This window comes from Heptranchias perlo, chromosome 20, assembly GCF_035084215.1.
Source record: "Heptranchias perlo isolate sHepPer1 chromosome 20, sHepPer1.hap1, whole genome shotgun sequence".
Classification (NCBI taxonomy): domain Eukaryota; kingdom Metazoa; phylum Chordata; class Chondrichthyes; order Hexanchiformes; family Hexanchidae; genus Heptranchias; species Heptranchias perlo.
This window is the reverse complement of record NC_090344.1, coordinates 38,544,523-38,615,767: the sequence shown is the minus strand read 5'-3', so window position 1 is coordinate 38,615,767 and position 71,245 is coordinate 38,544,523. Positions and strand designations below refer to the sequence as shown.

Sequence of the window (71,245 nt, the reverse complement as noted above, 5' to 3'; positions counted from 1 at the left end):
GGGAGTTCTGCTCTTCTCGAAAGACTGGACGGCCTTTGTCAGCTCGTCCAAGGTCAGTGGCCGATCCATGCTCTCCCGCTCGCTGTCCTCGAAAACTTCCGTGACAGAGGACAGGGAGGCTATGCTGTCTGAGGGCTTCACGTCATGCAGCCCGGCATGAAAGGATTTGCTCACTGTGTCACGAGCACAAGTCCCTCTCTGACCAGTCGTTCATTCCATGAGTTTTTAAAATCTACAACATCAAACCTAATTATGTTCGGGTTACTCTTTCTGAGACGTTCCCTTGCCCTTTATATTATCGACCTTCCCAGGTTTGGCCATGTGCATTACTTTTACCCCAGTCTATCTTTGGAGAATTAACGTCACTGGTTATTATTATTATTATTATTATGTGTTAAAAATCAGCCGCCGGGCCTGATTTGCATTTTTGAAATTCCTGAACGACTGACTGAATCAGTGAACAGGTGACGAGGAGGAAATGCTGTCCACGAGTACCAGGAATGGGCGTATACACGCGAGTGTGAAAACGAGAGTGTGTTTGCACAATAATATGGACCAATGTTTTTAATCAGGAACATGAAACTCTGCAGGACAAGGTGAGATAATGAATGATGATACTGCTTCAGGAAACTGTTCTTCTGCAGTCACTTCTCTTTCGATTCAGATCAATAAAATCAGTTCATTAACATTTATTGTTTAGGATTCCGTCTTGAAGGTAAAAGGGGAGAAAACACAAGGTACACAAAAGCATAGCTAGCACTGGAGAAGGTGTGAAAAGATTTACAAGGGTGGTTCGAGAACTGAGAGGGTAGAAGACTGACCAGGCTATGGCTTTTTTCCCTGGAAAAGAGAAGGCTGAGGGGTGACCTGATAGAGGTCTTTAAAATTATGAAAGGGTTTGATAGGGTAGATGTAGAGAAGATGTTTCCACTTGTGGGGGAGACCTAAGGGCCATAAATATAAGATAGTCACTAATAAATCCAATCAGGAATTCAGGAGAAATTTCTTTTCCCAGAGAGTGGTGAGAATGTGGAACTCACTACCACAGGGAGCAGTTGAGGCGACTAGCATAGATGCATTTAAGGGGAAGCTAGATAAACACATGAGGGAGAAAGGAATAGAAGGGTGACATGAGGAAAAACTTTTTTTGCACAGCGAGTGGTTAGGATCTGGAATACACTGCCCGAGGGGGTGGTGGAGGCAGATTCAATCATGGCTTTCAAAAGGGAACTGGATAAGTACTTGAAAGGAAAAAATTTGCAGGGCGACAGGGATAGGGCGAGTGAGTGGGGCGAGCTGGATTGCTCTTGCATAAAGCTGGTCTGGAGTCTATGGGCTGAATGGCCTCCTTCCATGCTGTAACCGTTCTATGATTCTGTGGTATGCTGCTGGGGTTAGATGAAGTGGGGTGAGAGGAGGCTCATGTGGAGCATAAACACTGGCAAAGACCAGTTGGGCAGAATGGCCTGTTTCTGTGCTGGAAATTCGATGTAATTCAATGTAACAATGTGTCTCATTGCTTGACACTAGTTTCCAGGGACAACAGGGTAAATAGCACAATGTCATGCACACATGGCAAACACCGAGACACTCATTGGATAAGTGGTTAAATTTAATCGCACCGCCATTGGCGGCCGTGCCTTCAGCTGTCTGGGCCCGAAGCTCTGGAATTCTCTCCCAAAACCTCTCCACCTCTCTCTCCTCCTTTAAGACCTATTTCTTTGACCAAGCTTTTGGTCACCTGTCCTAATATCTCCTTTTGTGGCTCGGTGTCACGTTTTGTCTGATAACGCTCCTGTGAAGCACCTTGGGATGTTTTACTATGTTAAAGGCGCTATATAAATGCAAGGAATTAGATCACAGATCAGCCATGATCTTATCAAATGGCGGAGCAGGCACGAGGGGCTGAATGGCCTACTCCTGATCCTGTGTTCCTATGTTCCTCAGTCGTTGTTGTTGGTGTTGATAGGGCAGGTGTCTCATAGATTCAGTACTCCCCAGTTTGAAGTCCAGGGAAGGGTGGTGCCAGGCAGAACCAATGGTAATGTGACATCAAGGCTCATTGATTGAGGAAAAGTCCACAGAGAGTGGCTAGTTGGATCTAAAATTGGCTCAGTGGCAGGTGTTTTTGCGACTGGAAGGCTGTTTCCAGTGTGGTCCCGCAAGGCTCAGTACTAGGTCCTTTGCTTTTTGTGGTATATATTCATGATTTAGACTTGAGTGTGGGGGACTTGATTAAGAAGTTTGCAGATGATACAAAAATTGGCCGTCTGGTTGATAGTGAGGAGGAAAGCTGTAGACTGCAGGAAGGTATCAATGGACTGGTCAGGTGGGCAGAAAAGTGGCAAATGATATTCAATCCGGAGAAGTGTGAGGTAATGCATTTGGGGAAGGCAAACAAGGCAAGGGAGTACACAATAAATGGGAGGATACTGAGAGGTGTAGAGGAACAAAGGGACCTTGGAGTGCATGTCCACAGATCCCAGAAGGTAGCAGGACAGGTAGATAAGGTGGTCAAAAAGGCATACAGGATACTTTCCTTTATTAGCCGAGGCATAGAATATAAGAGCAGGGAGGTTATGCTGCAACTGTATAAAACACTGGTTAGGCCACAGCTTGAGTACTGTGTACAGTTCTGGTCACCACATTACAGGAAAGATGTGATTGCACTAAATAGGGTACAGAGGAGATTTACGAGGATGTTGCCAGGACTGGAGAATTTTAGCTATGAGGAAAGATTGGATAGGCTGGGGTTGTTTTCTTTGGAACAAAGGAGGCTGAGGGGAGATTTAATTGAAGTGTATAAAATTATCTTGGGACCAGATAGAGTGGATAGGGAGGACCTATTTCCCTTAACAGAGGGGTGAGTGACCAGGGGGCATAGCTTTAAAGTAATTGGTAGGATTAAAGGGGAGCTGAGGAGAATTTTTTTCACCCAGAGGGTGGTGGGAGTCTGGAACCCATTGCCTGAAAGGGTGGTAGAGGCAGAAACCCTCAACTCATTTTAAAAAGTACTTGGATGTGCACTTGAGGTGCTGTAACATACAGGGCTACGGACCAAGTGCTGGAAAGTGGGATTAAGCTGGATAGCTCTTTCTCGGCCAGCAAGGACACAATGGGCCGAATGGCCTCCTTCCGTGCTGTAACTTTCTATGATGCTATGAAAGCTGGAAATAAGGAAACGAGATGTAACTACTTCCTTGAAACATAGTGGTGACACTCGCTTTAACTAGAAAATTCTTTCAGCGTTTGTCATCTTTGATCCTAAGGTGTAGCCATGGTTCAGTGGGTGGCACTCTTGCCCCTGAATCAAGAAGGCCATGGGTTGAAGCCCCAGTCCAGAGACTCGAGCACATATTGCAGGCTGACACTTCAGTGTTGTACTGAGGGAGTGCTGCACTGTCAGAGGTGCTGTCTTTTGGATGAGGCCCCACCTGGCCTCACTGGTGGACATAAAAGATCCCAAAGCACGATATGAAGAAGGGCATGGGAGTTCTCTCCGGTATCCTGGCCAATATTTATCCCTCAACCAACATCACTAAAACAGATTTTCTGGCCATTTATTTCATTGCTGTCTGTGGGACCTTGCTGTGCGCAAATTGTCTGCCATATCTTCCTTACATTACAACAGTGTCTGCACTTCAAAAGTATTTCATTGGTTGTGATGCAGTTGGGATGTCCTGAGATGTGACAGACGATGTAATAATGCAAGTTCGTTCTTTACTGCTTCCATTTTTGCGGCCTTGTTTGTGTCTCTAAGTGCTTTACACTATTACCTCTTGAGTTCAGTGACTGTTATGTAGCCAGATGCAAAAGTCATTCTGTGTCAGCCAGCGATGAGATGAGTGACCAGTTGGACTGTTTGTATTTTAGTTGCGTTTGTTGAAGGAGGAACTTTGGTCAGTAGACAGGGAGAAGTCCTTGCTCTTCTTACATAGTGTGAGGAGGAACAGGAATCGGCCGTTTGGCCCCTCGAGCCTGTTCAAACAGCACTGCAGTTTAATGTCGTATCCATGGACTGGCACCTCAGACAATGCAGCACTCCTTCAATACTGCATTGGAGTCTCAGCCTAGATTATGGGGCATGTTTTCAAACTGTGTTCTTAACACAAGCATTAACCCATTTATTTGAAACACATTTAACACCTGCATTAAAAAGGTGCACAGAGGACGACAGCATGAGCGGATAAACGGTTTGCACTGGAACTGCATCATCAAAAAATATATCCCTATGTCTTCAAGCCTTGTTGTGAGGCTGAAAGCTTCTGACCATGATGCAACAATGCTAGCAAATGAGCCAAGCTGCTCGTTCTATTTTTTAACCAGAATTCGTTTCTTATTGAGAGACCAATGTAAAGGGGAGGGTGGGGCACACTGCAAGACCATGCCTGTCGTGTTGATAGAGATAGGCATATAAGGTATTGATGGAAAGGTCAGAGGCCAGAGGTGACAGAGGGTCATCCAATTATGCCTCTTTGTGGGCCGCACAGAAAAAACACCAAGCCACAGAAGGAAATATTGGGACAGTGGTCAACGAGGTTTTAAGGAGCGTCTTAAAGGAGGAGAGAGAGGCGGAGAGTTTTAGGGAGGGAATTCCAGAGCTTAGGGCCGAGGCAGCTGAAGGCACAGCCGCCAATGGTGGAGCGATGAAAATCAGGGATGCACAAGAGGCCAGAATTGGAGGAGCGCAGAGATCTCGGAGGGCTGTCGGGCTGGAGGAAGTTACAGAGATAGGGAGGGGCGAGGCCACAAAGGGATTTGAAAACAAGGATGAGAATTTTAAAATGGAGGCTTTGCCAGATCGGGAGCCAATGTAGGTCAGCGAGCACAGGGGGTGATGGGTGAAAGGGACTTGGTGCGAGTTAAGATTCAGGCAGCAGAGTTTTGGATGAGCTCAAGTTTACGTTCAAATCCGCATTCCTGTAAATTTTAATTTATCTCAAGTTGCTGATATGAACAGATCTGGTGTTCTGATTCAGGATTTATCCACAAACAGCTCTTTCCAAAAAAAACAGGCCGAAAAATTTTCACCCCCAATACAAGGCCAAATGGGACTGAGTTGCCTGGGCTTGGAGGGCCATACGGTCAAGGTACAGGGAGACCATGTGGTCCCTGGGGCCCACAAGTCATATCCTCTTCGTCTGTCAGGCGTAGCTACTAGAAAAAAAATGTACAGTGCACAAAAGGAGATCTGCTTGAAGGGACAAACTGACCATATCTTCTTTAAGTCCAGGTCACTGTGAACAGCCAGTGGCCCATGGTCACATGATATTCCCAGCATCACCTGCCGATCAGGAGACAACTTTGTAAAACTATCTGCCCAACACTGACGTCTCCACAACATTGATGTGGCTGTTTAATCCACACATACACACAGATCGTACAGAGACAATACTCTCCTCTTTCCCTTTATTGATGAATCAGTCCTCCTCCATATTGAGCACGACTTGGGAGGAAGCACTGAGGGTAGCAAGGGCACAGAATGTACTCTGGGTGGGGGACTTCAATGTCCATCACCAAGAGTGGCTCGGTAGCACCACTACTGACCCAGCTGGCTGAGTCCGGAAGGATATAGCTGCTAGACTGGGCCTGCGGCAGGTGGTGAACGAGCCAACACGAGGGAAAAACTTACTTGACCTCGTCCTCATCAATCTACCTGTCACAGATGCATCTGTCCATGACAGTATTGGTAGGAGTGACCACCGCACAGTCCTCGTGGAGACGAAGTCCCGTCTTCGCACTGAGGACACCATCCAACGTGATGTGTGGCACTACCGCCCTGCTAAATGGGATAGATTCAGAACAGATCTAGCAGCTCAAAACTGGGCATCCATGAGGTGCTGTGGGTCATCAGCAGCAGCAGAATTGTGTTCCAGCACAATCTGTAACCTCATGGCCTGACATATTCCTCACTCTACCATTACCAACAAGCCAGGGGATCAACCCTGGTTCAATGAGGAGTGCAGAAGAGCATGCCAGGAGCAGCACCTAGCATACCTAAAAATGAGGTGCCAACCTGGTGAAGCTACAACACAGGACTACGTGCATGCTAAACAGCGGAAGCAACATGCTATAGACAGAGCTAAGCAATTCGACAACCAACGGATCAGATCAAAGCTCTGCAGTCCTGCCACATCCAGTCATGAATGGTGGTGGATAATTAAACAACTAACGGGAGGAGGAGGCTCTGTAAACATCCCCATCCTCAATGATGGCAGAGTCCAGCACGTGAGTGCAGAAGACAAGGCTGAAGCGTTTGCAACCATCTTCAGCCAGAAGTGCCGAGTGGATGATCCATCTCGGCCTCCTCCCGATACCCCACCATCACAGAAGCCAGTCTTCAGCCAATTCGATTCACTTCAAGAAATGGCTGAATGCACTGGATACAACAAAGGCTATGGGCCCTGACAACATCCCAGCTGTAGTGCTGAAGACTTGTGCTCCAGAACTAGCCACGCCTCCTGCCAAACTGTTCCAGTACAGCGACAACACTGGCATCTACCCGACAATGTGGAAAATAGCCCAGGTCCTGTCCACAAAACGCAGGACAAATCCAATCTGGCCAATTACCGCCCCATTAGTCTACTCTCAATCATCAGCAAAGTGATGGAAGGTGTCGTCGACAGTGCTATCAAGCGGCACTTACTCACCAATAACCTGCTCACCGATGCTCAGTTTGGGTTCCGCCAGGACCACTCAGCTCCAGACCTCATTACAGCCTTGGTCCAAACATGGACAAAAGAGCTGAATTCCAGAGGTGAGGTGAGAGTCACTGCCCTTGACATCAAGGCAGCATTTGACCGAGTGTGGCACCAAGGAGCCCTGGTAACATTGAAGTCAATGGGAATCGGGAAAAACTGGTAGTGGTTGTTGGAGGCCAATCATCTCAGCCCCAGGACATTGCTGCAGGAGTTCCTCAGGGCAGTGTCCTAGGCCCAACCATCTTCAGCTGCTTCATCAATGACCTTCCCTCCATCATGAGGTCAGAAATGGGGATGTTTGCTGATGATTGCACAGTGTTCAGTTCCATTCGCAACCCCTCAGATAATGAAGTAGTCCGTGCCCGCATGCAGCAAGACCTGGACAACATCCAGGCTTGGGCTGATAAGTGGCAAGTAACATTCACACCAGACAAGTGCCAGGCAATGACCATCTCCAACAAGAGAGAATCGAACCATCTCTCCTTGACATTCAACGGCATTACCATCGCCGAATCCCCCACCATCAACATCCTGGGGGTCACCATTGACCAGAAACTTAACTGGACCAGCCATATAAATACTGTGGCTACAAGAACAGGTCAGAGGCTGGGTATTCTGCGGCGAGTGACTCACCTCCTGACTCCCCAAAGCCTTTCCACCATCAACAAGGCACAAATCAGGAGTGTGATGGAATACTCTCCACTTGCCTGGATGAGTGCAGCTCCAACAACACTCAAGAAGCTCGACACCACCCAGGGCAAAGCAGCCCGCTTGATTGGCACCCCATCCACCACCCTAAACATTCACTCCCTTCACCACCGGCGCACAGTGGCTGCAGTGTGTACCATCCACAGGATGCACTGCAGTAACTCGTCAAGGCTTCTTCGACAGCACCTCCCAAACCCGCGACCTCTACCACCTAGATGGACAAGGGCAGCAGGTTCCCCTCCAAGTCACACACCATCCCGACTTGGAAATATATCGCTGGGTCAAAATCCTGGAACTCCCTACCTAACAGCACTGTGGGAGAACCTTCACCACATGGACTGCCGCGGTTTAAGAAGGCGGCTCACCACCACCTTCTCAAGGGCAATTAAGGATGGGCAATAAATGCCAGCCTCGCCAGCGACGCCCACATCCCATGAACGAAAAAAAAAATTCTATGCATGGATCTTAGCCACTCAATGTAGTCAAGGCCGAAGTCCATTTGATGCCCCGATACAAAACGGTTGTCTGTTCCATTTTCAACAACATCACAACAGTGACTAGCCTTCAAAAGCACTTTGTTGGCTGTCAAGCGCTTTGGGACGTCCTGAGGTCGTGAAAGGCGCTATGGAAATGCAATGCCTTTCTTTCTAACAGTGGTTGCCACAACGATGACTGGCATTTGTGTGGCCCGCTTGACATAATAAAACGTCCCAAGATGTCTCACTGAGGAGGTCTGGACTGAGCTGGAGTAACTCTGAGAGTCAAACGATAAAAGACACTGTGAAAAGATCGAGCAGGTTCTTAAACTGATGGGGAGCAGCAAAGAACAGTTTAGGGGAGGGTGGGCCGAGATGACTCAACAGTGAATGCAAACACTTAAGTTGGTTCTGACTATACCCTGTGTTCTCCATTCTCTTGTAACTCCGCTTTATAATTGCAAAATCATCCCTTTATTTATTCGTCATGTGTTATGCAATAAAATCATTCCGTAGTGATCACATCATAACATCCTTTCCCACACCCAGGTCTCCGGGATTCCCCACTTTAGCTGTGCCTGGAACTTATTTGCATGACTCTTCCTTTTGCCAAGGCTGCAGTTGGCATCATCAACCATTCGAATTTCGTCAGGCTCAAGAACAAGTCTGCAATGTGATGCTGGAATTCACGTGATATCATGAAGGATCCCAAGAGTAAACGGTAACTCCGTGTGGGCAGCGCACACTTGAATTGCTCAGTTATTACGTTTTCAACCAATCAATTTTAGTTGGACGTTCTGTTTTATAATGTTTGAAGAAATGAAAATACAGTAAAAACCTCAAAGCGTTTTGTTATCTGTATTTCCTTTACACAATACATTCAGTGCCACGCACTGTCCCTTTGCAGTTTATAAACACTTTTAACATTTCTGAATCAGTTCTGATGAAGGGCCGACACTTGAAACATTAATTTTGATTGCGTGGAGTTGCATTTGTCTTTTTGTTCTCCAGCATTCAGTTTTGCTTTGATAACACTTGCTGCTCTCCCGTGGCGTTGCCCGCTGCTGGTCCGAGGTTGTGAGCACAGTTGTCGGTAATTAGCTGCTAACCTGGCCTGTCCCTTTAAGGCCAATGCTTAGGATGGTCCATGCGGGGATGTGGTCCAAATAGGTCCTGAGCTCAATTATGGTTTTAACTGTTGTTTGGCAAGGAGTCGCTGCAAATTCCTGGCAAAATTGTGACCTGTTGATCAGCAAGCCTTTTTTAAAAAATGGGTGATCGTGAAGAGGCAGCCCGTTTAACATCTCTCATGATTTCCTTTTCCGCTGAAGTCTTTTCAACAACAATTTGCATCTATACAGCGCCTTTAACGTAGTAAAACACCCCAAGGTGCTTCACAGGAGCGTTATCAGACAAAATTTGACACCGAGCCACATAAGGAGATATTAGGACAGGTGACCAAAAGCTTGGCCAAAGAGGTAGGTTTTAAGGAGCGTCTTAAAGGAGGAGAGAGAGAGGTGGAGAGGCGGAGAGGTTTAGGGAGGGAGTCCCAGATCTTAGGGCTCAGGCAGCTGAAGGCACGGCCACCAATGGTGGGGGGAAAGAAATCAGGTATTCACAAGAAGTCCTAATTGTAGGAATGATGTGGAGATGCCGGTGATGGACTGGGGTTGACAATTGTAAACAATTTTACAACACCAAGTTATAGTCCAGCAATTTTATTTTAAATTCACAAGCTTTCGGAGGCTTCCTCCTTCCTCAGGTAAATGTTCAGGAGTTCCTCGAAGCCTACGCATTTATACATATAGAACAATACATGGTGTTTACAGAATGCCCCTGCAACTGCCCGTTGCCAAGGCAATCACCGTGTTCAGACAGAGAGGTGTCACCTGCAGAACCCCCGAATACACATTCAACAAAAAAACAAACAGGAAAAAAAAACAGAGAGAGGCAGAAACATCCGGAAGGCAGAGAAAGCCAGCAAATGACCCATTATATTAAAAACAGATAACATTTGTTCGCTGGTGGGGTAACGTGTAGCGTGACATGAACCCAAGATCCCGGTTGAGGCCGTCCTCATGGGTGCGGAACTTGGCTATCAATTTCTGCTCGACGATTTTGCGTTGTCGTGTGTCTTGAAGGCCGCCTTGGAGTACGCTTACCCGAAGGTCGGTGGATGAATGTCCATGACTGCTGAAGTGTTCCCCGACTGGGAGGGAACCCTCCTGTTTGGCGATTGTTGTGCGGTGTCCGTTCATCCGTTGTCGCAGCGTCTGCATGGTCTCGCCAATGTACCATGCTCTGGGGCATCCTTTCCTGCAACGTATGAGGTAGACAACGTTGGCCGAGTCACAGGAGTATGAACCGTGCACCTGGTGGGTGGTGTCCTCTCGTGTGATGGTGGTATCTGTGTCGATGATCTGGCATGTCTTGCAGAGGTTACCGTGGCAGGGTTGTGTGGTGTCGTGGACGCTGTTCTCTTGAAAGCGAGGTAATTTGCTGCGAACGATGGTCTGTTTGAGGTTGGGTGGCTGTTTAAAGGCGAGTAGTGGAGGTGTGGGGATGGCCATAGCGAGGTGTTCGTCCTCATTGATGACATGTTGAAGGCTGCGGAGAACATGGCGTAGTTTCTCCGCTCCGGAACATTTACCTGAGGAAGGAGGAAGCCTCCGAAAGCTTGTGAATTTAAAATAAAATTGCTGGACTATAACTTGGTGTTGTAAAATTATTTATAATTGTAGGAACGCAGACATCTGGGAGGGTTGTAGGGCTGGAGGAGGTCACAGATATAGGGATGGGCGAGGCCATGGAGGGATTTGAACACAAGAATGAGAATTTTAAGCCAATGTAGGTCTGCGAGCACAGGGGTGGGTTATTTACATTATTAAGCTATTCACACTCTATTCTCCTCTTAATTGCCTTGCTGAGATGATCTTCATGCACAGCATCTCGCAGTTTGCACCCCCGCTCAACTGGTTTGGGCACTTCTCCCATTCCTATCCGCCCTCTCCCTGCCCCCTTTTTGATTTTCAAAAGCAAAATACTGCGGATGCTGGAAATCTGAAATAAAAACAGAAAATGCTGGAGAAGCTCAGCAAGAAAGGCAGCATCTGTGGAGAAAGAAACAGAGTTAACGTTTCAGGTCGAAGACCTTTCGTCAGAACTGGATGTTAAAAGAGTTAACGTTTTTGAGCAAGTACAGAGACAGGGAAAGTGGGGAGGGAGAGGAGGGGAGGAAAGAACAAAAGGGAAGGTCTGTGATAGGGTAGAGGGCATGAGTGATTAAATGACAAAAGGAATGATGGTGCAAGGCAAGGAAGGTGGCAATGGGACAGGTTAAGAAACAAAAGATTGATCAGGAGTAGTTGTAAATCCAGCAGCAGAACCATAAGGAGCGCTAGCTGACCGAAAAAATGGGCAGATGTAAGGAATCTTACAACACCAGGTTATAGTCCAACAGTTTTACTTGAAAATCACAAGCTTTCGGAGGCTTTCTCCTTCGTCAGGTGAAGGAGAAAGCCTCCGAAAGCTTGTGATTTTCAAATAAAACTGTTGGACCATAACCTGGTGTTGTAAGATTCCTTACATTTGTCCACCCCAGTCCATCACCGGCATCTCCACATCATGAAAAAATGGGAGCAGTGGTTATGATCTGAAGTTTTTGAAATCATTGTTGAGTCCGGAAGGTTGTAAAGTGCCTCATCGCTGTTCCTCGTGCCTACGTTGAGCTTCATTGGAACAATTGTAAACAATTTTACAACACCAAGTTATAGTCCAACAATTTTATTTTAAAATCCACAAGCTTTCGGAGGCTTCCTCCTTCCTCAGGTGAATGTGGAAATGAAATCCTCGAACCTATCGCATTTATAAATCACAGAACAATGCCTGGTGATTACAGACAGTCTTTTCAACTGCCCGTTGCCAAGGCAACCAAAGTGTTCAGACAGATAGGTGTTACCGACAGGGCCACCGGATAGACAAACGGCCAGAACTAAAAAAACAGATGATGTGGAGATGCCAATTAAAAAAAACAGAGCGAGAGAGGCAGAAACATAGAAACATCCGGAAGGAAAAGACAGCAATAGACCCGTTATATAAAAAACAGATAACATTTTTTCGCTGGTGGGGTTACGTGTAGCGTGACATGAACCCAAGATCCCGGTTGAGGCCGTCCTCATGGGTGCGGAACTTGGCTATCAATTTCTGCTCGACGATTTTGCGTTGTCGAGTGTCTCGAAGGCCGCCTTGGAGTACGCTTACCCGAAGGTCGGTGGCTGAATGTCCTTGACTGCTGAAGTGTTCCCTGACTGGGAGGGAACCCTCATGTCTGGCGATTGTTGCGTGGTGTCCGTTCATCCGTTGTCGCAGCGTCTGCATGGTCTCGCCAATGTACCATGCTCTGGGGCATCCTTTCCTGCAACGTATGAGGTAGACAACGTTGGCCGAGTCACAGGAGTATGAACCGTGCACCTGGTGGGTGGTGTCCTCTCGTGTGATGGTGGTATCTGTGTCGATGATCTGGCATGTCTTGCAGAGGTTACCATGGCAGGGTTGTGTGGTGTCGTGGACGCTGGTCTCCTGAAAGCTGGGTAATTTGCTGCGAACGATGGTCTGTTTGAGGTCGGGTGGCAGTTTAAAGGCGAGTAGTGGAGGTGTGGGGATGGCCATAGCGAGGTGTTCGTCATCATTGATGACATGTTAAAGGCTGCGAAGAACATGGCGTAGTTTCTCCGCTCCGGGGAAGTACTGGACGACGAAGGGTACTCTGTTGGTTGCGTCCCGTGTTAGTCTTCTGAGGAGGTCTATGCGATTTTTCGCTGTGGCCCGTCGGAACTGTCGATCGAGGAGTCGAGCGTCATATCCCGTTCTTACTAGGGCGTCTGTCAGCGTCTGTAGGTGTCCATCGCGTTCCTCCTCATCTGAGCAGACCCTGTGTATTCGCAGGGCCTGTCCATAGGGGATGGCCTCTTTGACGTGGTTAGGGTGGAAGCTGGAAAAGTGGAGCATCGTGAGGTTGTCCGTGGGCTTGCGGTAGAGTGAGGTGCTGAGGTGCCCACGGACCAGTTGAACCAGGAACACTTCTCACCACGATGGACGTCTCGGCACTCTACACCAGTATCCCCCACGATGATGGCATCGCTGCGACAGCATCAATACTCAACACCAACAACAGCCAATCTCCAGACGCCATCCTACAACTCATCCGTTTCATCCTGGATCACAATGTCTTCACCTTCGATAACCAGTTCTTTACCCAAACACACGGAACAGCCATGGGGACCAAATTCGCACCCCAATACGCCAACATTTTCATGCACAAGTTCGAGCAGGACTTCTTCACTGCACAGGACCTCCAACCAACGTTATACACCAGATACATTGACGAAATTTTCTTTCTATGGACCCACAGCGAAGAATCACTAAAGAGACGACACGATAACATTAACAAGTTCCATCCCACCATCAAGCTCACCATGGACTACTCCTCAGAATCAGTTTCTTTCTTGGACATACGAATCTCCATCAAAGACGGGCACCTCAGCACCTCACTCTACCGCAAGCCCACGGACAACCTCACGATGCTCCACTTTTCCAGCTTCCACCCTAACCACGTCAAAGAGGCCATCCCCTATGGACAGGCCCTGCGAATACACAGGGTTTGCTCAGACGAGGAGGAACGCGATGGACACCTACAGACGCTGAAAGACGCCCTAGTAAGAACGGGATATGACGCTCGACTCCTCGATCGACAGTTCCGACGGGCCACAGCGAAAAATCGCATAGACCTCCTCAGAAGACTAACACGGGACGCAACCAACAGAGTACCCTTCGTCGTCCAGTACTTCCCCGGAGCGGAGAAACTACGCCATGTTCTCCGCAGCCTTCAACATGTCATCAATGACGACGAACACCTCGCTATGGCCATCCCCACACCTCCACTACTCGCCTTTAAACAGCCACCCAACCTCAAACAGACCATCGTTCGCAGCAAATTACCCAGCTTTCAGAAGAACAGCGTCCACGACACTACACAACCCTGCCACGGTAACCTCTGCAAGACATGCCAGATCATCGACACAGATACCACCATCACACGAGAGGACACCACCCACCAGGTACATGGTTCATACTCCTGTGACTCGGCCAACGTTGTCTACCTCATACGTTGCAGGAAAGGATGCCCCAGAGCATGGTACATTGGCAAGACCATGCAGACGCTGCGACAACGGATGAACGGACACCACGCAACAATCGCCAGACAGGAGGGTTCCCTCCCAGTCGGGGAACATTTCAGCAGTCAAGGACATTCAGCCACCGACCTTCGGGTAAGCGTACTCCAAGGCGGCCTTCGAGACACTCGACAATGAAAAATCGTCGAGCAGAAATTGATAGCCAAGTTCCGCACCCATGAGGACGGCCTCAACCGGGATCTTGGGTTCATGTCACACTACACGTAACCCCACCAGCGAACAAATGTTATCTGTTTTTAATATAACGGGTCAATTGCTGTCTTTTCCTTCCGGATGTTTCTCTGTTTCTGCCTCTCTCGCTCTGTTTTTTTTAATTGGCATCTCCACATCATCTGGTTTTTTTAGTTCTGGCCGTTTGTCTATCCGGTGGCCCTGTAGGTAACACCTATCTGTCTGAACACTTTGGTTGCCTTGGCAACGGGCAGTTGAAAAGACTGTCTGTCATCACCAGGCATTGTTCTGTGATTTATAAATGCGATAGGTTCGAGGATTTCATTTCCACATTCACCTGAGGAAGGAGGAAGCCTCCGAAAGCTTGTGGATTTTAAAATAAAATTGTTGGACTATAACTTGGTGTTGTAAAATTGTTTACAATTGTCAACCCCAGTCCATCACCGGCATCTCCACTTCATTGGAACAGTGTAAGAAGCCGAGGACAGAGAGTTCAGAGTAGAAGTGGGAAGGGGAATTAAAATGGCAAGCGACCGGGCAGGTCAGGGTTATGCTTGCGGACAGAGCGGAGGTGTTCAGCACAGCGATCACTATTCCAATGAAGCTCAATGTGAGCTCGAGGAACAGCACCTCATCTTTCGTTTACTCCTCCCCTCCTTTCCCTAACTCGAAACTTGCTCAAAAACTTTAACGCTTTTAACATCTCCCAGTTCTGACGAAAGGTTAACTCTGTTTCTTTCTGCACAGATGCTGCCTGACTTGCTGAGCTTCTCCAGCATTTTCCCTTTTTGGCTTTGTTCGGTTGCAATAAACAGCTCACTTATCTTCCAGGTCCCAGTTTTGAGCAGGGAGCTACACCCAAAGGGCTGGTCAAAACCTGGTCTTTACAGATCAGGGCCCGCTGTACATTTTAACACCATTTTCTGTTTCAAATAACAGATATTGCTGATCCGCATTGTCCTTTGGCAGTGAATTCAGACACGGATTTTATTGGATTAATGAAAGGAGGCAAAAAAAAAGTGACCCCCCCCCCCAAACGTGAAATTGACCAGCATTTGAAGGATGGCGGGAAGAAATTTACATCAGGACAGTTTCCAATCCAGGAAACTTGCTGAGATTTGATGTTCTGTAAAGGTTTCAGTGCACGGATGCTGCTTTTTGTCTTTTTTTTTTGAAGGGCTGAGCGGTCGCAGGGTGCTTTGCCTCATTTGAGGTTGCATGTGCCATTGCCCATCCCAGCCACCTTCACTCCGCCCAACTCCGGCCAGACCCTCAGCGCCTCAAACAGCCGAGTCACCGTGAAATGCAACAATGTGTTGCGGGGGGGCGGGACCTGCCCTGTCATTCGCCACTCTCACGCCCCTCGATGCATGATTGACAGACGGACCAACCAATCGCAGGCGCGGCCACCGCCTGCCAACGCTGGCCGCCGCTGGCCCCTTGATTGACAGCAGCGGCGGGCCCGCCCCCCCGCTCCGCCCCGCCCCGCCCCGTCCTCATTGATTGGCTAGCCGCCCGGGAGGTTCCGCCAAGTGATTGGCGCAGAGGGCTGTCAATCACCGCGGAGAAGAAGAGAGGGGCACGTCTGTCACGCCGGGACGTACGCGTGCGTCAGGGAGGGGGCGGGGCTAGTGTATAAGCCGGGCGCTGGGAGCGGGTCGGGTCCCCTCCATGGATCTGAGCTGCGTTGCGGCGGAGCGCGGTCTCCGCGACCCCCCACGCCTGGTGATGGACGGCGCCGGTCGGGAGCCCCAAGTGCAGGCGGCCGGGCAGGGGGAGCAGGCCGCCTGTCTGGACGAAGTGCAGGGGGACGTGTACGAGTCCCTTCCCGCCAGCGTCTCCGTCAGAACGCACATGATGGCCGGTTCGGTGGCCGGGGTCCTGGAGCACTCGCTGATGTTCCCCATCGACTCGGTCAAGGTGAGTGAGGGAGGGAGGGAGGGGCCGCAGCTTCGGGTGGACCGGGCAGCGGCAGAGTAACATGGACCTTAACCTGGGGTTATACCCTGGGATAGGAGAGTGTATTCTCCATATAACACTGGGATTCCTGTCTGTACAGTAACATGTACCTTAACCTGGTGTTATACCCTGGGATGGGAGAGTGTATTCTCCATATAACACTGGGATTCCTGTCTGTACAGTAACATGGACCTTAATCTGGGGTTATACCCTGGGATAGGAGAGTGTATTCTCCATATAACACTGGGATTCCTGTCTGTACAGTAACATGGACCTTAACCTGGGGTTATACCCTGGGATAGGAGAGTGTATTCTCCATATAACACTGGCATTCCTGTCTGTACAGTAACATGGACCTTAACCTGGGGTTATACCCTGGGATAGGAGAGTGTATTCTCCATATAACACTGGCATTCCTGTCTACAGTAACATGGACCTTAATCTGGGGTTATACCCTGGGATAGGAGAGTGTATTCTCCATATAACACTGGGATTCCTGTCTGTACAGTAACATGGACCTTAACCTGGGGTTATACCCTGGGATAGGAGAGTGTATTCTACATATAACACTGGCATTCCTGTCTGTCCAGGAACATCCACCTTAACCTGGGGTTATACCCTGGGATAGGAGAGTGTATTCTCCATATAACACTGGCATTCCTGTCTGTACAGTAACATGTACCTTAACCTGGGGTTATACCCTGGGATAGGAGAGTGCATTCTTCATATAACACTGGCATTCCTGTCTGTACAGTAACATGGACCTTAACCTGGGGTTATACCCTGGGATAGGAGAGTGTGTTCTCCATATAACACTGGGACTGCTCTCTCTCGTGTAACATGTACCTTAACCTGGGGTTATACCCTGGGATAGGAGAGTGCATTCTCCATATAACACTGGCATTCCTGTCTGTACAGTAACATGGACCTTAACCTGGGGTTATACCCTGGGATAGGAGAGTGCATTCTACATATAACACTGGCATTCCTGTCTGTACAGTAACATGGACCTTAACCTGGGGTTATACCCTGGGATAGGAGAGTGTATTCTACATATAACACTGGGATTCCTGTCTGCACAGTAACATGTACCTTAACCTGGGGTTATACCCTGGGATAGGAGAGTGTATTCTACATATAACACTGGGATTCCTGTCTGCACAGTAACATGCACCTTAACCTGGGGTTATACCCTGGGATAGGAGAGTGCGTTCTCCATATAACTCTGGGACTGCTGTCTGAACAGTAACATGTACCTTAACCTGGGGTTATACCCTGGGATAGGAGAGTGTATTCTCCATATAACACTGGCATTCCTGTCTGAACAGTAATATGCACCTTAACCTGGGGTTATACCCTGGGATAGGAGAGTGTATTCTTCATATAACACTGGGATTCCTGTCTGTACAGTAACATGGACCTTAACCTGGGGTTATACCCTGGGATAGGAGAGTGTATTCTCCATATAACACTGGCATTCCTGTCTGAACAGTAATATGCACCTTAACCTGGGGTTATACCCTGGGATAGGAGAGTGTATTCTCCATATAACACTGGCATTCCTGTCTGAACAGTAATATGCACCTTAACCTGGGGTTATACCCTGGGATAGGAGAGTGCATTCTACATATAACACTGGGACTGCTCTCTCTCGAGTAACATGCACCTTTACCTGTGGTTTTACCCTGGGATAGGAGAGCATTCTTCATTTTACACTGGAACTGCTTTCTCTCGGGTAACATGCACCTTAACCTGCGTGTTCTCCCTGGGATAGGAGTGCATTCTCCATATAACACTGGGATTCCTGTCTGTACAGTAACATGTACCTTAACCTGGGGTTATACCCTGGGATAGGAGAGTGCATTCTCCATATAACACTGGGATTCCTGTCTGTACAGTAACATGTACCTTAACCTGGGGTTATACCCTGGGATAGGAGAGTGTATTCTACATATAACACTGGGATTCCTGTCTGTACAGTAACATGTACCTTAACCTGGGGTTATACCCTGGGATAGGAGAGTGCATTCTCCATATAACACTGGGATTCCTGTCTGTACAGTAACATGGACCTTAACCTGGGGTTATACCCTGGGATAGGAGAGTGTATTCTCCATATAACACTGGGATTCCTGTCTGTACAGTAACATGTACCTTAACCTGGGGTTATACCCTGGGATAGGAGAGTGTATTCTACATATAACACTGGGATTTCTGTCTGTACAGTAACATGCACCTTAACCTGGTGTTATACCCTGGGATAGGAGAGCATTCTACATATAACACAGGAACTGCTGTCTGTACAGTAACATGTACCTTAACCTGGGGTTATACCCTGGGATAGGAGAGTGCATTCTCCATATAACACTGGGACTGCTCTCTCTAAGGTTACATGCACCTTAATCTGCAGCTTAGCCTTGGGATAGGAGTGAGGAACATTTGCCTGAGGAAGGAGAAAATCTCCGAAAGCTTGTGAATTTAAAATAAAATTGCTGGACTATAACTTGGTGTTGTAAAATTGTTTACAATTGTCAACCCCAGTCCATCACCGGCATCTCCACATCTTGGGATAGGAGTGCATTCGACATGTAACACTAGGACTGCTCTCTCTCGGGTAACATGCACCTTTACCTGGGGTTATACCCTGGGATAGGAGTGCATTCTATATATAACAGCTCTGGGACTGCTCTCTGTAAGGTAACATGCACTTTTACCTGCGGGATCTCCTTGGGATAGGAGTGCATTCTATATGTAACAGCTCTGGGACTGCTCTCTGTGGGATGACATGCACCTTTACCTGGGGGTTATACCCTGGGATAGAAATGCATTCTACATATAACAGCACTGAGACTATTCTCTGTAAGGCAACATGCACCTTTGCCTGTGTGTTCTCATTGGGATAGGAGTGCATTCTCCATATAACAGCACTGGGGCTCCTATCTGTACGGTAACATGCACCTTTATCTGGGGTTATACCCTTGGATCGGAGTGTGTTCTCGATATAACAGTACTCGGACTGCCCTCTGTCGGGGAACATGAGCTCTTACCCTTTATTGTAATTAGCAGGTTATGGGCTTTGCATATCTACCTGTGCTAGGACCTTTCTCTGAATGAGTGCACTCTGCAAACGCACCTGTCAGTTAACTGAAGTGGAGGAATTCCTTTCAGCCCCATCCACCAAAACCCAAACTATGTCTGCACTTTGGTCACCCTCCCCAATATTTTCTCTTTTGAGTTGGTGTCTGTTTTTTTAATGCTGCTTCGAAGACCATTGGGATGGTTACCTTCATCAAGGATGGTGTAAGTTGTGTTACAGGGATCAGCTTTCATTGCTGTTAGAAAGCTTCCAGGAATGAAGCTCTGCTGATTTCTCTGCAAGAATTCTTGCGCAAATTACATGTGGCTTAAATGGAAATCCCCAAATTTATGTATCTGGCTGAGGGCACAAAGATTGCTCAAAAGTTTTCTACTTGGGAAATGTGTCTGGTTTTACAATTTGCAGGGTTATCTTGGATGAACTGTCTATGACTCAGGAAATATAGTAATGACGTGCTAGCAATAGGGTTTCAGCTAGGACTGGTCAACCTTGCTAGCTATTATCTCATGCTGAGTCAGCAGGTGGGGAACCTTGGCGTGCTGTTGGACTGATACTCCCATTATCCACAAGGACTCCGTTATCAAAAGCACCTCCTCAGCCTTGTCTGCCACGGCCGATATCTCTCCCCTTCTGCTGAAGTCTGTCCTCCTTGTCCGCTCGAAGCTTCAGTCAGTGTAGCCGGCCTGTCCGCCTCAGATCTCCACAAGCTTTTGGCCCATCGACAGTGCTGAGCCAAGTGTCCTCCTCCCAAGCCTTGCACTCCTATCCAATCCTCTCCGTGCTCTGCTGCTTCCCTGTATCCCTGTATCCCAGCATGTTGAGATGAAATTTCTTGTCCTCTTCAAGCCCCCCCCCCACCTGTGGCCTTGTCCCACTCTCCCTCAGTGATCTCCACCTTCTGCTCTAGCACCAGACCCACTTGCTCCCTCTGCCCCGCCATTGGCAGCTGCCCGTTCAAACATTAAGTTCCTGCCTCTCGCAATCCCTCCCTAGTTCCCTCCGCTTTCTCGCTTTGAGAAACCTTTTCAGAACCCTTCCCTTTGTCCACACCGTTGTTTCCTCATCCGACCCTCTCCACCCCCTGCCCTCGATGTGCATTGTATTGTTTTCCTCCTAAGTGTGAAGTGCTCTTGACAAGTGTTGCTGCCAGTGAGGTCTGCATGAATGCAGGGTGCTGGTGGTGGGTCATCCAAAGCTGCTTTCCCTCATGATGTCCGTATTACCTCGAGAAAGACCCAGCGTGCAATTGGAGGTTTTGTCCTTCCAAACTTGGGTTGCGTGTTTGAGCTCCCGACCGAAGAGAGCAGTTTGAGGTGATAAGTTTATGTGTAGTCACTCATGTGACTTACATTTTCCTATAACGTTGGGTACCAGTCAATCTATTAAAAGTCTTAAGTATTGTGCGCACTCCCTGGAAGTAACACACTCGCATCCTGTACCATTTTCCATGCCATGCATTGTCGGTGATCATGCACTGTCGGAGGTGCTGTCTTTCAGATGAGACGTAAAACCGAGGCCCCGTCTGCGCTCTCAGGTGGACATAAAAGATCCCATGGTGCTGTTTTGAAGAGCAGGGGAGTTCTTCCGGTGTCCTGGCCAATATTTACTCCTGAACCGACGTCATTAAAACAGATTATCTGGCCATTATCTGATTGCTGTTTGTGGGACCTTGCTGTGTGCAAATTGCCTGCCCCGTTTCCTACATTACAACAATGACAACACTTCACAAGTACTTAATTGGCTGTAAAGCGCTTTGGGCTGCCCTGAGGTTGTGAAAGGTGCTATCTAAATGCAAGTCTGACTTTGTTTTACACTAAATGTGTTTAGTAGATTCTTGTGTGATCTTGTCACTTTTGTTGCCCCCGCTGACCCACTTATAAACATCAGAACTATGGAACACCACACCAATTGTATCACACCTGGGCTTTGGGTTGAAGTTTGAGTCATGAGCCAAGACTGGAGACGCTTGAGGCTTTTCAATGTCGAAACGTACCTAAAAGAAAGAGCTTTCATTTCTGTAGCACCTTTCACAATCTCGGCATCCCAAAGTACTTTGCAGTCAGAGGTATTTTTGTAGTGGAGTCATTGATATAATGTAGGTGGTGATCTTAGAGTATGTAAGATAGTTTAGGGAATGGATATGTTCAGTCCAGAATATTAGTTAAATTGGGAGATCAGGACATAGATTTAAAACTAGTCAAAGGGAGACGTGGGACTTAGATCAGGAATTTGTCATGGTATGGAATAAACTGCCAGGGTGAGCTGTGAAGGCAGAAAGCCTGGGAGCTTTTATCTTAGTTGGATTCTACTCTGAGGGGATTTGAGGGTCTGGCTGCATAAATTAAGATGGGCCGAATGGCCTCCCTCCCTGCTGTACTTGGTCAAGGTCCTTATCCACATGAGTGCTTTTGTTTTTCGATTTTAACATTTTCATCCTTATTTTCAAATCCCTCCGTGGCCTCGCCTCTCCGATCTCTGTGACCTCTTCCAGCCCTGCAACCCTCTAAGATCTGTGCACTCCTCCAATTCTGGCCTCTTATGTGTCCCAGATTTCCTTCGCTCCACCATTGGCGGCCGTACCTTCAGCTGTCGAAGTCCTCAGATCTGGAATTCCCTCCCTAAACCTCACTGCCTCTCTACCTCTCCCCTCCTTTTAAGACGATCCTTAAAACCTACCTCTTTGACCAAGCTTTTAGACACCTGTCCGAACATCTCCTTCAGTGTTAAAAATTTTGTTTGATAATCGCTCCTGTGAGGCGTTTTGGGATGTTCACTATGTTAAAGGTGCTTTATAAATGCATGTTGTTCAAACGTTTCCTAGTCTTGAAAACAAATGATACCTTTCATTCTTGACTATATCACGCAGAGTCTGCGTTGAATGCTGAATACCAGTTAGTTTTGAATGGCCATTCTCCTATATTGACGACTAGGGCACTCAATGGGTCACTAATTCTTTGGATGCTTCCTTCACCCTTTCAGTGTCCAATGGAATTGTGCAATGGGACTGCAAGTTCAGGCTTGAGTCGGAGACTGCTCTTGATTACTGTCGCTGGTGACTCATGAAACCCTGTATAATATGATCAACCGAATGATACAGAGCCCAACGTTATAAAGTCCCAGTTGATGTCCTTGGCTTTGCAGCTCAGTTGAAACTCTGATGCAAGCAGCTGAGTCCTGGGTCAGGTTCTGTCGGGCAAGGCAATGTGAGGGGCACCACAGTTGACCTCAGTGCCTTGAGGGGGTGGGGGAAAGAAAATTGGTCTGGGTTATTGATCTGTTGGGTGTTCCTGGGGGATGCAGAGCTATGACATGGCAAAAACAGTCGAGACTTTCGGGTGGACAATAACTGGGTCGGTGAGGTATTGGGAGATGCTCGTCGAACTGTACGTTGCCAAGGAGTCGGTGCCTTTAGGAGAGGAAGTGAGACTGGCAGTGGGACCAGGATCTCGGGAAAGCATTGTGTGTTTTTAGTTGACAGTCAATAGAAAGACTGACTTGCATTTATACAAGGCCTCGGCCTTTCACGATCTCAGGATGTCACAAAGCACTTCACAGCCAAAGAAATACTTTTGAAGTGTAGTCACTGTTGTAATATAGGAAACACAGCAGCCAATTTGTGCACAGCAAGGTCCCACAAACAGCAGTGAGATCATGACCAGATAATCTGTTTTAGTGATGTTGGTTGAGGGAGTGATATTGGCCCCTGCTCTTCTTCAAAATAGTGCCCGGGGCCTCAGTTTAATGTCTCGTCTGAAAGACGGCATCTCAGACAGTACAGCATTCCCTCAGTACTGCACTGAAGTGTCAGCCTAGATTGTGTACTCAAGTCTCCGGAGTGGGATTTGAACCCACGACCTTCTGACCCAGAGGCGAGGGTGCTGCCCGTGCTGACACCGTGCTGCATCATTGCAGAGCAGAAGAACAAAGCAGTCATCCTGAGTCACTCTGCCAGCATTTGCACAGTTGGTTTACAACACAGCTGGGCAAAGAAGGCTTCCTTTGTTAATTGAAGTTGTAATTTTGGGCTTGTATTGAACTGTTGTGCAGCAGTTCCTGCAATTGAATCTTGTCCCCTACAATCTACAATCCATGCCCTTTCCCCTAACTTGCTCTTCACGGACGTGTGCGTGCATCCGTCTGTCTGTCTGTCTGGCTGGGAGTTTAGGAGTTGCTCCATCTGTGTGCTGGGTGACTCAATGCCTTGCACTGTGCCACTACTCTCTCTAAATCCAGCAGATCATCAAACGCAGACCAGAGTTCTTGATGGCAGTGTGTTGAAATTACTGACTTATTAACAAATGGACCTTATTCCAATCAGAAAAGATTGAACTAGAAAAGAGAAGACTGAGGAGGTCTTCAAGATTATGAAAGGGTTTGATCGGGTTGGTGTGGAGAAGATGTTTCCACTTGTGGGGGAGGCGTAAAGTGGATGTCATAAATATAAGACAGTCACTATTAAATCCAAGAAGGAATTCAGGAGAAACTTCTTTACTCAGATAGTGGTGAGAATATGGAACTTGCTACCACATGGAATAGTTGAGGCGAATAACATCGATGCATTTAAGGGGAAGCTGGATAAACACATGAGGGTGAAAGGAATAGAAGGCTATGCTGATGGAGTTAGACGGAGAGGGGTGGGAGGAGGCTCGTGTGGAGCATAAACACCGGCATGGGCCAGCTGGGCCGAATGGCCTGTTTGTGTGCTGTACATCCTGTGCATGTAACAGATGCACAATAATAAATCAAATCAGCCAGAGGTCAGTTTGCTTTCCTGAAGCACAAGTCTTCCTCATGCAACACTGCTGGCTGCAGTCATGCTCTGTCCAGCACATTAATTTCTCCTCAGCACATCCACCACCCCCCCCTCAACTAACAACTACTTTTAAGGGCTGTGTGTGTTTTTAGATTTATTAACGGGCTGGTTCGTTCGAAGTTTGATCAGATGTGACTTGACAAGATTACATTGAGAAACAGAAATGGCAGTGTTCAGTGACCCGATCTGGAGCTAGAGCTTGGTGAGGTTTACGTGATCATCAGCCCATGATGCAGATGAGACTGTGGAGGTCTCAAACAATCTTAAGGTCCCAACGAAGAAATGGCCAACCTTGAACTAAGAATCAAAATCTGCCGCCACCATCAGCTTGGCTCAGTTAGTAGCCCTCTGACCCACGGGTCCATTGCCCACTGCAGGACTTGAGCACGTGGACACTGTAGTGCAGTACTGAGGGAGTGCTGCATTGTTGCAGGTGCTGTCTTTCAGATGAGGCATTAAGCCAAGGCCCCCGTCTGCTTGTTCCAGGTGGACACTAAAGCCCCCTGGCATTATTTGAAGAGTTGTCGTGTCCTGGCCAATCATTTCTTCCTCAGCTGTCACTATCCAAACAGATTCATCTGCTGTTGGTCTCATTGCTGTTCATGGGACCTTGCTGTGCAGAAAATGGCCACTGTGTTTGCCTTTGTGGCAACAGTGACAACGCTTGGTGAAACAATTCACTTTTGGGACTTGCTGAGAGTCTTGATCAATTTTATGTAAAAATTGTCAGCTGTGACCATTGTATGCTCTTCAGTCCCAAATGGGTTGGCTGTGCCTCTTGCTCCTCCTTTTCCCACCTCTTCCCACCCCCAATTGGCCCGCTCAACTGGTCAACGTTAAGCTTTGAGTGACGAGTAAGGGGGAATTGTACCAGTCTGCTGGCTGACCAGAACGATTGTTTACAATGTGCTTCCTGTTTTGTTTGGCAAGGCAAAACTTGTAAAAAGTAGCAAGTGACCCAATTAGCAGCAGCTGGCTTTGAGGAGTTAGTGAGCAGCTGAGTGTGGGCGACATAATCCCAGTAATTGTTCAACTGGGATCTCTGCTCCCCCCCCTCCCGCCCCTTCAGGGACCATGCGGTAATAACCTACGCTGATCTAGAAAGGCGCTCGGTTCAGTCCCTCTTGTGTTAGCCGACATTGCTTTGAGGCAGTGGTCGGACTCCCAAATTCAACTCTGTGCCCTCACCAGGAAAGATTAAGATCACCCCAGAGTCCTGCTCCCGAGCCCATTAAGTGGGCCCAGGAGCAGAGTCAGATGACTGACTGTGAGGGAAGTAAAAACAAGAACAGAATCTGGATCAGCTGTGTGTCTTTCTCTCCTCCGTCCCAGTCGGCTAATGGCCTGCAGGCGGTCTGATACGAAGTATGGTTCTTGGACGGAGTACAAGAGAGCTTCTGCTGCCCAAGGGGGCTGGACCCCAACTGGAGAGGAGTGGGTTTGACCTACGGCCCACACTGCTGCAAAATTGTCAGGTTTTTATCTTCAATTTGTGATGATTTAGATTCCTGCTCGAAGTTATCCACTCGTCTCTCGTCTCGGCTTCTCTTGCCCTCCACCCACCGTTGCCTCGAGTCCTCCATGGATTTATCCTTTCCCACCCTCTTCCTCCTATTTATATGCTGCACCTGGGTGACATCGTTTCAAGACATGAGGTCCGTTTCATTAATGCCGTCAATGCCACTCAGCTCTACCTCTCCACCACCCCTGCACTGCCTCTGTGTTGTCGGACTGCTAGTTCCACGTCCAGTCTTGGCTGACCTGTTTCCTCCAGTTCAACATTGGGAAGACCGAAGCCGCCATCTTGGGGCCCCTACTGCAAACTCCATCTCCCTTCCTGGCCACCGTCTCAGGCTCATCCCGACTGCGAGTGACCTTGGGTGTCCTGTTCGTCCTGAGCTGAGCTTCTGACCCCAAAATCCTCTCAACACAAAGACTGCCCACTTCCACCTTGGTAACATCACCCCCTTCTGCCCCCACCTCGGCCCATCTGCTGCTGAAACACTCATTGATAGATTTGTGAACTCAAAACTTGACCATTCCAGTGCTCTACTGGCCTCCTGCCGATCCTCCAGCCTCCATAAGCTTCAGCTCATCCAAACCTCTGATGCCTGTATTCTTTCCCGCGCCAAGTCCTATTCACCCATCTCTCCCACGATTGCCGACCGACGTTGGCTCCTGGTCCCGCTACACCTCAAGTTTCAAGTTTTCATCCTTGTTTTTAAATCCCTTCACGGCCTCGCCCCTCCGTTCTGTCGGCTCGGACAACCGCCCAGCCCCACCCCATAACTTTCCATTCCTCTGACTCTGGCCTCTCGTGCCTCTCCGCTCCCTCAACCCCAGCATTGGCAGTCATGCAAAAAGTCACCTCGGCCCCACCCTCTGGAATTCCCTCAGCCTCACCACCTTTAAGATCCTCCTTTCTTTGGCCAAGCTGTTGGCCACGGCCACCAATATCTCCTTCGGTTCAACGTCCGTTTATTTTGATGGCGCCTCTGCCTGACCGTGTTCTTCTGCGTTAAGGGCGTGACGTTAATGCAAGTTGTTGTAGATTGCAATGGCGGCACAGGACAGCGGCTGAAAGAGGGGCAAGAACTGCGACCTCCGGCCGTTTGAACTATTGGTCATTTATTGCAACCGTTGGAGGTCTGAAGCAGAAGATGCCTCGGATTTGGGCCGATGCCCGGCATTTTCACCCTGCGGCCTCTCTGACTGTTACAAATAAGTAACCTGTGTTTGGGATAATAGAACTGCAGCATTGGAAATGGGGTGCACTCTCGAAACATTACTGCATTAATGGTTGGTTCTTTTTGAAAGCTTTTAAGGGATGGTGTTAACTCTTGGCTCGTCGATCCATTCCTGCGGTGCTGGCAGCCCTAGCACCTAGCCCAAGTGACCTTTCTCCCCCCCCCCCCCCCCCCCCCCCCCCACCACCACCACCACCACCACCAAGTGTGAGCATGAGCAGAGTGCTGGCGGACCATTGAACTGTAGAGGGTGGTGGGGAGGGAGCAGAGGCAGGACATTGTGCGAGCAAGCCAACATCAACCCACAAATGCACACCGTCCAGCCGTGATCACTGGACAGCGATGTTGCCGAGCCAACCGGCTGGAGGCCGGGTGCCTGGATCGGGCAGGGGACACCCCACCTGCTTATCTGCTAATAAAAATGAACGGGAAGTCCTGCTCGCAGGGTTGCAGGCATTTGGATTTTAAAAAGCAGACTGTGTGGGTGTTAGGTTTTGAAAACTCAAGCTTTGCAAGGTGAACTGACCCCCCTTCCACCTCGCCCCTCGTCCCTGCCACAACCCACCCTCCAGCTACAGTCAATGTCGTTCATGGTGTGGTTTAGTTGCAAGCCAGGTTGTCTCCCCACTCTCGGGCTTTGGGCCTGTGCTGTTTAGTTACAGCGAGGCAGTCGAGCCAAAGTGAAATTGGCACTATATCCTCGAGGATGAGTGTGCAGAATTCACTGTGTGTGTGCGTAGTTCTGGTATTCTCATCGTGAGCTCTGCGTGTCGGGCTTCTGTGCACTGTCAAAAGCACAGAGAATACCCTGGTTAGCATTTGATAAAGATGTTTGCTTATGTCCGATAATCATGGTAAATATGGAAGGTGGGGCATGAGGATAACCTGAAGCCTTAATAGTCCTGGGTTCAGAGTTCATTTTGAAGCCAATTGTGTTCTCTCTCCCCCCTCCCCCACCCAAAACCCACTGATGGTTTGTAATCTCAATAATAAACCTTGTATTTAACATGTATTTTACTGTTTGGAATGAAAGTTTTGCTGCTTTCTGCAGAGATCTGGCAAGGGAGGACTTCTGTAATGTGGCGACAGGTTCACCAGGGAGGGAATGCTGATTTGGCCAAAGCCACACGGCTGACTTGGACATTTTTTTTAAAATTTAAAGGGGCCATCCAGCGTGGCTGTGCTGTGTCAACAGGATGGCCTTTTGAGGCTCAATTGCGGAGAGCTGGCCCTGCTGCGGAGCTGACCTCGGGCATCGGGCCAGTTGGTTTCACTTGGGAGTGACGACGAGCCCCGAGCTGTCTGGCTCGGCAAAAGTACAAAGTTCAGGCAGTGAAACCTGAGAGCTGACTTCCTGCTGGGAGGCTGTTGCAAATTATTGCTGATTGTCGGGATCTCTTAATCCCGTGCAGTGAATTGCCCGAGATGTTGAACCGAGATGCGGATTGTGATGGGAATGATCAGTGCAAAATATCCCAGACTGTCTCCAAAAAAAAAAAAGCCTGCAGGGCAGACTTAAGGCAAACAGGCCTGTTGTCTGGCTCTGCTCAACCTGCCACCATGTCTCCATGTGGAATGAGGTTTGCTGCTCTTGGCATATTTGTGTCTGTGTCTATGAAAATGGGGACAAGATTCCAGAGCAGCGAATTATGTAATTGGTTTTCAGTAGGATCGAGGGAGAGATTGACCTAGGAATTGCTAGACATGAGAAGGTCAAGTTTCATCCAGTTCGCATTTTACCATCCTGGTCGTCTCATGGTGATAATGGAGTTATTGACTCATCATAGCAATCAATCTCCACCAATTAGTCCATAACGAACCCAGACATGACATGGGGAAACCCCCCAGTGGTGGAGAGCTTTGGGAACCATAGCTCCGAAGTCACCTGTTCCTCCCGAGCCTGCTACACTTTTCACATGTCTTGTCTCCGATTTAATCTAATCCTGTATCCCAAAATATTCTCCGAGAGAGATCCAGCTAATTTGCCTTCGAATGAATCAACACCATCCGTTTCCACCATCTCCCCGGCATTCTGAAGTGCATTCAGGCCATTAACATTGTGAAAATGACTTGGATTGTATGAGCGCTATCGCCTGGGGAGCAGGAGGGACCCTCTCCTGCTGGTCTAAAGGGCGTACTGATGGCCTTTCTCCATCTCGTTTGTGCGCACGTACAGATGGGCGACATGTCCGATTATCAGTGAAGACTGCGCTGAGCACCTCTTTGTACGTTAGTCCCTGGAGCTTGTCCGATAAGGGCGGGCCTGTTTATTTGTCGACTAGCTGGTGCCTGTTGGTTTGTCTTTCTCACCGCCCTTCCAAAGGTATCTGTGGACCCAGTGAATGCTCTGTGTTATCTCCAGTGTGTGGCAAGTGTTCTTGGAATTGTGCAGCAAATCGGCAGCAGCCACTCTGCAGTTTATGGTTGAGGCCCTTGATAAGACCAATTGACTTGTCCAGGGGGCTGCTGAAGGTGAAGGATAGTTCTGTGGGATAGGCCACTCCACTCTTTCTCCCCCGATCCCAATTTTGGCACCCAGTATTTTCCATCAAAGCACCGCCATGGCCGGTAGAGTACAGCCAACTACAGGGAGAAGTTTAATAGACTGCCCCCAACAGTAGGCCCCGGCCCTACCTCAGGAGCACTTCTGGTGGATATGCTCTGCTCCCCACACCAGCCCCTCAGGGTGAGTTTTCCAATTTTCTTCCAGGCAGCCCAGAGGCTGACCCCCCCCTCCTCCAGCCTGAGCCCTCGTGACTGACTCACTGTGCTATCTGGTCCCGAAACAAAGCTTCCAGCTGTGTGATTTGGTGGCCATTTGTGGAGTTCGGTGCACCAATCCTTTGTAGAATCTTGTATCTTTTTGGCCAGGACGCCTGGAAGTGAAAACTGCTTTCTGTTGAGTGTCTGGCATCACCACCCTTTGTTTATTGTCCACGAGCCGTCCAAGCCCGTGTGTGCACACTCCAATTCACACCCCACTGGGAGTCAATGAGAGTGATTTTAACAAACGCGTAGCTGTAAATGTGGTTCTGTTCTACTTTGTATTGACATCGTCTATTTGCAGTTGAGCACAAAATCGAGGCTGACAGTCCAGTGCAGCGCCGAGGGAGTGCTGCACTGTCGGTGGTGCCGTCTTTCAGATGAGACATGAAACCGCGGCCTTGTCTGCCCCCTCAAGTGGGCGTAAAAGATCCCATGGTGCTATTTTGAAGAAGAGCAGGGGAGTTCACCCCGGCGTCCTGGCCAATATTTACCCTTAAAACCACCATCAATAAAACAGTCCAGCTGGCCGTGGCTGCTTGTGGGACCTTGCAGTGCGCAAAATGAGCTGCTGCGTTTCCTCCATTGGAACAGTGACGAGGTTTCAAAAGTCACTGGAAAGCGCCTTGGGACGTCCTGAGGTCACGCAAAGGCGCGATGTGAATGGGAGTGTTTTTTTTTGAGGGAGTTTTCCCGAGAGTTACCTGTTCTTTTCTGCTCTTTTCTCTACACAGACACGCATGCAGAGCCTCCAGCCTGACCCCAAGGCACAGTACAAGAATGTGTTTGACGCTCTTCAGAAGATTATGCACACAGAAGGGTTCTGGAGGCCTTTGCGAGGACTGAATGCGATGGTGGTTGGTGCAGGACCCGCCCACGCTATGTATTTTGCATGCTATGAGAAAATGAAAAGGACTTTAAGCGATGCCATCAATCACGGTGGCAATAGTCACTTAGCAAACGGTATTTGACAATTCAGTCCGGTGAATTCTGTTCTCTAACATTCTGCTGCAACTCTGACTCGCCTCTTGTACTTAAATCAGCCAGCGACTGTAAGCTTTTCCAAAGTAGTTGTCTGTTGCATGCCTGTCTGTCGGGTAAAAATGTGTGGCTGTTAATGGGGCCCGTCCGGTTTTGTTGCGCGGGGCACGGTTTGTGTTGACGTTATCAGCACTGAGCTTTGGGTTGTCTTTATCTCCTTTTTAAAAGCATTGCTCTTGTGTTCTGTCCCCGCCCTTCTTCGCTGTCGGCTGTTTGGGAGTGTGACGAGGTCTGTAGATTTCTTGAACTTGTCGTGTTGAGCAGGCCCCCAGTGTGGACTGGATCGAGGCGGCTGCTCCTTGCTAGAATCGAAGAGTGCAAGGCCACTTCTGATCTCGTTCCAAGTGAATGGGGGTTCACACGCTGTCACCGGAAGGCGTGAAGGGGCTTCAGTCAGGTTGGATGTCGGTGCCCACTTTTGCTTTGGGCTTATTTTCACGGCAAGTGGGCAGACCAGATTTCCAAATGAAAGGGGTCAGCCAAGCGACCGTGAAATCGGCCTTGCGGGTCCAATCGACCCCACCCGTGCCTGCTGCTGCCTCCTGAGCAACCTGCCGACGGCAGAAGGGAATGCCCAGCAAGTTGGCACGTGGCAAGCGCCTGGCTGGTGCCCCTTGATGGGCAGAGGTTCAACCCTTGCCAGGAAACCCACTGGAGGAAGCTTGGAGCAGCCACATGGAAGTGTTTGTGTTGATTGCTCAGCATTAGCCGCACCTAACTTACTGGCTTAGACCGGTGTAGTTTGGTGCCTTTCAGAGGACCCAAGTCATTCTTATCCCCAATGTTTTTTTAAAGCCTGTTAGTGTGCAGTAGCCAAGGTAGCATTTGGGGGAAGAGGAAGAGGAAGAGGAAGAGGAGGGTTCATGATGAGCAGGAGGTTGAAGGAAGGCTGGGGAGCTGAAGTGGGTTGGCTGGAAGATCGTCAGTGAGCCACAATATTGATCGAGTGAATGTACATGTTCTTGTTGTCAGCTTCGCTCTTTGTTCTTAATGTGAATTGCACTTTAATGTGACACTTGTCATTATTGGTGGAGAAAGAAGGAAAGAACTTGCATTTCTATAGCGCCTATCACGACATCAGGACATCCCAAAGCGCTTTACAGCCAATGAAATACTTGTGAATTGTCGTCACTGTTGGAATGCAGTAGCAAGGTCCCACAAACAATAATGAGTTATGGTACAGTTTTGTACTGGGTATGTTACTGGACAAACAATCCAGAGAATGAGTGTTGACGTCCCACCATGGCAGTTTGTGAATTAAATATAAAAAGCTGGTATCAGTGACCGTGAAGCTGTTGGATTTTTGTAAAAACCCAACTGGTTCACTAATATCCTATGGCGAAGGAAACCTGCCATCCTTACCCAGTCTGGCCTCTATGTGACTCCAGTCCCACACCAACATGGTTGACTCTTAACTGCTCTCTGAAGTGGCCGAGCAAGCCACTCAATTGTCGGGGCAAGTAGTGATGGGCAATAAATGCCGGCCTTGCCGGCGACGGCTGCATCCCGAGAAGGAATAATCACGTGATCTGTTTCCGTGATGCTGGTTGAGGGATAAATATTGCCCAGGACACTGGGGAGAATTCCCCTGCTTTTCTTCCAATAGTGGCCATGGGATCTTGTACATCCACCTGAGAAGGCAGACGGGAACTCGGTTCAACATCGCATCCGAAAGACGGCACTTCCGACAAGTTATCCGCCTTGGAAGGAAAAACAGAAAGGCAGAGTATTATTCAAATGGCGCAAGATTGGGAAATGTTGATATACAAAGGGACCTGGGTGTTCTTGTACAATGTTGATATACAAAGGGACCTGGGTGTTCTTGTACAATGTTGGTCTTCATTGCAAGAGGATTTGAGTACAGGAGCAGGGATGTGTTACTGCAGTTATACAGGGCCTTGGTGAGACCACACCTGGAGTATTGTGTACAGTTTTGTTCTCCTTATCTGAGGAAGAATGTCCTTGTCATGGAGGGAGTGCAACGAAGGTTTACCAGACTGATTCCTGGGATGGCAGGACTGACATATGAGGAGAGATTGGATCGACTAGGCCTATATTCACTGGAGTTTAGAAGAATGAAAGGGGATCTCATTAAAACATATAAAATTCTGACAGGGCTAGACACGCGATGCAGGGAGGATGTTTCCCCTGGCTGGGGGGTCCAGAATGAGGGGTCACAGCCTCAGGATACGGGGTAGGACATTTAGGACTGAGATGAGGAGAAATTTCTTCACTCAGAGGGTGGTGAACCTGTGGAATTCTCGACCACAGAAGGCAGTGGAGGCCAAGTCACTGAATATATTTAAAAAGGCCCTGTATAACTGCAGTAATACATCCTTGCTCCTGTACTCAAATCCTCTTGCAATGAAGGCCAACATACCATTTGCCTTCCTAACTGCTTGCTGCAGCTGCATATTTGCTTTCAGTGACTGGTGTACAAGGACACCCAGGTCCCTTTGTATATCAGCATTTCCCAATCTTGCGCCATTTGAATAATACTCTGCCTTTCTGTTTTTCCTTCCGAAGCGGATAACTTGTCGGAAGTGCCGTCTTTCGGATGAGATGTTGAACCTTGGCAACGGGCAGTTGAAAAAACTGTCTGTAATCACCAAGCATTGTTCTGTGATTCATAAATGCGATTTCATTTCGAGGATTTCATTTCCACAACATTCACCTGAGGAAGGAGGAAGCCTCTGAAAGCTTGTGAATTTAAAATAAAATTGCTGGACTAGAACTTGGTGTTGTAAAATTGTTTACAATTGTCAACCCCAGTCCATCACCGGCATCTCCACATCATATTTAAGAAGGAGCTAGATAGATTTCTTAGACACCAAAGGCATCAAGGGGTATGGGGAGAGAGGGGGAATATGGTGTTGAGATAGCGGATCGGCCATGGTCATATTGAATGGCGGAGCAGGCTCGAAGGGCCTACTCCTGCTCCTATTTTTCTGTGCAGCGCTCCCTCAGTACTGTACTGGAGTGTCAGTGTGGATTGTGTGCTCATGCCTCTGGAGTGTCATTTGAACTCACAACCTTCTGAATCAGAAGCGCGATAGCTTCCCACTGAAGCTGCCTCCAAAGTGACACTCTGGGTCATGTTTAATCATTATCAGCCGAGAGGTGAGTGCGTTGTCAGCTGATCTCAACTGGAGCCCGAGTTTGTGTCAGCCTCCTGTGGCCTGGAAAAGGGAGGGAAAACATCGGCTAGGGTTCCCGCTCCTGATCCCTGTCTCTGCTGCAGTGTGCGTGCGTGTCTCTCTCTCTCTTTCTCTTTTTCTCTTTTTCTTTCTCTTTTTCTCTTTTTCTCTTTCTCTTTCTCTCTCTCTCTCTCTCTCAAAGTCAGGCTCAGCTATGATGGGCCCACCCCTGCTAGCTTTGCATGTGAAAAACACCCCTTGGGTAGGGGACTGCTGGGTTGATGATGCCTTATAGACAGACCTGGGAGAATTGGGGCCTTCAGGAGAGCAAAAATGTGTGCCGAGAGGTATGGTCTCTCCAATCAGATCTCTTGGCCGGACGGTTGGGTTGACTTCACCAACTGCCATTACGTTTGAGCGCACTTGAGATTCGAACCAGCCATTTCATTGAAGTGTTCTGTCCAGACTGAGCTGCAGCATTTTTCAGGAAAGAGCCATTCTGGACCTTCCTGACACGAGTCCAGAGAGACCGAGCTCAGCAGCAATTAGGAGAGGTCGTGCCTTCAGTGGTCAGAGTGGTTCCTCACTGCTGGTCAAGTGACAGCAACAGACGGTGCAGCTGAGGTTTTCCGACTTGTTATTCGCTGACCGATGACCCTGTATCCCCCCCAGCCCTCCCCAATCTTGCGTCACTGTGTTCCTTGAACTGTTCCAGTGAACCTGAGAGGTTCCCATTCCCTGTCGGGGTGGGGTGCAGCTTCTCCGCTACTTTTCTGGGCCTGTGGAGGGATCTGTTTCAAGGAGGACCGGTTGGCGAAATGCTGGGCTTCTGCTCGGAACAGGAGAAGCTGCAGACAAGTGGGTTGGACTTTGGGAGCTCCCATTAACCACAGCTACTGGACAGGGTCATGCAGGGAGGTGGGTCTGCCCTGATTTGGTTTTAAGAAAATGATTTAAAATAAAAAGCTGCTCATCAAGTTGATTTGAACAGCTGTGGAGAAGGTGTTTGGGGGACTCTAAACTTACTGAGTGGTTTCCAGTCCGTATTTGCAGGGGTAGTGGGCCCTCTTTTGTGATGGATCTTGAAGTTCCATCGCAGTACTGACCAGAAATCACCAAATGGTCAACTCCGAGAACTCAATCCAGCCATAGATTATTCCCTGTTCTTTATCTTAATAACCTGCTTTCTGCTCGAAAGCTTTGAAGACAATGTTGAAAGAAAGAACTTGCATTTATTTTGGGCCTTTCACGACTTCAGGATGTCCAAAAGCTCTTTACAGCCAATTAATTATTTTTGAAGTGCAGTCACTGTTGTAACATAGGGAAACGTGGCAGCCAATTTGCGCAGAGCAAGGTCCCAAAAACAGCAATGTGATGACCAGACAATCTGTTTGGTGTTGGTTGAGGGATAAATATTGGCCAGGACACTTTCCTGCTGCTCTTTGAAATAGTGCCATGGGATCTTTTACGTCCACCTGAGAGGAGACGGGGCTTTGGTTTAACGTCCCATCCGAAAGACGGCACCTCCGACAGTGCAGCACTCCCTCAGTACTGCACTGGGAGTGTCCGCCTGGATTATGTGCTCTGGAATGGGACTTGAATCCAGGACTTTGTGACTCAGAGGAGAGAGTGTTACCCACTGAGCCATGGGTGACACAGATGGGTGGTAATTGTGATTTCCCCAACTGCAGGGGACAGGGACTGAGCGGACCGGTGGCTCGAGTCTGGCCAAAGGGCAGGGTCATTTAGCCATTGCCCCAAATTCCAGCGCACATGGGGGAGCTATCGAGCACAGTTGGCAGACAAACTGCTTCACCCAGTTAGATGTAATTTAACAAGTATGGTCCAAGGGATTGCAGCATCTTGGAGGACAAGGAGTCACAGTGGTGTCTGATTCTGATAAAATTATATCTGTCCACTCCACACGAGAATAGAAGATGATGTATCCTCAATACAGGAATGAAGATTATAATGTGACAGCCAGCAGTCAGTGTGTTCACCCTGCTGGAAACCAGTGTCTTTTCATTGTTTCTCCCCTCTCCTTCAAGGTCCCACTTTGGTTGTGAAACACTTTGGAATATCCCGAGGACATGAAAGGCATTCTGCAAATGCAAGTTCTTTCTCTTCCTTTCTGGTCTTTCTTTCTTGATCTCATTTATTTCCCCCTCTTTGCTCCCCCCACCCCCGGTGCGCTGTCGCCCTGTCCTGGACAAGAGAATTGGCAGGCGATCAGACCCCAGCTCTGTGCCACTGTTGCCCTGTGAACGCGACTGTCTCTGCCTTTTTTTCCTCCCCCCGATGCCATGCTTGGGGATGCTCTGAAGCATTTTGTATGTCTCTTGCCGAATATACTTTAAGAGCACATTGGGTCAACACGGCACTGTCACACGCGTGTAGGGTATGTGTGCTTCATGGTGCCTGAGAAATGCTGGCTTTCCACGTGAGGGGAGTGAGATGTTTGGTCTCTGGTGCTGTGTAAGTCTCTGGCTGGATGTTGCCGATCGTGGTTCGTGCGTTGGTTGTGACCAGAACTCCCGAAGCTTTTGCGAGGTGAGGGCCAGACTGGCTGATGTCCCCTTTGTTCCGCAGGTATAGCGGGAAGCACGGCGACACTGCTGCATGACGCTGTGATGACGCCAGCTGAAGGTAATGACTTCTGGGCGGGGGTGAGGCGTTGTGACGCTAAGGGCCAGTTAGCGTTCCTGTTCACGGAGGGGTTTATTCCACTTTGCGCCAATTCTCATGGCCTTGGGCCTCATGGTGATTCTGCTGGCGAGGTGGATTAACTGATCAGTTCAATAAGAAGGCAGTCTGTTCTCTCTTCCTCCTCGCCAAGTGGGCTGAGGGGTTGAGAGAAAGCATGGGCTGCTCCAGTTGACTACGAGCTATTCTCCGCCTGGGAAGCAGTAAGGGCCCAGCAGTTTAGGCGTTGGCAAGAGTGAAGTCCTCCCACACTTCCCATTCCTGCTGGGAAGGGCTCATCACTTGACGTTGGGCTGACTCTTGGACTCCAACCCAGATTGAGAAACATGTCGATGACGGTTTTCCCTTCATCCCACCTTGGGAGGGTGCGGGCATTGCCAATGCACATGGTCTAAAGTCTCACCCGAACAAGGACCATTGGGGTGGGGTCGCCAAGGGGCAACCAGTGCTTGTGGAACTGAAACCCACAACGGAGAGTGGGGGGGAACGGATAACAAAGTCTTCAGTTTTCTTGGAGTGGTTGATTCATGAGCATTGAACGGAGACCATGTCTAACTCCTTGTGTTTCTCTTTCTTTTCTTCCCCCCCCCCCCCTTCCTTCCCAACCCGCACAGCTGTCAAGCAACGAATGCAGATGTTCAAGTCTCCGTACAAAGGCGTCTGGGACTGCATCCGCATCGTGCAGCGAGCGGAAGGGAGCCGGGCCTTCTACCGCAGCTACACCACCCAGCTGACCATGAATGTCCCGTTCCAGGCCATTCACTTCATGACCTACGAGGTCCTGCAGGAGCAGCTGAACCCTCGCCGCTGCTACAACCCCTCGTCTCACCTGGTCTCCGGCGCCCTGGCCGGGGCAGTGGCTGCCGCGGCCACCACCCCGCTGGACGTCTGCAAGACGCTGCTGAACACCCAGGAGAGCCTAGCCCTGGGCACGCTGAAGGTCAACGGGCACCTCTCTGGCATGGCCAACGCCTTCAGGACGGTGTACCAAATCGGCGGGCTCCCCGCCTACTTCAAGGGCGTGCAGGCCCGCGTCATTTACCAGATGCCCTCGACGGCCATTTCGTGGTCGGTGTACGAATTCTTCAAGTACGTCATGACCAAGAAGCAGCGGCAGGACATGTCGTCCTCCTGAGGCGCGCGCGCTCCTTTTAGCCGAAGCGTGGTCAAAGAATGGTACGAAAAGCGCTCCGCAGTCTTCAAGAGGTGAACTAGGAAGTTACCGTAAAACCTGGTGTGCAAGCCCGTCGTTATTTGACGGTCGCTGTCGGTAACCCCTGAAAGCTTGTACGAGGCACCCCTCCCCCCCTCCCCCTCCCCCCAACCTCCAGCCTTTATATTTTAAAGGGCATTTTAAAACTCAACTCAAGTCAAGTTACGACTGATCGACAGACATGGGAGACGAGTTGATTGCAGACCCCATCAGGATTCCAAACACAGCCCGTGTCCGACTGTTGGCAAGTTGGTGACAATCAACTCTCGATGACCCTTGTCTATGTGTGTGTGTTGCAGTGCTTGACGAACCGGAATATCAGTTTTAATAAATCTTCTCCCTGACCAGGGAAGTACGAGCTGGCTTCAGAATCGGAACTGCCGGGGGCTTTATTTAAAACCTCAGTCAGGTTGGAACTCTGTTCGGTTTTGGGTGTGGGGTGGAGGTGGGGGGGGGGTGTGGGGGGAGTGAAATGATCCTCGGCAAAGCAGAAACCGACAAACCGGTCTGTCTTTGCCCCGCGATACGGACACCAGGGCTCGTTGAGGGCTGTGCTGTTGTCGGGAGAAATGCGAGTTGAAATTTGTGTTTGCAACCCCAGCTGATGGGGTGGCAGGTCGGTGAACACAGCCTTTCAGTGAGGGCCCCGCAGAACGAGGAGAGCCCTGTGTTCGATTCACAGTCTGTGCGAGAGTTGGCCCATCTTCCATTTGGGGGGTGACGGGTGGCCTCTACCGTTGGCCTCTAGGCTCAGCAGGGTGGGGTGGGCAGAGGGGAACCCTGTCCAGTAACCCATGCTGGAGAGAGTGTGTGTGTGTGTTTACAGCAGGGGAGGACAGGAATGGGCTTGGCGATGCCCTCCATGGCCAAATAGCTTGCTGCTGATCGTACTTTATATTGGAGGGTATCTGTGGAACTCTGCACTGTCTTAGGACGAGGCGAAAGGGAAAAGCGGTAGGAAGTTTGCAAAATATATATAGATATATTTTTTGTCAGTTCGAGAGAGATATTTGACCAGGTTTTGGTTTTTGGCTGCATGTGTTGAGAAGGACTGAAGGGAATTTCTCGACATGCTGGAAGAATGCGATCGATACAAGGTCTGTGCATAGGAGGAGGGGGGATTGTTTGGGTGTGAGTGTTTGTGAACCATTTATTGATATTTGAATGTGAATAGACCCTTAATGCGCACAGTTTGAGAAGGTTTTCCATGTCTTTTTGGAATTTTCCCCCATCAACGATGGAACGAAAAAAAAAAATTTGAATGCTAAATCCATGTTCAGTCGGATAGTGCTTGTCTATTGTCCGTCTGGCTGTGGCCCTCGCTGTCTGTGTGTCTGCCTGCCCCTCTGTCTTCTCTGTGCCTTTTGCTGACTTTGTCTGTGACCCTCGCTGCCTCTGTCTGTCTGCCTCTGTCTGTCTGTATCTCTCTCCCTCGTGTGTGCTCTCCGCTGCTCTCCTTCACTTGCGTTCTGCTTGTCTCGCTCTCTTGATATGTCTGTCTTTAGTTCCTTTGGTCATCGGACATCCTTGTTCTGAGACATGTCCAGAAATTTCAATTTAAACCAGAGACTAGAAGTCTTGAGTTTTTTTAAACAATTTAATTTTTCACCTTTTGAATCTCTCCCATGCAATAGAGTTTTTTTAGGTTCCCAAGGAATTTCCATGAATTTTAATGGGCGCCAAAGCCATTGTGAGAATTCCAGCTCCAATCTTGCCCCCCTCCCTGGTCTTGGACTCATTGAGGGGCCAGGGGGGCAAGAGATGGAGACTCTCCAGCTCATTTTGCGGTGGCCTTTAGTATATGCTGGGCCCTAATGCAGCAACCCCATTGAGAGATTGGGGCGTTCAGTCAGAGTGGCAGACAGGGCTTCTGACTTCTACCCCTGGTGAAGCTGGCACGGTGATGTGGTGGTGGCTACTGGCCGCAGCACCCATCGGAAGACCAACGCACAAAACAGTTTGTGTCTGTCGCACACAGCACCTTTTGTGGAAAGGAATAGCATTTTGGCGGCCCTCCCCGCCCCAATTTTACGGGAAGTCTTCAATTGTTATCCTCTGAATGTAACCCCTCGGGGCAAAGGTTCACAACTCGCTGGGAGGGCTGAGGTTATCGCAGAGTTTCTGTCGACCCAGAAGCAGCTGGCCAGCTTCTGAGGAACACTCAGGCTCCCTTTATCGCGAACAGCAAGAGCATTAACGTTAGTGTTGTGTGTGTGTGTTCAGCACCAGTTGGACTCTGTCGTGTCTCCCAGCTACTGTGTTCTTCAATGCACTGAATTTGTGCTTTTTTAAAAAAGAAAATAGTTTTCCACTGTTCGTTTTGAAAAGAAAAATCAGTGTCTTACTTGAGAATTGCTTCATACCGAGGCGTGGCAATCAGTGTCTGTCCGTCAGGAATTCCAAAGAATCTTCGAAACTGAATACCGTGTATTTTTTTTAAAACGTTAAATTAAAAAATAATAATTTGAAGCTGGTCACTTGGGCTGGATGTGTTGTGGTAATACTTTTTGAAAGCATTCTGTTTGAATTCTCCCCCCAACCCAAAATTAACTGACCGTGAAAAGTTCCTCACCAAAGTTTGTTCAAACTGTCAAGTGTCGGGGACCTGATTTACGTACTGATCCATTCTCGGGCGGACTTCTGCTGGATCTGAACACAGACGGTTCCAGGCCCCGAAAAAGCTGAGTACTGTCGATGCAGACAAGTATTTGAGTGTCTGATTGTGCGTTTGCACGTACGTTATGGTGCTAGGCTAACATCTCAGTGCAGTGCTGAGGGAAGTGCTGCGTTCTGGAGGTGCACCGTGCTTCTGTCCTGCAGGACAGCTGTTCCTCCACGATCCACTCATCAGTCTGAGTGCTGTTGCCTGATCTCAGCCCAAGGCAAAAGTCAGGGAGCCCAACAGTTGGTCTTTTGGTCCCATCGTTTCGGAGGAGCCATAATTGGCCTGGATGCTTGCTCCTGATCACTCGGTGATGTCCATTGAGTGCGCATGTGTGGATGCTTACCGGTGATGCACCCCATGGTTGATCAGCCTGCCAAGGGTCGAAGTTTGGTCATAATGAAGGGTGACGTGCAGGCGGCTGGACACGTGCTTCATTTGGCCCGGTACAGGAATACCAGTAAATCACCGGACTTGTAGCCAAAGCTACGTCAGACATCAACAGTCTGTCGATGGTTTCTCATGAGAGGGGGAATTCAAGGTCCTTGAAACGTAATCAACAAAAGGTGGGGATGGGAGAAGTTGAAACAATGAGTAACAGTAGTGAGATGCAATCATCTACTTAGCCTTTGCTGATATTCAGCTGTTGCTTAACCTGCCCCTTTTGGAAGGACCATAGCAACAGGAGTTGGCCATTCAGCCCCTTGAGCATGTTCCACCATCCAATTTAGACCATTGCTGATCTGCGTCTGAACTCCATCTACTCGCTTTGATTCTGTATCCCATAATACCCTTGCCGAACGAAACTCTGCCTCTGTTTTGAAATTTTCAATTGACCCCCAGCCTCAACAGCTTTTATTGTGGGGGGGGTGAAGAGTTCCAGATTTCCACCACCCTTAGTGTGAAGAAGGGCTTTGAGGGACATGGGGATAGGGCAGGAAAGTGGAGTTGAGGTCGGTGACCAGGCTCGAGGGACCGAATGGCCTGGGCCTGCTCCTCTTCCTGATGTTCTCGTGTTTCTGGCATCACCCCTGAAAGGCCAAGCACGAATATTAAGGTTATGCCTGGTCTCCCCCAACAGAGGAAATAGTTTCTATCTATCTATCTCCCTGAACAACTCCTTTAATCATTTTAAACACCTCAATTAGATCACCCCTTAATCTTCTATACTCAAAGGAAAACAAGCCGAGTCGAGGCAGCCTGTCCTCATAATTTAATAACTATAGAACTCATAACTTCCATTTGAGTGAGTGGGGACTGCACTCCTGCCCAAATGGCAGTTCTGAAGCATTCAAAAAGTGAGCAGATTACAGATTAAACAGTCAAGAGACGGACGAGAGGGAAATAATCATGAGCGTGGAAGCAAAAACAAAACGGGTCTGACCTGAGTGGCTTCATAAATAGGAGCAGGAGTAGACCATGCGGCCCCTCGAGCCTGCTCCGCCCATCAATAAAATCATGGCTGATCTTCGACCTCAACTCCACTTTCCTGCCCTATCCCCATTTCCCTTGATTCCTTTCGAGTCCAAAAATCTAACTATCTAAGTCTTGAATATACTCAATGAGTGAGCATCCACAGCCCTCTGGGCAGAGAATTCCAAAGATTCACAACGCTCCGAGTGAAGAAATCTTTCCTTATCTCAGTCCGAAATGTCCGACTCCATATCCTGAGACTATGCCCTCGAGTTCCAGACTCACGAACCAGGGGAAACAACCTCTCAGCATCTACCCTGTGAAGCTCTCGAAGGATTTAATAGCTTCATTGACGTTTTATATGTTTGCTTTGGAATGGAAAGCAGGATCAGTTGTGTGCGCACAGTGACCAGTGTGTGCCAAACGCTTGATAAAACTCAAGTCGATGCTGAACCAGTCCCTGCCGATTGGACGGTGGATGGTGAACCAGTCCCCTGCCTATTGGACGGTGTGGATGGTGAACCAGTCCCCTGCCTATTGGACGGTGGGGATGGTGAACCAGTCCCCTGCCCATTGGACGGTGGGGATGGTGAACCAGTCCCAGCTATTGGACGGTGGGGATGGTGAACCAGTCCCCTGCCTATTGGACGGTGTGGATGGTGAACCAGTCCCCTGCCAATTGGACGGTGTGGATGGTGAACCAGTCCCCTGCCTATTGGACGGTGGGGATGGTGAACCAGTCCCCTGCCCATTGGACGGTGGGGATGGTGAACCAGTCCCAGCTATTGGACGGTGGGGATGGTGAACCAGTCCCCTGCCTATTGGACGGTGGGGATGGTGAACCAGTCCCCTGCCTATTGGACGGTGGGGATGGTGAACCAGTCCCCTGCCTATTGGACGGTGGGGATGGTGAACCAGTCCCCTGCCCATTGGACGGTGGGGATGGTGAACCAGTCCCAGCTATTGGACGGTGGGGATGGTGAACCAGTCCCAGCTATTGGACGGTGGGGATGGTGAACCAGTCCCCTGCCTATTGGACGGTGGGGATGGTGAACCAGTCTCCTGCCTATTGGACGGTGGGGATGGTGAACCAGTCCCAGCTATTGGACGGTGTGGATGGTGAACCAGTCCCAGCTATTGGACAGTGTGGATGGTGAACCAGTCCCAGCTATTGGACGGTGGGGATGGTGAACCAGTCCCAGCTATTGGACGGTGTGGATGGTGAACCAGTCCCAGCTATTGGACAGTGTGGATGGTGAACCAGTCCCCTGCCTATTGGACGGTGGGGATGGTGAACCAGTCCCCTGCCTATTGGACGGTGGGGATGGTGAACCAGTCCCCTGCCTATTGGACGGTGTGGATGGTGAACCAGTCCCCTGCCTATTGGACGGTGGGGATGGTGAACCAGTCCCCTGCCCATTGGACGGTGGGGATGGTGAACCAGTCCCAGCTATTGGACGGTGGGGATGGTGAACCAGTCCCCTGCCTATTGGACGGTGGGGATGGTGAACCAGTCTCCTGCCTATTGGACGGTGGATGGTGAACCAGTCCCAGCTATTGGACGGTGTGGTGGTGAACCAGTCCCAGCTATTGGACGGTGTGGATGGTGAACCAGTCCCAGCTATTGGACAGTGTGGATGGTGAACCAGTCCCAGCTATTGGACGGTGGGGATGGTGAACCAGTCCCAGCTATTGGACGGTGTGGATGGTGAACCAGTCCCAGCTATTGGACAGTGTGGATGGTGAACCAGTCCCCTGCCTATTGGACGGTGGGGATGGTGAACCAGTCCCCTGCCTATTGAACGGTGGGGATGGTGAACCAGTCCCCTGCCTATTGAACGGTGGGGATGGTGAACCGGTCCCCTGCCTATTGGACGGTGGGGATGGTGAACCAGTCCCAGCTATTGGACGGTGGGGATGGTGAACCAGTCCCAGCTATTGGACGGTGGGGATGGTGAACCAGTCTCCTGCCTATTGGACGGTGTGGATGGTGAACCAGTCCCCTGCCCATTGGACGGTGTGGATGGTGATCCAGTCCCCTGCCTATTGGATGGTGGGGATGGTGAACCAGTCCCCTGCCTATTGGACGGTGGGGATGGTGAACCAGTCCCCTGCCTATTGGACGGTGGGGATGGTGAACCAGTCCCCTGCCTATTGGACGGTGGGGATGGTGAACCAGTCCCAGCTATTGGACGGTGGGGATGGTGAACCAGTCCCCTGCCTATTGGACGGTGGGGATGGTGAACCAGTCCCCTGCCCATTGGACGGTGGGGATGGTGAACCAGTCCCCTGCCTATTGGACGGTGGGGATGGTGAACCAGTCCCAGCTATTGGACGGTAGGGATGGTGAACCAGTCCCAGCTATTGGACGGTGGGGATGGTGAACCAGTCCCCTGCCTATTGGACGGTGGGGATGGTGAACCAGTCCCCTGCCTATTGGACGGTGGGGATGGTGAACCAGTCCCCTGCCTATTGGACGGTGGGGATGGTGAACCAGTCCCCTGCCTATTGGACGGTGGGGATGGTGAACCAGTCCCCTGCCTATTGGACGGTGGGGATGGTGAACCAGTCCCCTGCCTATTGGACGGTGGGGATGGTGAACCAGTCCCCTGCCTATTGGACGGTGGGGATGGTGAACCAGTCCCCTGCCTATTGGACGGTGTGGATGGTGAACCAGTCCCCTGCCCATTGGACGGTGGGGATGGTGAACCAGTCCCCTGCCCATTGGACGGTGTGGATGGTGAACCAGTCCCAGCTATTGGACAGTGTGGATGGTGAACCAGTCCCAGCTATTGGACGGTGTGGATGGTGAACCAGTCCCAGCTATTGGACGGTGTGGATGGTGAACCAGTCCCAGCTATTGGACGGTGGGGATGGTGAACCAGTCCCAGCTATTGGACGGTGTGGATGGTGAACCAGTCCCAGCTATTGGACAGTGTGGATGGTGAACCAGTCCCCTGCCTATTGGACGGTGGGGATGGTGAACCAGTCCCCTGCCGATTGGACGGTGGGGATGGTGAACCAGTCCCCTGCCCATTGGACGGTGGGGATGGTGAACCAGTCCCCTGCCCATTGGACGGTGTGGATGGTGAACCAGTCCCAGCTATTGGACAGTGGGGATGGTGAACCAGTCCCCTGCCCATTGGACGGTGGGGATGGTGAACCAGTCCCCTGCCTATTGAACGGTGGGGATGGTGAACCAGTCCCAGCTATTGGACGGTGGGGATGGTGAACCAGTCCCCTGCCTATTGGACGGTGGGGATGGTGAACCAGTCTCCTGCCTATTGGACGGTGGATGGTGAACCAGTCCCAGCTATTGGACGGTGTGGATGGTGAACCAGTCCCAGCTATTGGACGGTGTGGATGGTGAACCAGTCCCAGCTATTGGACAGTGTGGATGGTGAACCAGTCCCAGCTATTGGACGGTGGGGATGGTGAACCAGTCCCAGCTATTGGACGGTGTGGATGGTGAACCAGTCCCAGCTATTGGACAGTGTGGATGGTGAACCAGTCCCCTGCCTATTGGACGGTGGGGATGGTGAACCAGTCCCCTGCCTATTGGACGGTGGGGATGGTGAACCAGTCCCCTGCCTATTGGACGGTGGGGATGGTGAACCAGTCCCCTGCCTATTGGACGGTGGGGATGGTGAACCAGTCCCCTGCCTATTGGACGGTGGGGATGGTGAACCAGTCCCCTGCCTATTGGACGGTGGGGATGGTGAACCAGTCCCCTGCCTATTGAACGGTGGGGATGGTGAACCGGTCCCCTGCCTATTGGACGGTGGGGATGGCGAACCAGTCCCCTGCCTATTGGACGGTGTGGATGGTGAACCAGTCCCCTGCCCATTGGACGGTGTGGATGGTGAACCAGTCCCCTGCCTATTGGACGGTGGGGATGGTGAACCAGTCCCCTGCCTATTGGACGGTGGGGATGGTGAACCAGTCCCCTGCCTATTGGACGGTGGGGATGGTGAACCAGTCCCCTGCCCATTGGACGGTGGGGATGGTGAACCAGTCCCAGCTATTGGACGGTGGGGATGGTGAACCAGTCCCAGCTATTGGACGGTGGGGATGGTGAACCAGTCCCCTGCCTATTGGACGGTGGGGATGGTGAACCAGTCCCCTGCCTATTGGACGGTGGGGATGGTGAACCAGTCCCCTGCCTATTGGACGGTGGGGATGGTGAACCGGTCCCCTGCCTATTGGACGGTGGGGATGGTGAACCGGTCCCCTGCCTATTGGACGGTGGGGATGGTGAACCGGTCCCCTGCCCATTGGACGGTGGGGATGGTGAACCAGTCCCCTGCCCATTGGACGGTGGGGATGGTGAACCAGTCCCCTGCCCATTGGACGGTGGGGATGGTGAACCAGTCCCCTGCCTATTGGACGGTGGGGATGGTGAACCAGTCCCCTGCCCATTGGACGGTGGGGATGGTGAACCAGTCCCAGCTATTGGACGGTGGGGATGGTGAACCAGTCCCCTGCCTATTGGACGGTGGGGATGGTGAACCAGTCTCCTGCCTATTGGACGGTGGATGGTGAACCAGTCCCAGCTATTGGACGGTGTGGATGGTGAACCAGTCCCAGCTATTGGACGGTGTGGATGGTGAACCAGTCCCAGCTATTGGACAGTGTGGATGGTGAACCAGTCCCAGCTATTGGACGGTGGGGATGGTGAACCAGTCCCAGCTATTGGACGGTGTGGATGGTGAACCAGTCCCAGCTATTGGACAGTGTGGATGGTGAACCAGTCCCAGCTATTGGACGGTGTGGATGGTGAACCAGTCCCCTGCCTATTGAACGGTGGGGATGGTGAACCGGTCCCCTGCCTATTGGACGGTGGGGATGGCGAACCAGTCCCAGCTATTGGACGGTGGGGATGGTGAACCAGTCCCAGCTATTGGACGGTGGGGATGGTGAACCAGTCTCCTGCCTATTGGACGGTGTGGATGGTGAACCAGTCCCCTGCCCATTGGACGGTGTGGATGGTGAACCAGTCCCCTGCCTATTGGACGGTGGGGATGGTGAACCAGTCCCAGCTATTGGACGGTGGGGATGGTGAACCAGTCCCCTGCCTATTGGACGGTGGGGATGGTGAACCAGTCCCCTGCCCATTGGACGGTGGGGATGGTGAACCAGTCCCAGCTATTGGACGGTGGGGATGGTGAACCAGTCCCCTGCCTATTGGACGGTGGGGATGGTGAACCAGTCCCCTGCCTATTGGACGGTGGGGATGGTGAACCAGTCCCCTGCCTATTGGACGGTGGGGATGGTGAACCAGTCCCCTGCCTATTGGACGGTGGGGATGGTGAACCAGTCCCCTGCCTATTGGACGGTGTGGATGGTGAACCAGTCCCCTGCCCATTGGACGGTGGGGATGGTGAACCAGTCCCCTGCCCATTGGACGGTGTGGATGGTGAACCAGTCCCAGCTATTGGACAGTGTGGATGGTGAACCAGTCCCAGCTATTGGACGGTGGGGATGGTGAACCAGTCCCAGCTATTGGACGGTGTGGATGGTGAACCAGTCCCAGCTATTGGACAGTGTGGATGGTGAACCAGTCCCCTGCCTATTGGACGGTGGGGATGGTGAACCAGTCCCCTGCCTATTGAACGGTGGGGATGGTGAACCAGTCCCCTGCCTATTGGACGGTGGGGATGGTGAACCGGTCCCCTGCCTATTGGACGGTGGGGATGGTGAACCAGTCCCAGCTATTGGACGGTGGGGATGGTGAACCAGTCCCAGCTATTGGACGGTGGGGATGGTGAACCAGTCTCCTGCCTATTGGACGGTGTGGATGGTGAACCAGTCCCCTGCCCATTGGACGGTGTGGATGGTGATCTAGTCCCCTGCCTATTGGACGGTGGGGATGGTGAACCAGTCCCCTGCCTATTGGACGGTGGGGATGGTGAACCAGTCCCCTGCCTATTGGACGGTGGGGATGGTGAACCAGTCCCCTGCCTATTGGACGGTGGGGATGGTGAACCAGTCCCCTGCCTATTGGACGGTGGGGATGGTGAACCAGTCCCCTGCCTATTGGACGGTGGGGATGGTGAACCAGTCCCCTGCCTATTGGACGGTGGGGATGGTGAACCAGTCCCCTGCCGATTGGACGGTGGGGATGGTGAACCAGTCCCCTGCCCATTGGACGGTGTGGATGGTGAACCAGTCTCCTGCCTATTGGACGGTGGGGATGGTGAACCGGTCTCCTGCCCATTGGACGGTGGGGATGGTGAACCGGTCTCCTGCCTATTGGACGGTGGGGATGGTGAACCAGTCTCCTGCCTGTTGGACGGTGGGGATGGTGAACCAGTCCCCTGCCTATTGGACGGTGGGGATGGTGAACCAGTCCCCTGCCTATTGGACGGTGGGGATGGTGAACCAGTCCCCTGCCCATTGGACGGTGTGGATGGTGAACCAGTCCCCTGCCTATTGGACGGTGGGGATGGTGAACCAGTCCCCTGCCTATTGGACGGTGGGGATGGTGAACCAGTCCCCTGCCTATTGGACGGTGGGGATGGTGAACCAGTCCCCTGCCTATTGGACGGTGGGGATGGTGAACCAGTCCCAGCTATTGGACGGTGGGGATGGTGAACCAGTCCCCTGCCTATTGGACGGTGGGGATGGTGAACCAGTCCCCTGCCCATTGGACGGTGGGGATGGTGAACCAGTCCCCTGCCTATTGGACGGTGGGGATGGTGAACCAGTCCCCTGCCTATTGGACGGTGGGGATGGTGAACCAGTCCCCTGCCTATTGGACGGTGGGGATGGTGAACCAGTCCCCTGCCTATTGGACGGTGGGGATGGTGAACCAGTCCCCTGCCTATTGGACGGTGGGGATGGTGAACCAGTCCCCTGCCTATTGGACGGTGGGGATGGTGAACCAGTCCCCTGCCGATTGGACGGTGGGGATGGTGAACCAGTCCCCTGCCCATTGGACGGTGTGGATGGTGAACCAGTCTCCTGCCTATTGGACGGTGGGGATGGTGAACCGGTCTCCTGCCCATTGGACGGTGGGGATGGTGAACCGGTCTCCTGCCTATTGGACGGTGGGGATGGTGAACCAGTCTCCTGCCTGTTGGACGGTGGGGATGGTGAACCAGTCCCCTGCCTATTGGACGGTGGGGATGGTGAACCAGTCCCCTGCCTATTGGACGGTGGGGATGGTGAACCAGTCTCCTGCCTATTGGACGGTGGGGATGGTGAACCAGTCTCCTGCCTGTTGGACGGTGGGGATGGTGAACCAGTCCCCTGCCTATTGGACGGTGGGGATGGTGAACCGGTCCCCTGCCCATTGGACAGGGGGCAGGGTGAACCAGTCCCCTTCCGATTGGACGGCGCAGGGTGAACCAGCCCACTTCCGATTGGACGGCGCAGGGTGACCCTTTCCGGAAGTCACTTGCATTCTGTTTCAGGCAAGTATAAACTTGGTGGGTTTGTAACAGGTTCTGCAGAGCAAGTTCTTCAGACCAAGTCCTTAGAAAGATCAGGAAGGCTTTGCTCACTTTGCATTGAAAACTTTATTTTTGCTTGTGGATGCTGTGTCTTTGGTATTAACTTTAAAGTGGTCCTTAACTCTGATTCAGTGAAATGTGGAGGTCCTTTCTGGTGCTGCTCTGATTGGACTCTCTTGTGTGAGATTTAGAAGACTTATTTTCACATACAATTACTGAGAACAGCGCAGAAACAGGCCATGTGACCGAACTGCTGAATGCTGGTATTTCTGCTCCACAGGAGCCTCCTTCATCTCACCCTTTTAATTTATCCTTCTGTTCCTTTCTCCCTGATGTACTGATCGAGCTTTCTGTTGAATACTTCCATGCTTTTCGATGGAGAATTGAACACACCCAACTGCAGCTGCCATATTGCCTCTCTGATGCTGAATCTTTGGATGTTGCAGCACCAACAGGGAAAGGTTACAGAACTGAGTGCCAAACATTCGAAAAGTGTTAATCCCACTTCAGTCACTGTGCTGCAATGCACAGGGGTCATGTTATGTGAGGTAGTGCCCAGAAGATGGCGCCTTTAGGTTTCGAAGCAGCTACGTTTCTGTATGCAGGGTCAAGTGAACGATTCAAGACAGATTGACAGATTTTTATTCGGTAAGGGGAAGGAAAGATCTTGTATTTATATTCACACCTCTTCGATCGCCCATCAGGTATTCTGCGGCGAGTGACTCACCTCCTGAGTCCCCAAAGCCTTTCCACCATCTACAAGGCACAAGTCAGGAGTGTGATGGAATACTCTCCACTTGCCTGGATGAGTGCAGCTCCAACAAACTCGAGAAGCTCGACAAGGCAGCCCACTTGATTGGCACCCCATCCACCACCCTAAACATTCACTCCCTTCACCACCGGCGCACAGTAGCTGCAGTGTGTACCATCCACAGGATGCACTGCAGCAACTCGCCAAGGCTTCTTCGACAGCACCTCCTAAACCCACAACCTCTACCACCGAGAAGGACGAGGGCAGCAGGCACATGGGAACAACACCACCTGCACGTTCCCCTCCAAGTCACACACCATCCCGACTTGGAAATATATCGCCGTTCCTTCATCGTCGCTGGGTCAAAATCCTGGAACTCCCGAACAGCACTGTGGGAGAACCGTCACCACACGGACTGCAGCGGTTCAAGAAGGCGGCTCACCACCACCTTCTCAAGGGCAATTAGGGATGGGCAATAAATGCCGGCCTCGTCAGCGACATCCACATCCCATGAACGAATTTTAAAAAGTACTTTTGAAGCGTAGTCACTGTTGGGATGTCGGGATATGGATCAGAGGAGGGGAAACTGGGTTCCTCCCTCTGCCTGCTTCATCACACACACTGAGGTTTTTTCTTCCCTTCTTCCATTCCGACCATCGTTTGTTCTTTCCTCCTCCTCCCTTACACAAAAAAAATTCTTCTTCCCAATTTTCCACAGCTCTGCTTCTTCAATGCTCTCCTTGCCAGACACCGCGCACCGCAAACAACACCTCCTCCACTGGTGGTGTCCTGTCCCGCGCACCATCGTTCCCAGCTTTGCCAAGCTCGACCGGCTCCCTCTTTTCACAGCCTGCCCCCACCACCACTGGAAAACTGACGTTAGAATCCTTATTTCAAATCCCCCACACCCTGTGTCCTCATCCCACCTTGGCTTCTGTCCCTGCACACTCCCGGTTCCACCGGCCGATGTTCTTTCAGCCACCGTGACCCTCCCTGACCTCCTGAAACCTCTCCTCTTGGCCATCTCCATTCCTTCCTTCAAAAAAACACCTAAAAACATTCTTCTTTCCGAGGCTGACGCTCCCAGCACCAGGACTGAGGGAGCGCTGCACTGTCAGAGGTGCCGTCTTTCGGATGAGACGTTAAACCGAGGCCCCGACTGCCCTTCTCAGGTGGTTGCAAAAGATCCTGCTGCGCAACTTTAAAGAGCGGGGGAGTTCTCCCTGGTGTCCCAGGCAGCATTTATCCCTCAACCAATACCACACCAACAGATGATCTGGTCATTATCACATTGCTGTTTGTGGCACCTTGCTGTGCGCAAATTAGCTGCCACCTTTCCAACATTACAACAGTGATGACACTTTGAAATTGGCTGTGAAGTATTTGGCATATGTTGGTTCTGATTTAGAAATAAACACCACTAGGTTGAATACTAATGATGCAACAATGTAGTGAGGATGTCGCTTTGGAAAATTTCAAAACACATTGAAATTCACTTGATGCAAAATGACACATTCTGCTCTTCAAAGGAAAATTTGTGCTGGAAGATATTTTATTGATAAACTTAAATTCAAGTCCAATACATTTGTGCAGAAAAGTGCACAACACATTTTACACATTTTTTCCCATTAGCAGAAATTCGAATTAATTGGCTACGAAGCATTTTAGGACATCCTGAGGTTGTGAAAGACGCTATAGAAATGCAAATTCTTTCTTCCTAGTGGGGGGGGGCGGTGGATGGGAATTGGAAAAAGTTGATAAAGTTTCCTTCTTTAACCCGGGACCACTGCTGTCCTTTGTTGACTCTCCTTGCTCAGCTCTGCCCAGACCTGTGTGTCACATCTCAGGTTGAAAGTCAAATGTGTGAGGTACTTGTGGCAGAGAAAAAAAATAAAAACAAACTCAAACATTTGGGTGACGCAACATTCACAAACAGAACGTCCAGTCCAATCATGCTGAATGGTCAATACTTTCAGACAAGGCTCCTCCTGTGTAACAATATTGCACTTCAAAAGTGATTTATTGTGTGAATGGCTTATCAATGTGATATGTTACTGTATAAATTCTATTCTTGTTCCCCGCACAGAAATTTATTGTGTTTTAGCTGACTGATATCATGATATGATCTCAGCACACAAGTTCCCGCCTTCGAATACCGCTCATGATGGAAGAATAGTTGCCTTATTGAGCTCTGTGTGAGGTGGTTCTGCAGTCGTCCCACCCAGCCCTCCATCGGTCGTGAGTTCAGCTCCTCCTGTTACTGTGCTGGGACAGCGTCCGATATCACAGAGCGATCCTGGACGGGGACAGTCATTGTCCAGTTGTAATTGAAACTCCCGTTTCATGTGACATTCAGGCACAGTTCCCTATGGTTTTAAGATGTCAAGTGAGTCCTGAGATGAGCTTCTGACCCCATATCCGCTCCATCACCAAGACCGCCTACTTCCACCTCTGCAAAATCACCCGTCTCCGCCCCTGCCTCAGCTCATCAACTGCTGAAACCCTCATCCGTGCCTTTGTTCCACCAGACTGGACTATTCCAATGCTCTCCTGGCTGGCCTCCCATCTTCCACCCTCCATAAACTTGAACTCACCCTAAACTCTGCTGCCCGTATCCAAACTCGCACCAAGTCGTGATTTCCCATCACCCCCTGTGCTCGCTGACCGACATTGGCTCCCGGTCCGGCAACGCCTCCATTTTAAAATTCTCATCCTTGATTTCAAATCCCTCCATGGCCTCTTCCCTCTTTATCTCTGTAACGTCCTCCAGCCCGACAACCCTCCCAGATCTCTGCGCTCTTCCAATTCTTGCCTCTTGCCCATCCCCGATTTTAATCTCTCCACCATTGGTGGCCGTGCCTTCAGCTGCCTGGGCCCTTTGCTCTGGAATTCCCTCCTGAAATCTCTCCGCCTCTCTACCTCTCTCTCCTCCTTTAAGATGCTCCTTAAAACCTACCTCACCTGTCCGAATGCCTCCTTATATGTCTCGGTTTCAAATTTTGTTTGATAACGCTCCTGTGAAGCTCCTTGGGACGTTTCACTACATTAAAGGCGCTATATAAATGCGAATTGTTGTTGAAAGGAACTTCTACCCTCTGATTCAATCAGGAGCTCGAGTATATAAAGTTTCCCTCATTTACTGGAAACATCATAATTGATAAGGAATAGAAGGATATGCTGATAGGGACAGATGAAGAGGGGTGGGAGGAGGCTCGTGTGGAGCATATACACAGGCATAAACTTGTTGGGCCGAATGGCCTGTTTCGATGCTGTACATTCGAGGTAATTAGATGAAACCGTACAACAGCTGGTCAATTAGTTGCCCGACATGGTTAGCATAGCGGAGAGAATTTATAAAACACGATTAAAATGTCCCAATGCTTTTGAGGAGGAAGTTCTGATCATTTTAATATTCTCTGCGACTCACTGAACTGAACATGGAATCATTGAATCTTACAGCACAGAAGGAGGCCATTCAGCCTGTCATGCCCGTGCTGGCTCTTGGAAAGAGCTGTCCAATTTAGTCCCACATCCCAGCTTTTTCCCCACAACCCTGCGAATTCGTCCTCTTCAAGAACATGTCCAATTGTCTTTTGAAAGTTCCAATGGAATCTGCTTCCACCACCCTTTCAGGTAGTACATTCCAGGTCTTAACAACCCTCTGTGTGAAAACATTTCTCCTCATTTCCCCTCTGGTTCTTTTGCCAATTATTTGAAATCTGTGCCCTCTGCTTACCGACCCATTTGCCAGAGGAAACAGTTTCTCCCGACTTGCTCTATCAAAACCCCTCATTAATGGAAACAAACTGTGTATTTGCATTTGCTCCTGATTGACTTCCCCCCGCTGGTGGATTCGCTCATTAAATTCATCGTCCAGCTTTCTTCTCTAACCAAGGACTGGTTACAATTCATTGTGGAAGGAGAGCAGAATCCGCTGCTGCTAAAATAAAACACAACGGAGAGCTGGAGCACTTTGTGTCATTGTGGGGTTTCCTTGCGGAAGATGTAACAGGTACAGGAATAGTTATAGGAACAGGAGGAGGCCATTCAGCCCCTCGAGCCTGCTCCACCATTCAATGAGATCATGGCTGGTCGGTATCTCAACTCCATTTAACCGCCTACAATGATGTGGCACTGACCCTCTGCTCAATGCAGCAGAAGAGACTGGTGCACTGGTAAGACAAGTCGCCTGGCAGGGATACTTGACAAGCAGTGAGCCTCTGTTCCTCACTGTCCTTTGCATTCTGTTTAGAAATGTTATTATTCACAGTTTCAGTCTGTCTTAATTTTTGAATGAAATTTTCCACCTTTCCCTCTTGTCCATTCCCCCTCTCACACCAGAGTATTAGGCTTGGCTCAGTTGTTAGCACTCTCGCCTCTGGGTCAGAAGATTGTTGGTACATAGCGCCACTCCAGAGACTGAGACGAATCCCACTCCCCACCTTACTCCCCAAACCCTTTAATATCCCATTCAGTCGAATATCACTTGTTCCCCATCACCTTTAATTATCCCACTCAAACAAATCCCACTTTCCTCCTCCATCACCTTACCTTTTAATATCCCACCCAGACGAATCCGACTCTCCTCCCTCCCCATTCCCTTCAATAACCCACCCAGACGAATCCGACTCTCCTCCCTCCCCATTCCCTTCAATAACCCACCCAGACTAATCCGACTCACCTCCCTCCCCATTCCCTTCAATAACCCACCCAGACAAATCTCACTCTCCTCCCACCCCATTCCCTTCAATAACCCACCCAGACAAATCCCACTCTCCTCCCTCCCCATTCCCTACAATAACCCACCCAGACTAATCCGACTCACCGACCTCCCCATTCCCATCAATAACCCAACCAGCCGAATCCGACTCTCCTCCCTCCCCATTCCCTTCAATATCCCACCCAGACGAATCCGACCCTCCTCACTCCCCATTCCCTTTAATATCCCACCCAGACTAATCCGACTCACCTCCCTCCCCATTCCCTTCAATAACCCACCCAGACAAATCTCACTCTCCTCCCTCCCCACTCCCTTCAATAACCCACCCAGACTAATCCGACTCTCCTCACTCCCCATTCCCTTTAATATCCCACCCAGACTAATCCCACTCTCCTCCCTCCCCATTCCCTTCAATAACCCACCCAGTCGAATCCCACTCTCCTCCTCACTCCCCATACCCTTCAATAACCCACCCAGACTAATCCGACTCTCCTCACTCCCCATTCCCTTTAATATCCCACCCACACTAATCCCACTCTCCTCCCTCCCCATTCCCTTCAATATCCCACCCACACTAATCCCACTCTCCTCCCTCCCCATTCCCTTCAATAACCCACCCAGTCTAATCCCACTCACCTGCTCACTCCCCATACCCTTCAATAACCCACCCAGTCTAATCCCACTCTCCTCCCTCCCCATTCCCTTCAATAACCCACCCAGTCTAATCCCACTCTCCTCCTCACTCCCCATACCCTTTACTATCCCACGCAGTCTAATCCCACTCGCCGACTCACTCACGGTGCCCTTGAATATGCCATCGAGTTTAATCCCATTATATTACTCACTCCCCAAACCCATTAATATCCCACCCAGTCTAATCCCACTCTACCACTCCCCACACCCTTTAATATCCCACCCAGTGCAATCCCACTCTACAACTCACTCCCTATACCATTTAATAACCCACCGAGTCTAATTCCACTCTCCTCCTCACTCTGCATACCCTTCAATAACCCACCCAGTCTAATCCCACTCTCCTGCTCACTCCCCACACCCTTCAATAACCCACCCAGTCTAATCCCACTCTCCTCCTCACTCCCCACACCCTTCAGTAACCCACCCAGTCTAATCCGACTCTCCTCCTCACTCCCCGTACCCTTCAATAACCCACCCAGTCGAATCCCACTTTCCTCCTCACCCTCCGTACCCTTCAATAACCCACCCAGTTTAATCCCACTCTCCTCCTCACTCCCCATACCCTTCAATAACCCACCCAGTCTAATCCCACTCTCCCCCTCACTCCCCATACCCTTCAATAACCCACCCAGTCTAATCCCACTCTCCCCCTCACTCCCCATACCCTTCAATAACCCACCCAGTCTAATCCCACTCTCCTCCTCACTCCCCACACCCTTCAATAACCCACCCAGTCTAATCCCACTCTCCTCCTCACTCCCCATTCCTTTCAATAACCCACCCAGTCTAATCCCACTCTCCTCCTCACTCCCCACACCCTTCAGTAACCCACCCAGTCTAATCCGACTCTCCTCCTCACTCCCCGTACCCTTCAATAACCCACCCAGTCGAATTCCACTTTCCTCCTCACCCTCCGTAGCCTTCAATAACCCACCCAGTCTAATCCTACTCTCCTCCTCACTCCCCACACCCTTCAATAACCCACCCAGTTTAATACCACTCTCCTCCTCACTCCCCACACCCTGCAATAACCCACCCAGTCTAATGCCACTTTCCTCCTCACTCCCCGTATCCTTCAATAACCCACCCAGTCGAATCCTACTCTCCTCCTCACTCCGCAAACCCTTCAATAATCCACCCAGTCTAATCCTACTCTCCTCCTCACTCCACATACCCTTCAATAATCCACCCAGTCTGATCCTACTCTCATGCACAATCCCTATACCCTTTAATAACCCACCCAGTCTAATCCCGTGCTCCTATTCTCTACCCATAACCTCTAATAACCCACCCAATCTAATCCCACTCAACTGCTCACTTCCCATACCCTTTAATAACCCACCCAGTCTAATCCAGTGCTCCTGCTCTCTCCCCATACCCTTTAATATCCCACCCAGTCGAATCCCATTCCCTTTCTCATTCCCCGTACCCTTTACTATCCCACCCAGTCTAATCCCACTCGCCTACTCACTCGCGGTGGCCTATAATATGCCACCGAGTCGAATCCAACTACATTACTCACTCCACAAACCCTTTAATATCCCAGCCAGTCTAATCCCACTCGACCACTCCCCATACCAGGACATTATGGGAGGTTAGGGAGGAAATTGCGGGTCCCCGAGCAGAGATATTTGGATCATCGACAGCAACAGGTGAGGTGCCTGAAGATTGGAGGGTAGCAAATGTTGTGCCTTTGTTCAAGAAGGGCGGCAGGGAAAAGCCTGGGAACTACAGACCGGTGAGCCTGACATCTGTAGTGGGTAAGTTGTTAGAGGGTATTCTGAGAGACAGGATCTACAGGCATTTGGAGAGGCAGGGACTGATTCGGAACAGTCAGCATGGTTTTGTGAGAGGAAAATCATGTCTCACGAATTTGATTGAGTTTTTTGAAGGGGTAACCAAGAAGATAGATGAGGGCTGTGCAGTGGACGTGGTCGACATGGACTTCAGCAAAGCCTTTGACAAGGTACCGCATGGTAGGTTGTTACATAAGGTTAAATCTCACGGGATCCAAGGTGAGGTAGCCAATTGGATACAAAATTGGATGAACGACAGAAGACAGAGGGTGGTTGTAGAGGGTTGTTTTTCAAACTGGAGGCTTGTGACCAGCGGTGTGCCTCAGGGATCGGTGCTGGGTCCGCTGTTATTTGTTATTTATATTAATGAATTGGATGAGAATTTAGGAGGCATGGTTAGTAAGTTTGCAGTTGACACCAAGATTGGTGGCATTGTGGACAGTGAAGAAGGTTATCTTGGATTGCAACGGGATCTTGATAAATTGGGCCAGTGGGCCGATGAATGGCAGATGGAGTTTAATTTAGATAAATGTGAGGTGATGCATTTTGGTAGATCGAATCGGGCCAGGACCTTCTCCGTTAATGGTAGGGCGTTGGGGAGAGTTATAGAACAAAGAGATCGAGGAGTACAGGTTCATAGCTCCTTGAAAGTGGAGTCACAGGTGGATAGGGTGGTGAAGAAGGGATTCAGCATGCTTGGTTTCATTGGTCAGAACATTGAATACAGGAGTTGGGATGTCTTGTTGAAGTTGTACAAGACATTAGTAAGGCCACACTTGGAATACTGTGTACAGTTCTGGTCACCCTATTATAGAAAGGATATTATTAAACTAGAAAGAGTGCAGAAAAGATTTACTCGGATGCTGCCGGGACTTGATGGTTTGACTTATAGGGAGAGGTTGGATAGACTGAGACTTTTTTCCCTGGAGAGTAGGAGGTTAAGGGGTGATCTTATACAAGCCTATAAAATAATGAGGGGCACAGAGAAGGTAGATAGTCAAAATCTTTCCCCAAAGGTAGGGGAGTCTATAACGAGGGGGCATAGATTTAAGGTGAGAAGGGAGAGATACAAAAGGGTCCAGAGGGGCAATTTTTTCACTCAAAGGGTGGTGAGTGTCTGGAACGAGCTGCCAGAGGCAGTAATAGAGGCGGGTACAATTTTGTCTTTTAAAAAGCATTTGGACAGTTGCATGGGTAAGATGGGTATAGAGGGATATGGGCCAAGTGCAGGCAATTGGGACGAGCTTAGTGGTATAAACTGGGCGACATGGACATGTTGGGCCGAAGGGCCTGTTTCCATGTTGTAAGCTTCGATGATTCTACACCCGTTAATATCCCACCCAGTCTAATCCCACTCTACCCCTCACTCCCCATAACCTTTAATATCCATCCCAGTCTAATCCCACTCGACGACTCAACCCCATACCATTTAATATCCCACCCAGTCGAATCCTACTCTCCTCCTCACTCCGCATACCCTTTAATAAACCACCCAGTCAAATCCCATTCACCTCCTCACTCCCCATACGCTTCAATAACCCATCCAGTCTAATCCCATTCACCTCCTCACTCCCCATACCCTTCAATAACCCACCCAGTCTAATCCCACTCTCCTGCTCACTCCCCATACGCTTCAATATCACACCCAGTCTAATCCCACTCACCTCCTCACTCCGCATACCCTTCAATAACCCACCCAGTCTAATCCCACTCACCTCCTCACTCCGCATACCCTTCAATAACCCACCCAGTCTAATCCCACTCACCTCCTCACTCCGCATACCCTTCGATAACCCACCCAGTCTAATCCCACTCTCCTCCTCACTCCCCATACCCTTCAATAACCCACCCAGTCTAATCCCACTCTCCCCCTCACTCCCCATACCCTTTAATATCCCACCCAGTCTAATCCCACTCTACCCCTCACTCCCCATAACCTTTAATATCCATCCCAGTCTAATCCCACTCGACTACTCAACCCCATACCATTTAATAACCCACCCAGTCTAATCCCACTCACCTCCTCACTCCGCATACCCTTCAATAACCCACCCAGTCTAATCCCACTCACCTCCTCACTCCGCATACCCTTCAATAACCCACCCAGTCGAATCCCACTCACCTCCTCACTCCCCACACCCTTCGATAACCCACCCAGTCTAATCCCACTCTCCTCCTCACTCCCCATACCCTTCAATAACCCACCCAGTCTAATCCCACTCTCCCCCTCACTCCCCATACCCTTCAATAACCCACACAGTCTAATCCTACTCTCCTCCTCACTCCGCATACCCTTTAATATCCCACCCAGTCGAATCCCACTCTCCTCCTCACTCCCCATACCCTTCAATAACCCACCCAGTCTAATCCCACTCTCCCCCTCACTCCCCACACATTTCAATAACCCATCCAGTCGAATCCCACTCACCTCCTCACTCCGCATACCCTTTAATAACCCACCCAGTCGAATCCCACTCACCTTCTCACTCCCCATACCCTTCAATAACCCACACAGTCTAATCCTACTCTCCTCCTCACTCCGCATACCCTTTAATAAACCACCCAGTCAAATCCCATTCACCTCCTCACTCCCCATACACTTCAATAACCCACCCAGTCTAATCCCACTCTCCTGCTCACTCCCCATACGCTTCAATATCACACCCAGTCTAATCCCACTCACCTCCTCACTCCGCATACCCTTCAATAACCCACCCAGTCTAATCCCACTCACCTCCTCACTCCGCATACCCTTCAATAACCCACCCAGTCGAATCCCACTCACCTCCTCACTCCCCACACCCTTCGATAACCCACCCAGTCTAATCCCACTCTCCTCCTCACTCCCCATACCCTTCAATAACCCACCCAGTCTAATCCCACTCTCCCCCTCACTCCCCATACCCTTCAATAACCCACACAGTCTAATCCTACTCTCCTCCTCACTCCGCATACCCTTTAATATCCCACCCAGTCGAATCCCACTCTCCTCCTCACTCCCCATACCCTTCAATAACCCACCCAGTCTAATCCCACTCTCCCCCTCACTCCCCACACATTTCAATAACCCATCCAGTCGAATCCCACTCACCTCCTCACTCCGCATACCCTTTAATAACCCACCCAGTCGAATCCCACTCACCTCCTCACTCCCCATACCCTTCAATAACCCATCCAGTCTAATCCCACTCTCCTCCTCACTCCCCATATCCTTCAATAACCCACCCAGTCTAATCCCACTCACCTCCTCACTCCCCACACCCTGCAATAACCCACCCAGTCTTATCCTACTCTCCTCCTCACTCTCCGTAGCCTTCAATATCCCACCCAGTCGAATCCTACTCTCCTGCTCACTCCCCATACCCTTCAATAACCCACCCAGACTAATCACACTCTACAACTCACTCCCTTTACCGTTCACTATCCCACGCAGTCTAATCCCACTCACCTACTCACTCACTGTGCCCTTTAATATCCCACCCAGTCTAATCCCACCATATTACTCACACCCCATACCCGTTAATATCCCACCCAGTCTAATCCCACTTTATCGCCAACTCCCCATGCCCTTTAATATCCCACCCAGTCTAATCCCACTCTCATGCTCAATCCCCATGCCCTTTAATATCCCACCCAGTCTAATCCCAATCTCATGCTCAATCCCCATATCCTTTAATATCCCACCCAGTCTAATCATGTGCTCCTGTTCTCTTCCCATAACCTTCAATAATCCACTCAATCTAATCCCACTCAATTGCTCAATCCCCATACCCTTCAATAACCCACCCAGTCTGATCCTAATCTACTCCTGACTCCCCGTATCCTTCAATAACCCACCCATCTAATCCCACTCACCTGCTCAATCCCCATACCCTTAATATCCCACCCAGTCCAATCCCACCGCCAGCTCTCTCCCCATACACTTTAATATCCCACCCAGTCTAATCCCACTCCCTTCCTCATTCCCCGTACCCTTTAATATCACACCCAGACTAATCCCACTCTATTACTCACTCCCCTTACACTTTAATATCCCACCCAGTCTAATCCCACTCGCCGACGCACTCACGGTGCCCTTTAATATCCCACTGAGTCTAATCCAACCATATTACTCACTCCACAAACCCTTTAATATCCCACCCAGTCTAATCCCACTCTATTGCTCAGTCCCCATACCCTTTAATATCCCACCCAGTCTAATCCCACTCGACCCCTCACTCCCCATACCCTTTAATATCCCACCCAGTCTAATCCCACTCTACTACTCACTCCCCATACCCTTTAATAACCCACCGAGTCGAATCCCACTCACCTCCTCACTCCCCATACGCTTCAATAACCCACCCAGTCTCATCCCACTCTCCTCCTCACTCCACATACCCTTCAATAACCCACCCAGTCTAATCCCACTCTCCCCCTCACTCCCCACACATTTCAATAACCCACCCAGTCTAATCATACTCTCCTCCTCACTCCCCCTACCCTTCACTAACCCACCCAGACCAATCCGACTCTCCTCCCTCCCCATTCCCATCAATATCCCACCCAGACTAATCCCACTCTCCTCCCTCCCCATTCCTTTCAATAACCCACCCAGTCTAATCCCACTCTCCTCCTCACTCCCCATACCCTTCAATAACCCACCCAGTCTAATCCTATTCTCCTCCTCACTCCCCATACCCTTCAATAACCCACCCAGTCTTATTCCGACTCTCCTCCTCACTCCCCATACCCTTCAATATCCCACCCAGGCTAATCCCACTCTCCTCCGCACTCCCCATACCCTTCAATAACCCACCCAGTCTAATCCTACTCTCCTCCTCACTCCCCATACCCTTCAATAACCCACCCAGTCTAATCCTATTCTCCTCCTCACTCCCCATACCCTTCAATAACCCACCCAGTCTAATCCTACTCTCCTCCTCACTCCCCATACCCTTCAATAACCCACCCAGTCTAATCCTATTCTCCTCCTCACTCCCCATACCCTTCAATAACCCACCCAGTCTTATTCCGACTCTCCTCCTCACTCCCCATACCCTTCAATAACCCACCCAGTCTAATCCTACTCTCCTCCTCACTCCCCGTACCCTTCAATAACCCACCCAGTCTAATCATACTCTCCTCCTCACTCCCCCTACCCTTCACTAACCCACCCAGACCAATCCGACTCTCCTCCCTCCCCATTCCCATCAATATCCCACCCAGACTAATCCCACTCTCCTCCCTCCCCATTCCTTTCAATAACCCACCCAGTCTAATCCCACTCTCCTCCTCACTCCCCATACCCTTCAATAACCCACCCAGTCTAATCCTATTCTCCTCCTCACTCCCCATACCCTTCAATAACCCACCCAGTCTTATTCCGACTCTCCTCCTCACTCCCCATACCCTTCAATATCCCACCCAGGCTAATCCCACTCTCCTCCGCACTCCCTATACCCTTCAATAACCCACCCAGTCTAATCCTACTCTCCTCCTCACTCCCCATACCCTTCAATAACCCACCCAGTCTAATCCTATTCTCCTCCTCACTCCCCATACCCTTCAATAACCCACCCAGTCTTATTCCGACTCTCCTCCTCACTCCCCATACCCTTCAATAACCCACCCAGTCTAATCCTACTCTCCTCCTCACTCCCCGTACCCTTCAATAACCCACCCAGTCTAATCATACTCTCCTCCTCACTCCCCCTACCCTTCACTAACCCACCCAGACCAATCCGACTCTCCTCCCTCCCCATTCCCATCAATATCCCACCCAGACTAATCCCACTCTCCTCCCTCCCCATTCCTTTCAATAACCCACCCAGTCTAATCCCACTCTCCTCCTCACTCCCCATACCCTTCAATAACCCACCCAGTCTTATTCCGACTCTCCTCCTCACTCCCCATACCCTTCAATATCCCACCCAGGCTAATCCCACTCTCCTCCGCACTCCCTATACCCTTCAATAACCCACCCAGTCTAATCCTACTCTCCTCCTCACTCCCCGTACCCTTCAATAACCCACCCAGTCTAATCACATTCTCCTACTCACTCCCCATACCCTTCAATAACCCACCCAGTCTAATCCCGTGCTCCTATTCTCTACCCATAACCTCCAATAACCCACCCGATCTAATTTCACTCACCTGCTCAATTCGCATACCCTTTAATAACCCGCCCAGTCTAATCCCACTCTACTATTCACTCCCCATACCCTTTAATATCCCACCCAGTCTAATCCCATACTATCACTCACTCACGGTGCACTTCAAAAACTCACCCAGTCTAATACCACTCCCTTCCTCATTCCCCGTACCCTTAAAAATCCCACCCAGTCTAATCCCATTCTACTATTCGCTCCCCATACCCTTTAATATCTCACCCAGACTAATCCCAATCCATTACTCACTCCCCTTACTCTTTACTATCCCACCCAGTCCAATCCCACTCCATCACTCACTCCCCATATAATTTAATATCCCACCCAGTCTAATCCCACTCCATCACTCACTCCCCATACCCTTCAATAACCCACCCAGTCGAATCCCACTCTCCTGCTCACTCCCCACACCCTTCAATAACCCACCCAGTCTAATCCCACTCTCCTGCTCACTCCCCATACCCTTCAATAACCCACCCATTCTAATCCCACTCTCCTGCTCACTCCCCACACCCTTCAATACCCACCCAGTCGAATCCCACTCTCCTGCTCACTCCCCACACCCTTCAATAACCCACCCAGTCTAATCCCACTTTCCTCCTCACTCCCCACACCCTTCAATAACCCACCCAGTCCAATCCCACTCTCCTGCTCACTCCCCACACCCTTCAATAACCCACCCAGTCTAATCCTACTCTCCTCCTCACTCCCGATACCCTTCAATAACCCACCCAGTCTAATCCCACTCTCCTGCTCACTCCCCACACCCTTCAATAACCCACCCAGTCTAATCCCACTCTCCTGCTCACTCCCCACACCCTTCAATACCCACCCAGTCGAATCCCACTCTCCTGCTCACTCCCCACACCCTTCAATAACCCACCCAGTCTAATCCCACTTTCCTCCTCACTCCCCACACCCTTCAATAACCCACCCAGTCCAATCCCACTCTCCTGCTCACTCCCCACACCCTTCAATAACCCACCCAGTCTAATCCTACTCTCCTCCTCACTCCCGATACCCTTCAATAACCCACCCAGTCTAATCCCACTTTCCTCCTCACTCCCCACACCCTTCAATAACCCACCCAGTCTAATCCTACTCTCCTCCTCACTCCCCATACCCTTCAATAACCCTCCCAGTCTAATACCATTCTATTACTCACTCCCCATACCTTTTAATATCCCACCCAGTCTAATCCCACTCTCCTCCTCACTCCCCATACCCTTCAATAACCCACGCAGTCTAATCCTACTCTCCTCCTCACTCCCCATACCCTTCAATATCCCACCCAGTCTAATCCCGTGCTCCTGCTCTCTCCCCATACCCTTTAATATCCCACCCAGAGTAATCACACTCTACAACTCACTCCCTTTACCGTTCACTATCCCACGCAGTCTAATCCCACTCACCTACTCACTCACGGTGCCCTTTAATATCCCACCCAGTCTAATCCCACCATATTACTCACACCCCATACCCGTTAATATCCCACCCAGTCTAATCCCACCATATTACTCACACCCCATACCCGTTATTATCCCACCCAGTATAATCCCACTTTATCGCCAACTCCCCATACCCTTTAATATCCCACCCAGTCTAATCCCACTCTCATGCTCAATCCCCATATCCTTTAATATCCCACCCAGTCTAATCCCACTCTCATGCTCAATCCCCATATCCTTTAATATCCCACCCAGTCTAATCCCACGCTTCTGTTCTCTTCCCATAACCTTCAATAATCCACTCAATCTAATCCCACTCAACTGCTCACTCCGAATACCCTTCAATAACCCACCCAGTCTGATCCTACTCTCCTCCTGACTCCCCGTATCCTTCAATAACCCACCCATCTAATCCCACTCACCTGCTCAATCCCCATACCCTTAATATCCCACCCAGTCCAATCCCACCGCCAGCTCTCTCCCCATACACTTTAATATCCCACCCAGTCTAATCCCACTCCCTTCCTCATTCCCCGTACCCTTTAATATCACACCCAGACTAATCCCACTCTATTACTCACTCCCCTTACACTTTAATATCCCACCCAGTCTAATCCCACTCGCTGACTCACTCATGGTGCCCTTTAATATCCCACTGAGTCTAATCCAACCATATTACTCACTCCACAAACCCTTTAATATCCCACCCAGTCTAATGCCACTCTATTGCTCACTCCCCGTACCCTTTGATATCCCACCCAGTCTAATGCCACTCTCCTGCTCACCCCCCATACCCTTTAATTTCCCACCAAGTCTAATCCCACTCTACTACTCAACCCCATACCCTTTAATATCCCACCCGGTCTAATCCTACTCGACCCCTCACTCCGCATACCCTTTAATAACCCACCCAGTCGAATCCCACTCACCTCCTCACTCCCCCTACCCTTCTCAAACCCACCCAGACCAATCCGACTCTCCTCCCTCCCCATTCCCATCAATAACCCACCCAGACGAATCCCACTCTCCTCCCTCCCCATACCCTTCAATAACCCACCCAGTCTAATCCCACTCTCCTCCTCGCTCCCCATACCCTTTAATATCCCACCCAGTCTAATCCGATTCTCCTCCTCACTCCCCATACCCTTCAATAACCCACCCAGTCTAATCCGATTCTCCTCCTCACTCCCCATACCCTTCAATAACCCACCCAGTCTAATCCCACTCTCCTCCTCACTCCGCATACCCTTCAATAACCCACCCAGTCTAATCCCATTCTATTACTCACTCCCCATATCCTTTAATATCCCACCCAGTCTAATCCCACTCACCGACTTACTCACGGTGCCCTTTAATATCCCACCCAGTCTAATCCCACCAAATTAATCACTCCCCATACCCTTTAATATCCCACCCAGTCTCATCCACTCTCCTGCTCACTCCCCATACCCTTTCATATCCCACCCAGTCTATTCCCACTCCACGACTCACTCCCCATACCCTTTAATATCCCACCCAGTCTAATCCCACTCCTCTCCATATTATCGGTACCCTTTAATATCCCACCCAGTCTAATCCCACTTTCCTCCTCACTCCCCATACCCTTCAATAACCCACCCAGTCTCAACCACTCTCCTCCTCACTCCCCATACCCTTCAATAACCCACCCAATCGAATCCTACTCTCTTCCTCACTCCCCATACCGTTCAATAACCCACCCAGTCTAATCTCACTCTCCTGCTCACTCCCCATACGCTTTGATATCCCACCCAGCCTAATCCCATTCTATTACTCACTCCCCATACCCTTCAATAACCCTCCCAGTCTAATCCCATTCTATTACCCACTCCCCATACCCTTTAATATCCCACCCAGTCTACTCCCACTCTCCGACTCACTCACGGTGCCCTTTAATATCCCACCCAGTCTCATCCCACTTTATCGCTCACTCCCCATACCCTTTAATATCCCACCCAGTCTAATCCCACTCTCCTCCTCACTCCCCATACCCTTCAGTAACCCACGCAGTCTAATCCTACTCTCCTCCTCACTCCCCATACCCTTCAATAACCCACCCTGTCTAATCCTACTCTCTTCCTCACTCCGGATACCCTTCAATAACCCACCCAGTCTAATCCCACCAAATTAATCACTCCCCATACCCTTTAATATCCCACTCAGTCTCATCCCACTTTATCGCTCACTCCCCATACCCTTTAATATCCCACCCAGTCTAATCCACTCTCCTGCTCACTCCCCATACCCTTTAATATCCCACCCAGTCTCATCCCAGTCTATGACTCACTCCCCATACCCTTTAATATCCCCCCAGTCTAATCCCACTCTCCTGCTCACTCCCCATACCCTTTAATATCCCCCCAGTCTAATCCCACTCTCCTGCTCACTCCCCATACCCTTTAATATCCCACCCAGTCTAATCCACTCTCCTGCTCACTCCCCATACCCTTTAATATCCCACCCAGTCTAATCCCACTCTCCTGCTCACTCCCCATACCCTTTAATATCCCACCCAGTCTAATCCCACTCTCCTGCTCTCTCCCCATACCCTTTAATATCCCACCCAGTCTAATCCCACTCTCCTGCTCACTCCCCATACCCTTTAATATCCCACCCAGTCTAATCCCACTCTCCTGCTCTCTCCCCATACCCTTTAATATCCCACCCAGTCTAATCCCACTCTCCTGCTCTCTCCCCATACCCTTTAATATCCCCCCAGTCTAATCCCACTCGACTACTCACTCCCCATACCCTTTAATATCCCACCCAGTCTAATCCCACTCGACTACTCACTCCCCATGCCCTTCAATAATCCTCTTTTTCAAGCAATTAATTCCCGTTGAAAATATTTTTCCGAGTTGTGCTCCAACAACAGTTGGCGGCTGAGAATTCCATGTTTTAACCTCCCTCTGAGTGAAGGAAACCTTTCCCAGGCTCCCCTGGAATTCTAGTCGGCCGTTTGAAATGGCTCTTTCCTATCTGTTCTTTCCCGTCTCTGTTTTTTTGTTTGGCCCTGACGAAACACAAAAATACAATGAGACTGCTGTGACCTCTCAGGCCTGGTTGTCACCAGGAAACATTCAGCACCCAGTCAGATGACAAGCATGGATTTCTGAGCTTTCAGTGTAAACTGACTGTTTTCAATGTGTTGTCGAGACATGACAAAGGGAAGATAAGAAGTTTTGTGCTTGGCTTCTCCGGATGGTCACTCCTTAGTGACGAGGTGAGGGCACTCTGGCTGATTTCCCCTTCCCTCATCCAAAGACACTGAAGCCAACTCTAGTTCCCAATGCTGTGCTGGCACAGATCAGCCAACTCCGAGCAAACCGGGCATCAAACCTGGCACATGGAGTTATACTCCCAGATGAATTGAAAGGGAAAGAAAATTGTGTTTTGATTTCTTGTCCATGCCTTGTGACTATTTATGTGGGGCTGAGACTGGGGTTGGAGTACGTCATAGAACCATGGAATGATACAGCACAGAAGGAGGCCGTTAGTCATAAATTCATGCTCGGGATATGAGCATTGCTCGCAAGGCCAGCATTTGGTTGCCCCTTGAGAAGGTGGTGGTGGGCCTTCTTGAACCGCTGCAGTCCATGTGGTGATGGTGCTCCCACTGTGCTGTTAGGTTGGGAGTTCCAAGATTTTGACCCAGTGAAGGAACAGCAATATATTTCCAAGTCGGGATGGTGCGTGATTTGGGAGGGGAACGTGCAGGTGGTGTTGTTCCCATGCACCAGCTGCCCTTGTCCTTCTGGGTGGTGGAGGTCACAGGTTTGGGAGGTGCTGTCGAAGAAGCCTTGGCGAGTTGCTGCAGTGCATCCTGTAGATAGGACGCACTGCAGCCACGGTGTGCCGGTGGTGGAGGGAGTGAATGTTTTAACCTGGTGTCAAAAGTGGGAAAAAGTTGGTTTGCGCTGCATTGAAACAGCTCCCGTTGAACACCAGAAACCCTGTAAATATGGAGCTACGGTGGGTATATGGGGTTAGGTCACAAATCAGCCATGGCAGAACAGGCTGGAGGAGCTCAATGGCCTTCTTCTGTTCCGATGTTCCTAAAACTTTGAAGAAGAGGTAAAGATCTCTGTCTCGACCTCTTCCTTTCAGGGGTTGGGTCCCCCTGGCCCAGGGCTCCGTGGGCACAGACATGCCCTTCAGTACCCCACCCAAGTGGCCATTCTTTCGTGTGTTGGCCTCGACGGTCAGCATTGGCATCACAGCCATTCCCAATCCTGCTCTCAGCCAACATCGTGCACACACAGGCACCTTCCATCAGGGGGGGGGGCGCAAGACCTCTCCGAAACCAGGCCGGGGATCAGGCCTGGGACTTTCCGGTCTGCATGTCTCAGTACTCACCAGGGGCAAGTGACTGACTCACAAGGGGCATGGAGAGGTGATTCTGTCTTTCAAACCTATTCCAAAGAAAGGCAAGTTCTGGACTTGCCCAGAACGGAGCAGTGAGAAGCGAACTGATCCCTTCATGTTGCACCTTAATCTGATCCTGTTTGTCAGCAAAAGAAGATTAATCTTTTGTTATTTTTCTCAGGCCCCCCAGCCCCCCACCACCTCCCCGCCAAAAAAATACAGTTGCTACTTGGCTGCGATAAGATTACCAGACTCGAGAGAAACAAAGGTGCTTTGTGCTTCCGGAATATCTGCATCTGTTAAACGTTAAAAGAGATTTGAGATACTTGATAGTGAGTGGCAATGTGTAAACAAGGATCACTTGGAGGCCCCCAGGTTTCGAGCGGCTGATATGAAGCAAGACTTCAGCTTCTCGGCCTGTCACTGTCTGCCTTTTGTTTGGCCTGTTTGTGAGTCTTCCTATTTTTTTTGTTGAAGTGGGGGCGGCTTATCGGTAAGCTCTGTAAGCTTCCCGCATGCAATCAGGCTGCATTGCCCTCGCTCTTAATGCGCTGCTCTGTTTATGCAATGCAGGGACACATGTAATCTCGTTTGTTTTGAGCTCATCGGAAATGTCAAGCGTGAAGGTCTGCCGGGTGGTGCTTCACACGACAGACACTCGCGCAGATAAGCCTTCCCTCCTCTTGGCCTGCAGTTCTGCTCGAGTTCGCAGCATAATTAAACGTGGAAACATCATGTCAGGGGTGTGATTTGGACTCCTGTCCCCTGTCTTGGCCTTGGCTCACACTCTCTGGCCTCTGAGCTCGGAGGTCATGGCGTCAAGTCCCGCTCTAGAGACTTGAGCACATAACCTCGGCCGACACTCCCACTGTGCTGCTGAGGGAGTGCTGCACTGTCGGAGGTGCCGTCTTTCAGATGAGACGTTAAACCGGGGCCCCGTCTGCCCTCTCAGGTGGGCTGTAAAAGATCCCATGGCTCTATTTGGAAGAAGAGCAGGGGAGTTGTCCCCGGTGCCCTGGCCAGTATTTATCCCTCAACCCAACATCACTAAAAACAGATTATCTGGTCATTATCACATTGCTGTTTGTGGGAGCTTGCTGTGCATCGATTGGCTGCTGTGTTTCCTGCGTTACAATGTCTACACTTCGAAAGTACTTTATTGGTTATGTAGAGCTTTGGGACGTCCTGAGGTCATGAAAGGCGCTATATAAATGCAAGTCTTTCCTTCTTTTTCTCTCTGTCAGTGTGGGGCTAGTTGCAAAGAATGACTTTATCTCCCATTGATTGATCTCCCATTGATACCGTTTGGGATTGCCTTTCATGAATTGATTAAAATACCAATGCTTCTCCCACCTCAGGGTGAGGCCAGAGAACTCAGCAAGCATTTTTTATTTATTCATTCTCGGGATGCTGGCAAGGCTGGCATTTATTGCCAATCTTGCAGTTCCACTTCAGAGGGCAGTTAAGAGTCAACCACGTTGGTGTGGGAACTGGAGTCCCCTTTAGGCCAGACCGAGTAAGGACGGCAGGTTTCCTTCCCGAAAGGACATCAGTGAACCAGTTGGGTTTTTATCACAATCTGACAGTTTCAGGGTCACTTTTCCTGAGACCAGCTTTTTGTTTCCAGATAGTTTTTAAACTGAATTCAAATTCTCAAGCTGCTACGGTGGGATTTGAAATCAGGTCCTCTCGATGATTGGACAACTAGTCCTGTAACATAACCACACTGTCTATGTGGTGGCAACGACTTACTTAAATTATGGGGGGGGGGGATCAAAATTTCCTCAGCCACCTCCCCCCGCCCTCGCTCCACTGCTGTAACCTCGGTGGAGACCCCGTTTGCATGTGTCGGCAGAGAATCCCGGAGGAAATTCCCGTCTGTTTAGAACTTCTTTGAGGCCAAAGGGCGTTTTCACACTGCAGCCCATTTTAACAGTCAATCACCCGGATGTAGTTTTAACCTCTTGCTCCATGGGTTGGCCGCACTCTTGCC

The 71,245-nt window shown here is 50.1% G+C and overlaps 1 protein-coding gene across 2 annotated transcripts; it reads left to right on the top strand.

The window, feature by feature from the left end:
* Positions 1-15,929: 15,929 nt before the first annotated feature.
* LOC137335721 (mitoferrin-2-like) lies at positions 15,930-40,254 on the top strand. Of its 2 annotated transcripts, XM_068001028.1 has the most exons (4): positions 15,930-16,227; positions 30,421-30,649; positions 36,454-36,510; positions 37,182-40,254. In XM_068001028.1, the coding sequence occupies exons 1-4, from the start codon at positions 15,979-15,981 to the stop codon at positions 37,700-37,702; spliced, it is 1,056 nt and encodes a 351-aa protein (XP_067857129.1). In that variant the 5' UTR covers positions 15,930-15,978; the 3' UTR covers positions 37,703-40,254. The 2 variants fall into 2 exon arrangements, with proteins under 2 accessions (XP_067857129.1, XP_067857130.1); XM_068001029.1 differs by lacking the exon at positions 15,930-16,227 and having other exon boundaries at positions 30,557-30,738.
* Positions 40,255-71,245: the final 30,991 nt, after the last annotated feature.

Coding starts and splice junctions, on each gene's coding strand:
- LOC137335721 (XM_068001028.1), top strand. CDS start 15,979: ATGGATCTGAGCTGCGTTGCGGCGGAGCGCGGTCTCCGCGACCCCCCA. Junction 16,228..30,420: donor TCCCCATCGACTCGGTCAAG/GTGAGTGAGGGA, acceptor TTCTCTACACAG/ACACGCATGCAGAGCCTCCA. Junction 30,650..36,453: donor CAATAGTCACTTAGCAAACG/GTATTTGACAAT, acceptor TTTGTTCCGCAG/GTATAGCGGGAAGCACGGCG.